We start from the raw sequence: 53041 nt of genomic DNA, 5'->3' as shown, positions 1-53041 counted from the left end.
GGCATGAAATGAAATGCAAGAAAAGATTTCAACTAATGCAATGCTCAGATGGTTCCTGGGATGGCAGATCTCTGCACTGACCTGCTGTGACTCACTCTCTATAGCTTCTGTAGCTAACTTCACATGATAAGGTGTTTTCCAAATTTTACTTTTTATAGCCTGATTTTCTTTCACTTAGACTGAGTTCACTGAGAATTGTGGTTATCATTATTCATAAGCTACAAAAACTCTTGAGCTACAAGAGATTTATCATTCTGAAGTTCTTCCTATCATTATGTCATTAAGTAAATTTGACATATTTTTCCCGATTTTCTTTCCTTTTTTTCCTGTTTGCTTAAGTAAGTGAAAGTGTGAAGAATCAAGTTCTTTCTAGTTTCAGATTTGGCATCATAACCAAGACAGTTCTCATATACTATCTAAGCACATACATTTTTGATCATCAGAAGAAAACAAAAACATCTTTATTTCTGCCGATAGGATCTTGTCTTGTCCCTATCTTACTTTAAATTACTTATTTAAAATTAGCATTGCCAAATCAATTATTGGGGTCTGAAGTCCAGTTCCAGTGGTGTCTGGATCCTTCTTAATAAATAGCTACAGTTAGAGTCATAAAACTCAGATGCAAATCCCCATTGCCTTCAAACTCTGAGACTCAGAGTTTGGCAGAGGAGAGTTTCAGTTAAGTCTTATGCTATACAGACTTTGAGAGATAGTAAATAAAATATATTTTTCAAAGACATACCTGGAGTGAACATTTCGATTTTAGTTATAATGTTTTATTACTGCATTGAGAACATTTTCTTATTAACAGAATTATTTAATGAACGTTTAACTCTTATAATACTTGGGCTTCAGACATACTAAAACAATGCTGATCCATGTCAACTCACCCAGTAATGCAAGAATCAGAATGGAGAACACCATCACTGAAATGTATTTTCATCACAGTGAAATAGTGAAATTTTCACAGAGTTCTGGAAAAAATAAGAACAAGAAAGCCAAAGTACTGCATTTTGACATTATCAGAAAAAATCCCCCACATTGAAATATTCATGATTCTGAAACATTAATATCCATTTGCCTACATTTTCAATTTGATTCAGTATGATCAGTATTTCTTTCAATGTCTTCAGGGATATGGAGTTTGAGGAGTTTTCATGTCCCCATTTCCTGCATTGTCTAGTAAAACATTTCAGTAAAAAACTTATTAAAATGCAGCACGAAGATTTCAAAGGGCATCATCCTTTGCAAGGTCCATCAGTTGCATCCTGCAGAAAACAGGACTGGCCCCGATGCCAGGGATGAATCTGCAGCTTCTGCAGTGAACTGAGTGCCATCAGGACTGGTTATAAACATGTGTTATTAGTTTGGAAAGACATTTTTGCCTTTGCAAGATAAAAACAACCTCTCAGAAGTCAGCATTACTTACATATGGTTCCTCAAGCCTCACTTCTCATACTGTGTTCAGATAGCAATGTCCTGCAAATGGCAAAGCAGATAATGGTTGTGATCTTCCTCAGTGTGTGTCTGAAAAGAGGGCACATCTTGTGTTGGCACCACCTTCCCCATCTGAGACATCCTCTGTGTCTGGTTAAGTCATGACTCAATATTGCTACGACTTTTTCAGGGCTCCATACATAACATGATACAAACATTTTGTATTTACTGCTGCTAATCATTCATCAAATTGTTATTTTTGGCAGTCATGGTCTGCTTGGAGGAATAAACACTTTCATTAAATTGAAAAAGGCTGGACTCTGTATAGCATAAATGAAGGAGAGCTAATGATGTCTCTTGTTTCCACTTTTATGGGTTTACTTTATGTTAATTTTAAGCCACCATCAGGGAAGACTGTTTGGAGCCCTGCTTCCTAAAGTATACATTTTAGAGATGATTGTTTACTAAATATTTTGTGATGCAAAGATACTGCATAGCTCCTTCCTGCATTGTTTACAGACTTTCAGCCCCATTGGCTTCAGAAATTTTTACACTGTTTTCTATATCAGTCAACAGCTAACTGACAGAGAAAGATGATTACTGACAATTCTGGGAATGGAATAGCATTGTAAAAGCAAATAGTAAAATAGGAAAGAAAAATAGTAACAGGCTGATTCTATGGACCATAAATAATCCGTAGTAAAATGACAGACTACCATTTTTAATACCGAAGAGATATCCTGCAAAAGTGCCAAATCCTTGATCAGATCACCTTGGTCAACGCTGACCCACATTCAACTGTTCATGTCTGGCATCCTCTTAAAGCCTTAGAACAGAACACTTGGCACAGCAAATACATTTTATACAGTTTGAGAAACATATGCTCAGTTAGATTGCCCAGAGTTACTAGATTTTGGACCAGATGCTACATTTTCAAAGCACAATGGCTTGGAGGCGCTGGAGCACAATGAATCTTTGTGTTCCCTTCCAGAGGAAAAGTCAGTGCCTGGAATATATTCTGGGGTCCTTTCTCTGTCTCATAAGGACCCTTGCAACAGGGCAAACCTTGCTCTTGTGCCCCACCACTGCAGGGATGAACACACTATTTAGTCTAGATTGGTGTTGGCTGCCTTTTCTGGTAAGGTGGATGCTTGACTGCAATGGGGAAAAGCCATTATGCAACCCACTACTAACTGGAATTTCAAGGGAAGATAAACAAGTTCTAATTGTTTGGGTAAGCACATGGTTATTTATTGCTTTACAGTGTTACAGCTTAGCTGTTCTACACATATTGATGAAAAATACAGGGAATATAGACATCATGTGACTTTTGAGCCTGTGGGAGCCTGTGGGCAGTCTGTGTCTGCTAGGAAGCACTGACACAACTCTGCTAACTGCAAACACTGCTGTGTATGTGTGAGATGGACAGAGGAATAATCTTTTTGCAGTAATTTTGCATTTTGCATTCTGTTGTCTTGCTGACCTGCAGTGCTGCCTCTCAGTAACAGGCTGATTACTGCCTGCCTAGGGTTCAGCTGGAAGTACAGGCATACACACAAGATTTATTTTTAATGCTTTACTACATATATTTGTCCACTTCAACTCTTATTACAACAGAGTTGTAATAAGAGTTGTAATAACAACAGGCTTTAGTCAATTTTAATTTTTATAAAAATTCCAGCCTGGCAGTTCCAGAGACATTTTCTGTCTGTCCATTATGCTGTAACTACAAGACTACTCCAATTTAGACCACCTGAACTCTGCAAGCCCCATTTGATGGGGGGCTGTGAATCAGAGTGAGTCAGTCTCTAACACCCATTTTCCCTTTATCTACTTTTAATTTGCTTTCTATTTTCAATATTGGTGTAATGGGCAAAAAAAGAAAAAAAGATTAAATAAACCACAAAAGGAGTATATTAGAGACAAAAATAAGGAACTTGTTGCATATTCTGTTTTCTGTCATTCTTATATTGCTTCCTTTCAGAATGAAACCAAATAAAGACTCTGTCCATCTTTCATTGTGCCTGGGCCACTCATTTCTGTGAATCAGAGCACAGATGGATAATTTTCCATTGTCTGCTCCTCTGTCCATTGTCTGCTTATATATCCACCCCTCCTTACTGCTCTTTAGCTGTTCACATTCATGCTGAAGATCACAATATTGTGATCTAACAATTCACATTTTAGTTTAGAGAACTGTAAAGGGTACATGTGGCCATGTAGCCAGCTGGTAACCAACTGATTTGTCATGTTTGCTCTCAGGAATGCCCTGTAACTCTAAATATCTGGTCATCTGTATCCTCACAGAGCCACTACCTTCAGGTTAAATATATGGTCCCAGCATACTTGTACATAGGCCTATATATCCCTGGAGAAGATGCTGGCAAGTGGATAGACCTGAGTCAAAATAAATCTAGGCATCAGTTATTAGGTTTAATATAGTTTTTAATTATCAGTTATTCAACTATTTTAACTACTTTTAACTGTTAGACCGGGTCATCAGTGAAGTGAAGGGGGGAAAAGTTAAAAAAAATTACTAGTTGAAGAAAACAACATAAAAAATTTAATTAGAAATTAGCCAGTGTCATTTCATAAACAGAAGAAAGATCTGAATCAGTCATAGGAATCATTATTCAATTAATTTCATTTTAGGAGGAAAATGTATACACAGTAAGTACTGTACCAGAGGGTGACTGTCTCAGGAGCTGTTACCATGTGCTCTGAGAACATCAAAGCCCGGATGGCATCAGTAACATGGCTGATTCAAAATCCATGAATAAATAGGCACAAACCACAGCAAACAGGAACACTCTGACTCTCTCCTTCCATCCCTGGAGAGGTCCAGGCATGAGGTGCAGAATTAATTTGTTGAGACATCAGGAAGGGCAGCAAATGTTAGCACCCAGAGTATGTTCTTCTACATCTCTCTTTCTCCTTTATCACAATGAGAAATGACAGATGAGAATCATATTGAATACCTGCTTTTGGTTTTGTCCCCAAACCTTCCTGTTCCATTGTTTAATATTTCCTATTCCTTCTGAACGTTTCTTAATAGACAGGGAGGATTGAGTCCATTTCTATATTTTGCACTGAAATAATAACTTAGGAGTTAGACTCATAAGATTTCTGAATTCATTCTGTCTATAATATTCATTCTTGGTTGTAAGTAAGAACAAAGAAAAATCACAGGAGATTGTCTGAGAAACTTTGCTGTCTACACTTCTAAAGTCTGTTTTCTCCCTGATTACTCAAGCATTTAATATCATTGTCCTGAGGCGCATCTCTCCTCTCTCTCCCTCCTTGACTTTTCTGTTGCAGGAGCCTTTGCTTCTGACCATGGAACTTTTAAGACATCGGTCGCTTTGTTTTCTCTGTCTCACAAAATTTTCCATGCTACACCTAGCACTCTTTGCCACATGATATATAGAGATGGAATCCAAAGAAAAATGGACAACTGCATCAAAAATTAGCCTCTTTAGCCACTATTAAAATGCGACTTCACTGATCACTAGTAGACAGGAAGCGAGATTTACACATGGGGATTTCTAAATTTTAATAAGTTGCAACAAACTTGAGTATGAGCAAGGAGGAACTTCCTTCCAGTTACCAAAGATACAGATGCTTACAAAAATCCAAATTGTTGTAGAATAATGAAATACCAGCACGGGGTTCTCATGGAAAAACCTGAAAAGCAAGTTGCAACATGAAAGACGTGACTAGTGGCTTGGTTTACAAACATATCTGCAGAAGAGTTTTTAAAATAAGTTACAAAGGAACAAAGTGCCATGTTTGACAATTAAGTATCTTTACACTTCCAGTTTTAATTAAAGGTTTTACAGCATTCCACAGCAACACAAAATGAAACACGGAATACAGCTTGTTAACGTGGGTAAGAAAACTTCCAGCTACTTCCAACAGATCTGATCAGATCTGTGTAACAGGCAGACCCATGGCATGTGCTGTTATACAATCACTGAAACGCTATTTACCTTGGCCCCCAGTATTTGTTTCATAACCCTCTTAGAAGAAGAGTGATAAGTAAAGCAGACCACACTTGCTAAAATTCTGTGGATTATGCCTTTTTCTCTTTTTAAAGGATCAGATAAACGGTGAATATATACTTCTCTGGGACCGGTGAGAATGGAAATTGCATTATTCTATGGAAAGATGGCATAAAAAACTATTCTTTATTGCCGATTTTCAAAATAATTCAAAGAAATCTGGATCCAGCTGTGACTTCTGATGATGTGGATGTTGAAACTTTGCAGATAGCTGGTTCCTGAGGGAAACATATCACAGTTGAATGTTTTATTAAGATTACATTATCAAATATAAAAATATTTTGGTTTTGGTGACTACTACCACAGTAAAAATTGAATATTTGAATTTTTAAAAAACAAATCGGGTGGAAATATACACTGGCCACTAGTTTTAAAATTTCAGTAGTCTTGTTACATGAGTACTATCAAAATTACAACTTATATGCAATATATGTATTTTTCTCCTTACACTGGGTGTGGTGCACAGCAGACCACAACCAGATTAATTCAATAAACAAAGCCATGTGTGGCAAAGCCAGCATGCTTTTATACATAGATTAGAGGGTGCTTTAGGAGATTAGATAAACACAGTTGCTGCCAGTTTACCAAGCAAGAGGCAGGACTGAGGCAGGGAGGGCTGAAAATACTTGCTGGACAGCAGAAAGTCAGACACAGAAGAAAGAGTGAACTATCAAAAGGACATATCCCTACATTTAACCCAAACCTTGTGTAAATTCTGCCTGAAAGAATAAGAGAACAAATTTCTACAAATGAGTAATCATATGGAACCTAGTGTGAGTGCAGGTCTCTGGTGTGTCCTGTGTCCATTTCAAATAATCCATTTTGAGCTATGCCAGCCAGACCACTACAGTCCATGGGTTTCTATGGGTTCAAAGACAAGCCAAAAAGAGACCAGAATCACCTTTTGCCTCTACCTCTCCTGGAACAGTTACATACCCAAAGAAATCCATTTCTAAATAGTTTCTTATATGGCATTTATTTTCTGAGCCAAGTGTTGACAGAAAGCTGGATCACTTTTAATTGACTTTAGACAGGGAAACTGAAGCATAAAGTTCACTTATCAACAAGGTAAAGAAGAGCAAACTCTATGAATAAAAGTTTGCATGATTGGCCCATAGATGTTTGTTTTGTCTTATTCCTTTACTGGTACACAGGAAGGGCCATGGGAATTCCCAGACACATCCACATCCTTTGGGTTGTCCACTTTCCTAGTGTTATCAACAACATTATGTTGTGCAAATATGTTACGTGGACAGGAAATTGTTATACTGCCATTGCTCATGTCAGTTTGACAACTTCAAATTTTAGTCACTAGAAAGAGGGTCAACATCCTTTTTTCAAAATATCTTTCCATTTTTAAGCACGCAATGATTGCTGCAAAATCTTGGTTCCTCAAACAGCTGCTCAAAGAAGAAGTTCTTACCTTCCATTGAGTGTTTTAGTATCAAACATTGCCTAATAGTATTCTCCACTGTAATGATACACAGTTAGTAGGACAAGCATTGGGAACAGCTAGAAGAATGCTAATTCTTTTTTACTGCATGAATGCAATCAAAGCACAGTACCTATCCCATGACTTTACCCATAATGTGACAGACTAGGAATAGTGTTGTTCTATGGTTTAATCACAACAGATGAGTAACAGCCCTCAGTTTATGTGCAAAGATTAAAATAAATCAAAACTGCAACAATATCTAGACATTTATGTACATTTTGCTTTACACAGGTCTCGGTGTAAGACTGTATCTCGTTTTACCTTACACCACAAAAACACTTCACACAAGAAGAATGCTCATGACAAGCATTATGAACAGAGTGATGAGTTGTTATTGCAGAAGCAGAAACGTTACTTGAAAAGAAGTCTCAAAAGAATGCAGTTCTTTAATCTTAGTAATGGAAAAATGTTAACTCTAGCGACAATGCTACAAGATTAGTTAATATTCATCTTCCTGCTATTAAATGAAAACTGTTTCTTCTTTCACTTTAAATGATTTATGGAAACATTGACACAAAGTGATTGCATATTGTATTAAACTATATATTGGTACTGGAAGTACCAGCAGGCAATGGATGAGAGCAGAGTGGGGCTGGCCAATGACATGGAGCTCCATGCTTCTGATTTTAGATTCCAGCTGCTCTGCCTAGCTGAACTTCATGCACATGTGCAGGATAAGTTTTGTGAGAAAGTTTGATATATAACATGTAAAAATATTCTATATCTTTTCAGATAATGGGAAAAAATTTAATTGAAAGAACGTTGGATTTCAGGATTTCTCTCTCCAAAAAATTTGTTTATAGTATTAGATCCCAAGAATTCTTAATAGAGTAGGAATTATTTCTCTAGCTATTTCACATTTAATTAGGTTTTGCAGAACTGGACCACAATTCTTAGCAAATATTTCAGCTATTGCACTCTTACCCAATAAATAGGTGTGCTTCTAAGAATGACTGCAGAATTTCTATGAGTTAGAGCTACCCATCTGGGAGAGTGCTGATTCAATGTCACTTTAATGGAGATGAATAAACTGTTTACGTAAGTCATGCCATCTCATAGTCTGTAACACCACCAGTGGCTGCTGGGCCCATTACTGCATTCCACTCGCTGTTGATTTTTCTTCTCATGACTGATTAAGACAAAACATAAATTGAGCAGGTAATTTATGAGAAGTCTGTAAAAAATTGAAGGTAAACCAAAGGTAGTAAAAAGAGTAGGTCAGATAAATAACAGACATCTGTGGGCCATTATCTGACTCAGTATGACTGGCCACATAGTGATCTTATAGACGTGCTGTTCAAACATCAGTGTTTGGAGAGCAGATTGATGATTCTTTGACAAGGGAGCCTATTGGCACTAAGTACATAGATAATCACCTTTCCTCCTGCTCGCAACAGGCTGTGCAAAGCAGGGTGTTCTGTATTCCCTTTTCAGGCAATGAAGATATTTAAGTCTTTTAACGTGTGTTGCAATGGAACTTCAGATCCTGTCTAGTTGTATAAAACTCATGCAGAAACACACTATTGTCCATGAACACCCTTTCCCTGGAACACCTGACTAAAATAATGATTATTCTCACATAAAGTAATTGGCCACACTGTGCAGTGAATATAATTAAATCTACAAATGGACTACTAACTTGAGTAGATTCTGTGCTGGCTGCCTGTGCTGTTATTGGGAGCATTACATTTGGATAAACTAGATGACCTATTGCCTTCTCTAAATAAAACCTGTGTTATTTTGAGGAAGAAAAGCAGAATAATATATGCTGCTGCCCAAGCCTCACTAGTTATTGGAAGGCTTTGTTTTAAAAAGACAACTAATTAACACAGAGAGAATTGTACATGCTGTCAAAGCTCAGTACAATAAACATCTAGACGCAATAAATCCATGAAGTTAGGCTGTTTCCACCAGAGGGACCGGTGAAAAGCAGTGCTCGCAAAGTCCAAAGCTAAAAGCTCCAACAGATGGCACTGAAGGCTCCTAGCAGCCCGTGTCGCTGAGCAATGCGCGGTCCCTGGGTTTGCCGGAGGAGCTGCAGGGCGCAGAACTGCGCGACAGTGACATCCAGCGGGAGACGGGGACACCCGCTCCTTCTGCACTCGCGGCTCTTCGAAAGCCCTGCAGTCCAAGCTGTCTCTCTGGATACAACACCATTATTTTTCTCTGGCAAACTCTCAGTAGCTGATTCTATTAATGTAAATTGTCCTTACAAGGACTAAAATATCAGTGAAGCATCTTGTGCTTTCAGAAAAGACTTCTCTCTAGTCGTTGCAATGATTCTGCTACTTATCTTAGTGTTGATAAAAACCACATTTCCCTGGTCTCCACCCAACTAATGAAAACATCTCATTGTTTTCATTCAGAACTAAACCTGACTCTGCAGGTCACAGATATTTCTGCATACTCCATGTGGTCCAGATTGAAGCCTTTTGCAATACTGTTTGATTTGGGTTTATCCTAGGTTATTCCATTCTCTTTGTGGCTCTCAAGAATATCTTCCATCCTTTCTTCCATCCTTTCTTCCATTTACATAATGTGCAGAGCAAGCAATCCTTTCCCAACCTTACAAATCCACAGCTTTCACTTCCCAATTCCTCTGAAACTCAAGCAATTCCCTTCCCTGGCTTTTTGAGGGGATGTTTTTAAGAGCAGTGTAACTTGTCTATTCTCTGTATTGAGGCACTCAGATGTACTGGCATGTCTGCTCTTTAGACCAGAGAGGGACATGAACAGCCCTGAAACACAGAAGTGTTTCAGTTCAAGCTCTGTCACTGTCTGCTACCCACGCCACTTACTGTCAGAGCCCTGGGCACATTGTAATCCTGATTTCCCACAAAGGTACAGCTCCAGCCTTGTCTGGCTTGGTGGTAATGTTCCATGTGATCCTGAAACATTGATTCTCTTGCTCTGTTCTCAGACCTTGAAATGAGTCACCTCTGAAGTTTATTATCAAGTTCAACTCAGCAAACACTTTTCTAGGGTCAGGCTGTGCTCTACCTTGTGAGGAATGAAAGGGCTCTTTGTGCAGATGTCTGCATGCTTGTGTGGCAAGTGGAACAAATTAACTTTGTGGTATTATACTCGTTCCTTGAATGATTCATATGTTTGGTAAATCACAGGAGGGATGGTGGTTTGCAGCAGTAATCTAAAACTATAGAGGCAGTAAGATGTGCACACTCCGTTCTTCTAGACTGCTGGCTAGAAGACTCAACAATCATTATCCTGAAACAAAAATAGAGCTTCTCAATGCACTAGAAATATCCAGAAGAATTTGATTATTAATTTGGTTATTAATTTGTTAAATTAAAGTGAGAAGGTTGAGAAGTAAAACATCTAAAAATTACTAGAAAAAATATTGCTTATTTTATCTTTTGTGCATTTTCATAATTATATTTACAACTAAATATTTAGAAAGTCCAGCTGTAAATGATCAGCAAACAGATGAGCAAACAGAAAAGCGAGGATGGAGCATCACAAACAAACTAACTCAAGTCATCAGAAAGATTGGACTCTTTAGCTGCCTTGGACAGAAGTCTGCCAGTGGATCCAGAGGAGCAGTGGCAGTACTCTGATCAGAAATCTGGCTGGGAGCTTTGGGTTGATAGCCAGGCCTGACTCTGCCAGGGCACTCTGGCACTCTCAGGCCAACACTGAGGATATTTGCTGGCAGGAGAGGAAAGGTGATACTCTGCTTGAGAAAGGGAGTGGTGGCAGACCCAGATTCTTTTGATCATTCCCCACAGTCTTAATCTTTTAAGTACCTTCAGGACTTGTGCTATGGCTTGTTTATGCCCACACAGCTTTCACTGTCTACCCTTTTCTTCCCTGGCCAGTTTTATTCCTCCCCATACCAGTTCTAGCCTCCCTTAGCTCTCAGGGTCCTACTTTTTTCAATCTTAGGCTCCTTTTTTCAGCCATTTCCTCCTATCTCTCAGTCTCACTCACATCCAGCCCGACCCTTTCCTCAAATCCTGCATGCTGTCCCTTGCATGCCAGTCCTCCCTCCACCTCCTCTCTCTGGCAGCCATTCCCCTGCTGTCCTAGACTTCCATTTCACTTCTGTTGCTGGTGTCCTTGCTGAGCCAGTCCTGGCTTTCAGTCTGTTACTGTGCCTCAACAGAGGCATAATGGCCCACTGTCTACAGCCTTAGGTTAAATGCTCTCATGATACTGATTTTTTGAATCCCTCATCCTTCTCAGAGACCTGCTAGGTCCTGCTTTCCTTATCAACCAAAGTATTCCTTATCAACTCCAGAAACAATAGGCAGTTCTCCTTATTCTTTACATTCATCTCAGGAGCAGTCTTTGTCCATTGTGCCTGCTCTCCATCAGGACAGTCACTGATGTGAAGGTGAAACAGTGAAGGTACATGACAGGTCAGAAGCACCTTTCAGGGCTGCCCAGACTGTCCCAGCCAGGCCCTGGGTACACCATGCAGGCACAGACGACAGATCCTTTAGCTATGTATGAAGTTCATCAAGTTGACTGAGCATACACAATGATTTATCAAAATGGTCTGGGTAAATATTGATGAATTTTCTCAAATTATGAGAAAAAGCTAGAAGCATTTCTTTCCTCTTGTCCATTAAAAATTTCTGATGAAATAACATGTAATAATTTCTTTACTACTATCCAAGAAGGGATACCATATTGTCTGGTTTTTTAATTTCATTTTTTAAAGTGACTGAATAATATGTGCTGATGTTTTTCAAAAATCTTCAGCACCTGCCATGAGAAATTTCATACTGAATGGTCCAAGAGACATGAGGTTATAAACACCTGCACTTAGAATGCAAACCTGAGCAGCAGCTTGAGAATAATAGGAGGCATTATGTTTGGTTTCTGGGTGTTACAGTTCAGGATTTTCCAAGCATAGCTACCTACAGAGAACAGTGCCTGCCTGCTAAGCTATTGTACATAAGCAAGATCATTTGAGAGCAATGGAAATTATGCTCAGCTGCACCTTCTCTAATTAGGCAGAAAATGTTTGCTTTTAAGCTGAGTTTCCTAGTTACCGTGTCCTGTTATTAAAATAATTGGTCTCTGTTCCTTGTCTGACCCAGAAGGGGATACAGATAGGGATAGTCATCTCACTTAACCAGTCTAGCAAGGAACTGTCATGTTTTCATTTAGCACCTTCCTCTCCCAGTCCACATTCATTCCTGCTCCAGTTTTAATCAGGTAAGTTTCTTGGTAAGAAAGTTGAGCCCCAAGCAGGCAGCACCAGGACTCATTCTCAGTGAATAAACTACAGTCATAAAAAAGAACTAGAAGTTTGTTATTAAAGCTTGGAGTCAGGAAGCTTGATTTCATGTTTGATTGTTTCTATATATTCTATGTGACTTCATGAAAAACAGAGAGATGAAAAATGCCCATGAATTTACACTGCTGCTCATCTGTTGCTGATAAACATGTCTGAAGATTGCTAACATGCAAAACATCCTTTAAAAACTACAAGTAGTCTCAGAAGAGTAAATGTTAATCTCCCTTGTTGTGGTTCCCCCACTGCAACACACCAAGCAGGTTGAATGGTTAGAAAATTTTAAAATGTCTTAAAATTCAAATAAATCACTGTGTGTTCCTGGGTACTCCAAGACTGTAAATATTTTCTTTTCCTTTACAAGAAATGTTACATTCTTGAGAGATCAGTGCAGACTTACAAGTGAATGTGGATCCTCATAATACCAATCTCCCATGGAAGTGGCTGTAGTTGGATACAAGATTGAAATGAAGATATCTATTTTATAAAGCCAGCATCTTGTCCACGTAGACCAGGGGACTGAGACCAAAGGCTCCAACATGGGCTTCTCACCAGAGAGAGAGAGCTCAAGCTAGTGGCCAAGTCATTAGTGCTCACAAAGGAGGACCAGTTCTCTAATCCAATACTCTTTCTCCAGAATTCATTTTCATCTCATTTCTATTTCAGCACTACAAAATATCACTTCTAAAGCTCCCTGCTCCTCACGGAGTGCTCGAATGACTCAGCTGCACAACCAGGCTCTATCCTGTGAAAGTGGTAAGACAAAACACAAAATTGATCTTTTGGGCAATTTTTGGCAGGATTGGACAAATAACAAGCGAGAGTTTTTGGTATTACACTTTGGATGTGGGTGTTTAAATCTGTTATCCAATCTGAGCTTTGTTTCCTGGTATTTGCTTCAAGTGTAGCATGAGGATCCTTCCTCATTTGTGAATATCGGCTCTCCGTGGTGTGAGGCTCTGTACACCCATCTCAAACGCTGAGCTGGAGCTCGAAACTGGGAGCCGAGCCCCACCTAGTGACACAGGATAAAAGTACTCAGCTGCTACTAAGTAGAAAAAATGTTTTATTTGATCATGTTTGAAATTCAGGATAAAAACTTAGTAAAATTAAAATATTTAATTTATGATTTTTAAAAAATCCTATTCTAATTGTGAGTTAATTTCTAGCATTTCTAAGATAATTGCTCCTAGTCTAGCTGAAGAAATAAAAGAATCTTGATTGATATTGCTCAGTAAAATCAGGCCTCTACTTCTGATTCCAATTTTTTTTTACATGAACTTCAGTTACCTGGATTTTGGAGTTTATTAAAAATATATTTGTTCCATTTGCTGGTTTCCTCTATTCACAGTAAGAATGGAACACAAAACTTAAAGAGGATCCTTCAAAAAGTGCCAGACCAACAGCAAAATATTAGCATGTGATGACAGCAAGTCATCAGATTCTAATACAGGCCTTCATTACTGGCATTTTTCTTCAAGATGATTTTTCTTAATCAGATAATGATTATGTCTCAGAATACTTTTTGTCCAGGTTAAAGGTTATTAATATTTTGGTTAGCTTTCTTGATATAATGAAAAATTAACTTATCTTATTTTAAAAATGTTAAGTTTCCTGTGAAATTTTACATTTGTGTTTCAAGGGAAAATTACTTTTCCCACACATTTTTAAAGTGCAACAGCAGAAAGTGAAGGGAAAACTATTTTCTCTATTTAGGTTTTATAAGCACAAAACTACTCCTTCGGTTTTAGAACTTCATTTTAATTTTCATCCAAATTCTGAAAACTCCCCAAAATTGATGAATGATGAGCATTAAAAGACAAAATGCTGATAAAGGCAAGAACTATGAGGTGGCTGGAAATGAAATGGATAGTAAATCTTTTGTAAGACAGTTTTCTAGAAATCATTCCTGCTGCGTTTCTTCAGAACCACTTCTTTGGAAGGGGAGGAGGTGGGGGTGGAGGTGTGTGTAAATTTAAATCAGAATTTTAGCAGGTTCTGTCAAAACAGTTAAAATGTCAATTTCGCAACCATTGTATGACTTTGTATGTATGTATGCCCCAGAACATTGTACGTTCTGAGGCAGAGATTCACTCCTTTTTATAAAAGCCCCTTTTCAGATATTAACTATTTACTTCCTTCTATGCTAGTTTGTCACCAAGGTTTCATGCTGCATTTTCTCTAGAGAACTGGAATACATGGGTTTGTTTTGCTTTATTGTTCTAGACAAGGCTAGCCTAGTGCTCTGTCTCCTATGCAAGATGGACCAATTCTTAAACAGTTTTGCAAAACAGCTTCCATTTAATTCAATTTTATTGCAATTGCAGATGTTGTATTACTTCTTAAAGAGGATATTTATTTGTTCCACTGACTGTCAGGAAGAGGACAAAACCATACTTTTAACATCCTTCCAATGTGTAATTTTCTCTAGATAATTGAGCTGAATTTAGTGAACATAAAGATAAATTGGCAACAGGAACAGCACAGAGAAAACGTTATTAAAAGTGGCTAATAATTCCCGAATTCCTCAGTCATCTGAGTTACATGGATTGACCTAATTTGGTGTTATTCCTTTTGTTGCAGGTTATTCCTGTGCATGCAAAATGCATGTGGACATAGATGAGAGTATGTATAGCATAATACAGCCCGTCAGCATGATCTAACTCTACAAACTACAGCCAAAGAGAAGCTGAAAAGGATCTATGACAGGCTGTGTATTGATAATGCAGCCGGATCAGCCGAACAGGTATCGGTGTCAGGGGCCTTTACAGGACGGAACAGCCCCCGTTCTGCGCCGGCAGTGACAAATCTTCAGCTATTCCCAGAAATAAGCTAATGAAGGGGGAAATATAAACCTCCCACCGCGGGCGGGGGCCCTGTATAAACCTGCAGCTGTAGAGGAGCTGCCGGACCCCGAGCGCCTCTCCCGGGAGCGGGAGCGGAGTGCCCGGGGCACCAATGCCGCTCTCTCCCTCCCTCCCGCGCGCAGCGGCCCCGCGGCCCCGGGCACACACGGCGGGCGGAGCTGCCGGAGGTGCCGCCGCCCGGCCCGGCCCGGCCCCGCGGCGCTGGAGCCGAGCCCCGGGCAGCCTCGCCCCGCCGAGCCGGCTGCGCCCCGGGCCCGCCCGCCGCCCCCGCGGAGCCCGGCCCGGCCCGGCCCGGCCCGGAGGGCGCGGCCATGGAGCGGCGCGGGGGCCGGCAGCAGGTGAGCGCGGGCCGGGACAGCGCGGGGGGCACAGCGGGCAGTGCGGGGGACACAGGGCGGGCAGTGAAGGGGGCACAGAGCGGGCAGTGCGGGGGCACAGAGCGGGGGCACAGGGTGGGCAGTGCGGGGGCACAGAGCGGGGGGCACAGAGGGGGCAGTGAGGGGGGCACGGAGCGGGGGGCACAGAGGGGGCAGTGAGGGGGGCACGGAGCGGGGGGCACAGAGGGGGCAGTGAGGGGGGCACGGAGCGGGGGGCACAGAGCGGGCAGTGAGGGGGGCACGGAGCGGGGGGCACAGAGCGGGCAGTGAGGGGGGCACGGAGCGGGGGGCACAGAGCGGGCAGTGAGGGGGGCACGGAGCGGGGGGCACAGAGGGGGCAGTGAGGGGGGCACAGAGCGGGGGCACAGCGCGGGCAGCGCGGGGGGCACGGAGCGGGGGCACAGCGCGGGCAGTGTGAAGGCAGCGCGCCTCGCCACGGCACAGAGCTGCCAGGTGTTCCGCACTGAGGGGGCGAAGTTACGCGCTTGCTGAAATCTCCGCCCTCTGCAACTTGAGTTAATTTCACAGGAAGTTTGTTCTGTTCTTTTCTTGAACTTTTTTTGTTTCTCTTTAGGACTCTGGAGATAGTGTTTCTGAGCTACCGGAATGGAGACCAGCCGTTTACAGAAAGTGTACGGACATTCTCTGGCTGCTCCTCTTCTGTCTTTTCTGGGCTGGTTTGGTAAGCGTGCAGTTTGTTTGTTTCCTGGAAGGACAAATCAAAATAAGAGTCTGCTGTAAGCAAAAATGAGATTGCTCTGAGAACTAAAGAAGCACATTTGTACATGTTTGTGTATGAGACGTGTTTTTGCCCAGATCCAATCTTTAGTCACAAGTACTAAAAGTAGAAGCACAGATAAAGGCTGTAAAGTTGAGGTTAGAAGGCAGTTGTGCTGGTCTGTGCAATCTGTCTCGACCACAGCCAATATTCAGCTGTACTCACTCAAAGCAGCAGTGGTTAATGTGGGACTGGGGAGCTTTGCTGCAGCCAGCAGTTGGCAAATAGCCACAGAGCTTAGTGATTGTCCTTGGTGTGTGTGAACTGTGACTTGCACCCCATGGGACAGAGGAGAAGCTTGCATCACTGAGTTCTTCAGTGGCTGGAGTGATGGGGAGATAAGCCTTGGGTAAAGCAGTACTCAGAACTTCACCAGTTTCACAGAAGAATTGCTGCTTTCTTGGCACTTGCAAAGGTTCTTTCCAGGGATTGTTTTGGCCCCCACAATGTACAGGAGGGTTTAAACTGCATTCCTGGACAAGGTGTTTCATTTTGACTGAGAATTGCTGCTACTTGTCCAGCAGAGGTACTTAGCTACCTCTGGGGTTTACAAGAAGATGATCTACTGGAACTTTGATCTGGCAGCAGAACAACTAAAAGGTCAGGGCAGTGTCACCTAAGTGACACTGCACAGTGTGGCTTTCTACAGGTTTTTTACATATGTTAAAGATACTCCTTCCTGAAATTTCAGGTAATCTCAATTTTAAATATATTTTGTGTTTAAAAATAATTCTGATTACATTCACTAGCAGCTTCAAGGGCACATCATGGCAGCAATTCTATTGTCCAAGTGTGTCTTGAAGGTCACCCTGTAACATGAGATGTAGTGAGCCTATGAAAAGTCACCATTTGATTGATCTTGCCTAGTGACACACATGAACATCTCCAGGAACAGTGTTCAGCACCTTAGTAATGCTTTTCTCTTATTTTAATCAGGACCTCTATCTTCCTTCTCCTGTGTTATTCTGCTTAATTTATATACGTTCAACAATAGATGAGGGAAAGCTCTAAGGAAGCATTAGGGCTAAAGTTGCCCATGTGACTTGCTCTGGCTTTGTGCAGAGAGGTGAATTTTAGATTTAATTGTTTGGACCCGGAAGGCAAAAATGCATGACCTAAAAGGAATATTTATTGAATAGGAAGGAAAAGCTATGGTAGCATGCTTTCATATTTAAATAAATATTTTAACAGGTGTTTATAAGTGGCTATGCTGTGGTGGCTGGTGCTGCAGAAAGACTTGTGCTTGGATATGACAGCTTTGGGAACATATGTGGTCGGAAGAACACTCCTGTAGAAGGGGCAAATCTTTCTGGATTGGACATGACTAATAAAAAGTAAGTGCATCAGATAATGTATAAGTCAATCAAATGTTTGAGAACTTAGTAAAATACACATCTTCTAGTTGTCAGTCATATACATCTGTGTAACTATACACTGTTGTATTGAAAGGCAAAAAAGGTGGGAGTAGTGCAGAAGAGTGACATTAAAAAGTTAAGGTAGAATTCGAAAATTTGCTGTGTTGTTATGCTTTATGCAGCTGCCTTCTTAAAGAGGATCTTAAATGGGACATCAGCCAAACAGGCAGTCATTCTATATGGCAAATCTTTCTACTTAAGGATGTTGCACATTGAAGTTCCCAGTCATTCCACTGACTCCTTTGGAAAAAGTTTCACTTGCTTTGTAGCACTTTAAAAAGAAGGTTCAGAATTTAAACTTATGAAAAACCAAGAAAGCTTGTTTTTTGAGAAGAGGATCTTTTTTCTTTCTAGGTATGTGTTCTTTCTGAATTCATGCAGCCTGGAAATACAAAGCCCCAAAATCAGTTCACTTTCCTTGTGCGTGTCAAGTTGTCCACAACAGCAACTCAACTCTTTGGAAGATCTACAGAGTTTTGCAAGGAATAATGGTGTGCCACAGGGAATATGAGTACCTCAGTGTGTCTGTAGAACAGTTGAGCAGCTTCCACTTTGTTTTTGTTATGGCTCTTACACTAGGGAGTCATATTTTACCATTAATTTCCTGAACAGTTCATGATAACAGAAAATAAAATGTCTTGTTTCTGCTTTATTTCAAACCCACAGTTTCTAGAAATGTTACAGTTCTCTTATGCAAATTAGAAAGTTGTTCATTAACTCCTGCACAGTGCTGAGATTATGTAACAGAAAACTGACTGTTGATAATGAACTAGTGAAGTTTGGTGGGGGTGCCAGTAGGTGACCAGAGTTCATATGTTGTTTGTGACTCTTGTCCAACTGGTTCCTTTAAATGTAATTAAAACTGTGGTGGAATTATTAATTCCATGAAGACACAAGTGGATTTATCCCTCTAGACATTAGATCCCTGCGTTTGCTATTGCATTTTGTTGTAGTTTAACCCCTGCTGGCAACTAAGTACCACACAGCCCCTCACTTCCTAGCAAATCCAGGACACACCTTGAAATTTTATTTGATTCTGGTGTTCAAGATGAAAATGCTGTCAGAAATAGCTGTTATGTGAAAGAGGCTCCAGTTTATTCATGTCCAACATGTAAATAAAATAATCTGTAGCCTAAGCCTTATTTCATGGGGTGTATATAAACTTCAGACCATATGAATATTAATAGCTGTTATTGTTGGAGGTCAGTATCCCATTATTTTTTTTTTGTTTTGCTGTTCTATTTGGCAGAGATTGCTATTTAAATTGACAATGTTTGTTTTAATTTAATTCTGGAGTAGTTTGACATAATTTTGTATCTACAGAAGCTGTAAACACCTGTGAGATTATATAAGTATTTTCAGTCTAACTAAACATAATTGCATCAAATTCCAGCTAAAACTGCTTGCATGTTTATGTCAAGGCAGGGAGAAGTCTTGCATTTTGAATGGCTTGGATTACCCAGCCTTTCTTTCCCAGGAGTGCTGTCTAATGGAGCAGAGAACCTGGAAATATTTCTCCTAGATGCCAGCACAAGTTAGGTTTCTGGATACAGATGTATTCTATTCTAACTCAGGAGGGCCTGGTTCTATTGTAGCTTCCATCATTTCAGGTTTTTCTCTAGTCCTAGTGAGCAAGGATTAATGGCACTCTGGAGCAAACAGTGTGCCTGCCCTCCAGGAATATAAGTGATAACTGTGGTTAAGTTGAGAAGGCAAAAGATCCTGCAGAGATTGGTTTATATTTACTCAACTACTTAATTTGCTATTCATATTCCCACTGGAATATCAGGGATGAAAATGGACTGCTAAGGGATCAAACCAGAAGTGCAACAAAACTTAGCTGTTAATGTGGTTTTTCTCTCAATTTTTTACTAATCTTAAGTTACTTTTTTCTCTCTCTGGTTTCTTTTTTGTTTGTTTTTTTAGGTTCTTTCCTTTGTGTTTACAGCCTGAATGTTTCCAGTTACACAGTAAATCCAAAGGCAGCTCAGCTGTGTCCCACACTGCCAGTTCCACCAAGGTAAGCATGACTGAGTGCTTTACGACCTCCTTCAGTCCAAACAGCTTCTTATGGATTGTTACTTTCTCACATCTTGTATTTGCTTCACAGTCAGGATGGTTTTGCTTTGTTTATTTATTTTTTTGTCTGTGTATCCTTACAAGTTCTTTTATGTGCCTGTGAACATGCCAGTGTCCTGTCCCACAGAACAAACAAGGACTGCATTCCTTCCATTCCTCTTCCTTTTCCAAATTAGGAAAAAGCACTCCATATGAGGAACAGCTTAGCTCCTGCACAAATTTTGCTTTCTCCCTCAATGCCAAGGATGTGGTCTTTGGCCTTGCTTCTTCTCCTGAGCCCAGAAATTTCCATCAGAATAATTTTATAGCCAGATGGCTTGAAGCACAGATATGTGGATGTTGCTGTCTTTGTCAAATCAGGCATTTGTGACTCAAAATTCTTAAACTCGTGATTTTAAGTTCCACTGTGTCATGAAAATACAGCAGAGAATTGGAATCTCTGTGTTTGCAGAGCTAATTCATCTGCTTGGAACAGCAGAAAATAGAACAAAATGAAGAGGAGAGAGCAGGAGACATGTAAAAACATTACATACAGTGGATCAAAAGACAGCGTGTAAATTGATGAAAAAATATGGCATGTTTCACTTATTTCCTCAAATCTCTAGGCCTTTTTTTGGTTTGCCAAGGAAGTCAGCAAAGTTATTCATCTTGCACAAAAATATTACATGGTAGAAGCAAAGCTAGTTAGTAAATTTTTAGCTGTTGATAACAAAACCTCTCCTTTTCAGGTATGATTTTGCCATTGGCTGTTGTAGGGCAGCACTGCCAAAGTGGGACAATAAATTTATGCAAGAAGCTTGGCTGGGAGTGCCAAATAATTTTGTATAAATATTTGGTGCCATTAATTGTACCTTGCAAACATTGTTTTGGTGTGGCTTTTAGAATGCTTAAATATCATAAAAGCAATACAAAGTGGTTTTGATCTAGAATTATCTACAACAACATAGGTTGCAGCTATGTTAACATGAACTTTGTTTTTACATAAATACATGGGAGCAAAGCAGGTGAAGCCAGACTAGAATGGGAATAGGAGCTATGTGCTGATGGTGATAGTTGATGAGAGAGTTGTTAATTTCTTTCCTCAGGCTGATCTTGAATGGATCTGTTCTGGTACAGTGATACAGGCATGATACTGTTAAGGAGTTTATTCTGCAGATTATACATAAAACTACTCTTTATAACAGAATGCTGTCTGTGGAAAATGGCAGGATGGATCTCTGTGGATTTTAAACTGTTTGTCCAGTAATTAATATTTTTTACCACTTTTGTTTTCAACATTTCAGTAAATCCTTTCCATTATTTAATCGCTGTGTTCCACAAAATCCTGAATGTTATTCCAAATATGCATCTGTCCTCATAAGTATGGTTAATGAAATGGATGTTTTTCACCGAATTCTGAGTGGAATATTGGCAGGAAGAGATACTGTGATAGGACTGAGTGTCCTTGCACTAGGTAAGGTTATAAGTAAAAAGTGGATAATGATATTCAATTAAAAGGTTAAAGTGTTTCTTGTAAGTCTATATGTTTAATTGAAAAGTAGACTTTTTTCATATTTTCTGGGCACAGTTATTTTTTAAGGAAGAGTGATCAGATTTTATCAGGAGACATTTAATAGACTGGTGAAATGCAGATCTCTATCAGATTCTGTGGTCCATGACATGGTTAAATACCTCATTTTGGAGGACCGTAAGAAATTGTTGAAGAAAAAGATTACATCAGCATGAATACTTGACTCTTACATAAGATGTTAGTAAAAAGCTAGTATTTCCCGTGGTGAAATACATCAGCTATAAGTTTCTTATTATTTAAGTTAGAGGTAACTGTGTGCTTTAAATGTTAAAGAGCTTGCCAGCTTTATTAAATGCTGTTGCTATTAACATTACTGTTTAAAAATAAAAGCCAAAATTCTACAAGAACCTTAAATTTATATTTAAAATGAAAAGGGTTGTAACACTCAAACTTTATGTATTTTTCAGCCTTCTCTTTGATACTGGTTTTAGCCTTCAGATTCATTCAGACCCTCTTCATCCATACTCTGATTGCACTGGTTGTGTTTGGGTTGTTGTGTAAGTATACTTACTGTTTCACTGTACTGAAGGATTAGCAGCTGACCAAACAGCTATCCTTTATTTCCGTGGCCATCCTCAGAAACCTTCAGCTTACCACAGTCATTTCCAAGCTGAGGCCTTTTGGTGCCAAGGTCTGGCTGTGCTGTTCCAGCTGCTGAGTGTTAGGATGATGGTGATGTTTATTGTTTTTATAGATGCCTAGGAACAACATTTCTTTTGGCAGATGAACGCAGTTATGAAAATGCTACTGTTTCAAAGAATGCTTAGTGAACTCTTATACTGAACCATAGGAATCTCTCTGGCTAAAGCTTGTCATTCCATGAAAGTTAGCTTTGGATCTCCACAATGAAATTACATGCCTGAGCTTTGGGATAATGCAAGAAGTCCAAATGTTCTGCTGCGGTTTTACCTCATTCTGACAGGCCATTACTGGAAGTTTCTCTGTGCTCCCTGGTCCTGTGGCTCACTTTGGTGGCCGGCAGTATTCCCGAGCCCTGGGGGATGGTGGGAGGGCAGGACACTGGGAAGGGAGGGTGGCAGGCATCATCCTGCCAGCAGCAGCGTGCCCTGCCCGCCCTCACGCTGCTCTGCTCTGCTCAGTTGTGTCAGGTGTGCTCTGGTGGCTCCATTACGACTACAGGAATGACCCCAGCACTGAACTGGAAACAGAAAAGGAAAATGTAAAATTCCTATTTGGATATGCCATCTTCTCAACAATCATCACTGTAAGTAGCATTTTGCCCTAAGCAATGGCAGAGGCTGTAACTTGAAAACTTGAACTACAGGGGTTCTGCAACAATAAAAATAATTCCTAATTCTTTTCAAATTGGAAAATGAGATTAAATTTTAAGATCTTCTTACATTCATTCACATATAATCATAAAATGACAGAATGGTTTGGGTTGGAAAGGACTTTAAAGATCCCTAGTTCTAAATAGATTTTTAGGCCCCCAACAAAACTACAAAAATAATTTTATATATTCATTGTGAAACTTGTTTTTTAGCCTTGCCATACTTCAAACCTGTACAAACTGTATCAGTGTTGTTGGTGTAAAAATGCCAGAATTGTGTTCCATGCCCACTTTGTGCTGCATCAGCTCACTGGAGAATCATGTTGAATGTGCACAGGGCATTGGCTGAGTATGGATATGAGATCTGTGGATTCATCCCACCCTGTCAGCAGGAGAAAGGGGTGGCAGCTCTTTGAGACAATGAAAGGGGCAGTGAAATGCAGGCAGCATTGTCTAGACCTCAAGTTACAGGGTTAAATTCTGTTTTTCTCTCAATGACCTTGTTTTACAATAGAAAATCTAAGTGGCTTGCAACTTCTGAAGAGAGTTTTTTCACTCTGATGTTGCAATGTTAAAAGGAGCCATTTCTCAATTTGAGGGTACAGTCAATTTATACTTCATGAGACATTTGTCAAAGCAGTTGTCCTGTTGTCTTAGAGATAAGTAAGATCCATATGGAATTTGCCAGATATGAACAGTCTGGCAGTTTACAGTGACAAATATAAATGTGTCACAGACCAGATTTTTTTTTAATATCCTCTGAAAGTTATGACCTTTTTACATCTGCTGATACTAAAAAGGTAAGAAAAAGTTTCTTTGAGTGCTGGTGACTGTTGTTTGCAGAGCTGTGGGAACAGCCACTGCTGCAGGTTATGCTTCAATTCAGAGCTGGTGGCTTCTTTCCAGAGCAGGCAAGAAAACTAGTGAAGGAGCTGCCACTGGTTGTGTTTATTGCTTTAGAGATTCCAGCCTCCCTTTTAATTGCTGGTCATAGTTCCTTGTCACATAGAAAGTATTGGGGATTTTGTGAGATTTTTGACTCAAGGCTTTGTTGTTGGCAGGTTGGGTTTTTTACTTTTGGAAGACAATAATTGATTTAAATAAGTTTTCATTTTATGTCTGCTTTGCTCCTATACATACATAGCTCAGAAACTAGTTGGGTTGTGGACTGCAGGAAAGGACTGGTTCTCCTACCATTGTGAAAGTGAACAGTAGCAAGCTGACCTGAGTAGAAAGAAAGTTTAAAAGTTCATGACATGCAGGATATGTGAAAGCAATGTGCAGTGTGTAATGTATGTTTATGTTTGCTATAAAGCAAAACAGACAGTTTCCATTAGATCAATTAAAGTCTTATGGATACTATTTTGTTAAAAAAAACCAGCAATGACTATTGTAGGAAAATAAATTTTAATCCACAGGCTCTTTGAGAACATAGGTAATGTCTTGGAAGGACTTTCTAATATGTAGTAAGATTGTATCAATTGCTTTGTTGTCATGTCTTTGTGAAATCTGTATCCTCTGATCTCACATTTGACAACTCTGATAATTTTCTTGACAAACCCCTAACAATTTGTCTTTTTATTTCCTGAAACAGGTTGTTCTGCTCTCCCTTATATATGTACTAAGAAAGAGGCTTCCTTTCTCTGTTCAGCTCTTTAGAATTGTTGGCAAAATCATTGGCAGAATTCCTTTCCTCCTGTTCCAGCCACTCTGGACTTTTCTGATTCTCATTGTGTTCTGGGTATTTTGGGTTGCTGTACTGCTTAGCTTAGGAACTGCAGGTAAGCATATGCTTTTCATGTTTCTGACTGAGTGCTAGCCATTTCCTAAATTCTCTTCTTAGATGTGGGACTTCTTGGTGCTGGCGTACAAAATGTGGGCTAGCATTGTTACACAGCTGAGTTATTTTATTTTATTTTATTTTATTTTTTAATTCTTTAATTTTTAAATTTTTTTTACCAGCTGTTACAATCATAGCGCAGCTCAAAGGTATTTTATGTTTTGTCTTCTTTCTAACTTGAAAGGAATGCTGATCTTTTCAGCAAGTGATGCAAACAGTACAGAGGACAGCACAAACTTACTGCACAGCAGAGTTATGATAAAGTTTCAGTTTTGAAAGAAATTACTTTTCTCAGATTTCGCATAAGAAGGGAAGGTATATATATTGTTTTTATGAGCAACCTAGTAAAACATAGGTTTTGACAGAGGTGTTCTGGCTGGGTATTTTTAGTGCAGATGTCAGTCCTTGTAAGATCTTCCTGTTAGAAGCATGTTAATGTCTAGCAGTGCACGTGTGCATTTTATAAATAACCCAGATCACGTCTCAGTTACAACCCGAGCATGAACGCAGGTGGGAAGGCGCCGCTCTGTGCGGGCAGTGTCCCGGGTGGGTTGGGCGCTGGGTGTCCCGGCCGTGTCCGTGGGGACACTTTGGGGCCGTCGGGCGCTCGCTGCGCCCGCAGCAGCAGCGCCCGCGCCCGCCAGGGGGCGCCGCAGCCCGCGGGGAGCGCCTCAGGCCCGCCCGCCCGGGGAGCGGCTCCGGAGAACCGGGGGGACAAAGGGCGGCTCGGCCCGCCGGGCTCCGGGCAGGGCTGGCGGCGTGCCTGGGCCTGTCGTGCTCCGGGGAATGGCCAGCGCTGCCCCCGAGCCCGCCGTGCTCCGGGACACAGCGGCTGAGCCGGGCCGCTCCGGGACACGGCCGGCGCAGCGGCTGAGGCGGCCCGCGGGCTGAGCGCACGGACAGCTCCGTGTCAGCCGGATTGCTGTTGGGATTTCCAGTCCCTTACTCTACCTCAGGTGTGCTTTGTGATTCAAATCTTGGAGGACGAGCGCTAAACGAGATCTGGTGTTGAGAATATTCCATTAGGTTGTCGCTCAAATTTTCAACCCGAATATGAGTCCTCTGAAATGCTGCCTGTTAAAGCAGCTCACCATCAGATAAGCTGGGGGTCGTTCTGCTGTTCTGGGTAGACAGACCCACACATCCTGTAATGACAAATGCATACAGAACCGTATGGTTAATAATGCACTGACAGGACACCTTGGTATTATTAATTAGTTTTCTACAATTGTCCTGTAAGTGGAAGATGTCTCTTTTTATTTTGAGTTTTGGGGACTTTTTGCACCACTTGAGAGTACTTCTCTGAAGATCTCCAAAGATATGCTTTCTCTTGCAGAGCAATTTGTTTTCTTCATTGACAAATAGTTACCTGTCTAGGATACAGCTTGTAAAATACAGGTGGTGATTTTCTTTGGTTTGACGCTTTGACATTTTCTTCTCACAGATTTGTTTTCTGGGGCTGTGCAGGCTGTATTTTAAATGCAAATGTACCAAGAAAGCTGAAAAAAATGAAATGTTTACAAAGACACTAGACTTTTTGTCTAATACAGAGAGATGGGTAAATTAAATTGGCTTGCTGCTGTGCTGCACCTGTTCTTAACATTTTCTTTGAATCTGCACTAGTTATATAATATTTATGGTGTCTCTGCATCTTAACAGTTCTGGAGCACTTGATCCTTGCTTCAGCTGTGGCACACCTGATCATTATGTGGCCATGGAGGCACCTTATTTACATCTCCTCCAAAAGTTAGTGTTACGGTGAGAAAAAAGTCCTAACTTTTTGGGGGCTATAGAAAGCTATAGCCTGCACTTGAAAGGTACTTATGCACATGACTAATTTGAAACACATGGATAATCCTATTAAAATCAGTGGGACTACTTATGCATTTTAGGGTAGGCACCTGCCTAAGTACCTTGGTAATTCAGAATCTGTAAGAGCAGCAGAGACTGAGTGAATTCCAGACCTAGAAAACTAGGAGAAATGCCAAGACTTCATGAGACTTTAGGTAGCACAGTGGCACCAGTTAGAACCATTAGCTGGCTAGGAATGGAATTCAGCTGTTCTTTGGAAAAGCTGATATGTCTTAGGGTTATTGAGTTTTATTGTTTGCTAATTTGTGGGTAATTCACTGCAGAACTGAAGTAGCCATGTGGCACAGCAGAGAATGTGTTTCAGCTTTTCAGAGTGCAGGAGCTGTGAGGTCTGCATGGTGAAAATACTATGAATGTAGGATGAGAAGGTGGTGTGATTTTTTTGTGTAATAAAGGTGCATCCTGCAAGCAAGTGAGCAGCAGAACTGCCACATAAAGCTGTGCAACAGCAAAATGAGCAATAAAAATGTGTTTCCTGCAGGGGCCTTGACATTCCTATTACAGTCAGGTAGCTTACCTGTAAATACCTTTACATGAAAAAGCACAAAATAAGATAACACAATATATTGTGTTGCAGGAAGCACTAAGATTCAGTGTATGATTCCAGAACCTTTCCTCACAGTGGGAGGGGCACAGCATATTTTCATGTTAACAGGAACTGATAAACAGGCTCTCAGTATTTTCTTGTCAGTGGCTCTTTGTTTGTGATAAGGAAATTGCTGGACTAGACTTCCCAGGAATTTTTTGTCTCTTACAGCAGCCTGTTGCTGCAGGCATCAGCAACACCTCAGAGCAGCAGCTGCTGAAGAAGGGCATCTGAGCTAAGTGTGTCAGTCCCAAAATGCAGCTGAAGGTGCCACATGCAGCCAGCACTGACTGGTGTCCCAGTGCCCTGCTCTGCTGGCTGCCAGGGCAGCGCTGTGAGTCCCAGGGGAAATTCTCCTGCCTTCCGCTGCAAACACTTGGCCTGTTTGCTTTGTTAACATCACTTCTTTTGAAGTATTGGCAGCAGATCAACACTTGTACTCATCAAAGGCTTCCAGATCTGGTGGTTCAGATGTGGGGTGTTCAGTTCTTTACTGGGTTGTTAATGTCATCGCTAAGAGTGTATGATACCCTGGGAAGTTTCATTATTGTGTCCTTGGAGAAAAATATTCTGTTGACAGATTGAACTGTATTTCAGGCTGTGTTGAAACAGTTCAGTTTGTATGAACAGGTAGATCATAGTACAATGATGAGGAAAATGGCATACACTTTTCTTGACAGGTTATCTAGGACAGCTTTAAAGTTTATCTGAGATACTGATATAGAAAAATAGCCTTGCATGTAGTTCTGCTGACAAAGTCAGGCATGTCTGGTAGGCCCAGAAGACAGGAAATTGGACAGAGATGTTTATATCATTAAACAGATTTTTGGGAAATAACAAAACTAGTTTACTTTACCTGATCAGCAAAGTGATCAAAGGTGAACTCACAGATGGCTCTGCCTGATTTCTGTGCAGCTGAGCACAGCACTGTGCACATGTACAGGTACAGGGTTGTCCAGGAAAGACAAAGCCATTACTGTTATTACTGCAGGTGGTTATTTCAGTAGGCTGGTAAAAAGCAAATAGGATTAGTTTGCCATATGAACATTTATCAGTCTTCATGACAACAGTACTGAACAAAGCCTGAACAGGTCTATTTTGGAAAAAGAAATGTTCAGGTGGATTGTATGGTGGAAAATGTCCTTAATTCTGCTACCAAATGGTGTAATGTCTTTGTGTGAAAATGGAGAGGCAGGACACCTTTGTGTCTCACTGACATCTTGTTTGCCTGAGTTCCCTTAGTAAAGGCTGTAGGCTGTGGATAATGAGTGTATTTGGCTAGTTGTCTGCTGCAGGAAAAGGCAGTCAAGAGCCTCTGGAAGAAATATGGAAAATGAAAAATCTTTTGAATTCATAATTATATGGTGCCTCACTCATTTTAATGACTTAAAGTAATTATTGTATCCTCAAAAACTCACCTTAAAAAACCCTCACTTTTGCAAACTTAAAACCAGTGAGGCACAGGATGGGGAGGCATGAGGGAGAGTTTGTGAGAAGAGATCTGAGTAGTAGCTTTTTCAAACCATCAAATATCTTGCACTTCCCAGACTTAAAATTCATTTGAATATATTGGAAGCACTACATTGTTTCTATGAATGACCAACCAAACAGCACTGGAGAGAGCTTGCCTGTTCAGCCAATATTGTTAACCTCTCAGGAAAAAAAAAAAATCTAGAAAATATATCTGTATTTATGTACCCATGTAGCATTTTTTTTATCTTTCAAAGAACTCTAAAATAATGTTGCAGTGCTACTGTGGGGTAGATGGATATTTTTCTTTATTTACAGACTAAAAGGCTGCTTCTGAAAACTTAAAAAAAGCTTGTCTAAAGCTGATGGTATTGCTGAAACAAATCTTTACTGTTTCTACTTCTAGTTATTCTTGAGTAAGAAGTCTGTGGCTGTAGAAAAACAGGCCAGAAAGGAACCATTTCCTAGATAGCTTTGTGTATGTGGTGGTTTTGAACTTGAATGTGGTGTGTTGTCCTGTAAGAGAACACAGAATCATAGAATCAATTAGCTTGGAAAAAACCTTTGGGATCATCAGGTCCAGCTGTAAACCTGGACTGCCAAGTCCACAAAATGAATACGTGAAGTATTAAAGCTTAGGTTATATTGCTGTTTGAGCAGTAATAGCCAATTCTGTCTCACTTTTTTATTTCTTTCCTGGAGCTGGAATAAGAAACTACTCACCTCCAGAGATTGTTTTATTTGGTGAACATGTTTCTCTTTAAGGTTAGTAGACTTAAGGCTTGGTAAAATAAAAAAAAAAAAAAACAAAAACATAGCATGTTAGGAACCTAGAGACCTTTTACTACAGTCAAATTGTCTTAATGCCATTATCCCCTTACTACTCTTCAGAGTCAAGTGCCACCAACAGGATTGCACAGAAAAAAGGTCTAATTGTTGAGGAATCTGAATTGACCCCACCTTTTGTGAAAAGCCTTCTATGAATACGAAATACATTCTTTGTTGGTAACAGAAGTGGAAGGAATGTTTTTAGCTTGGGCAAGTTAATTTATCCATGCTCCTAGATACAGTAGTGGCCTTGCAGCATGTACTACCATACCATGTCTGCTTTTCCCCCCCCCCCCAGAGAGCCTAGATGTATCTGCCTGTATTTTGCACAAAGATTGCAAAGTATAGAGAACAGAAGACCAATGGCCATGGTTCTGATTAGTAATAGCAATAAAGTATTTGTTTTGTTTTGCTGCAACAGTATGTTATGTATCCTTAATATTTTTCTGCAGTCTTTCTCTTCTGCTTGTTACAAAAAAACCCTAAAGAATTTCATAACTATGCATTTATTTCAAATTTGAATAATGGAAGTGAAGGTTTCATTTACTTCTGAACTATTTGATTACTCAAGTCTAGAGTAATGTCTTCTCAGATATCTTTACTAATATGTAGCTTTCCTTTTTTCTTTATTGGTAGCTGTGTCTCAATCCCAATTTAAGCACAATCTTTTGCTTTTTGTGAGATTTTATTTTTCAAAATCCAAGTTGAATTATAAGATGTTGTTTCTCTAACTTTGTTAGAATGGCAGAATTAAATAGCATCAAATTTACTTTTTTTGTAACTTTACTGAAGAGAAGTTAAGAGAACATGCACAGAAGCACTTCCATGTCCTTCTTGTCCCTGTCCCCCTTTCTCCTCTCCCCCTTGTCTGGCATGTTATAATAACACAGTGGTGTAATCCCAACTTCAGGTACTGCACAGGCCACTTCAGGAGGACAAGTAGAATACAGAGCTCTGTCTGGAATCTGCTACATGGCATGGTATCATTTCGTTGGCCTTATCTGGACTAGTGAATTCATTCTTGCCTGTCAGCAAATGGTCATTGCTGGGGCAGTGGTTACTTGTTATTTCAACAGGTGAGTGCGGAATTGTCCCTGATAGTTTTGGGCATTTCCCAGCATTTACTTTCAATCTTTTTCTAGGAAAAATGGTCCCAATTAGACTGCAATTTATGTCAATATCGGGAATCCAATTTATTATAAAATAATGTTGCTTGTTGTAAGATCTTGAGTAAGATTTTACAATTGGCATGGTATTAATGTTGGTCACCCCTGCTGCTGGAGATGCTGGGCCAAACTGGGCCCTGATATTGGAGCTCTGTTGGCTGTGGGGGAATTCCCATTTGGAAGGCACAGGCTGCATTGCACCCTATTCCAGGAGACTGCTTTAGCTCCAAATGAGAAGCAGTATATTGTTCCTTGGTAATGTCATGTATTCATGGGCAGTTTGACCATTGCATTTTGGTCAATACACCACATTTTTGGTGGAATACACCACATAAATCCGCAAGGCACATGCACTGTCCATATCTTGTTGGTGCAGAGCAGGGAAGCACCTGTAGAAACTGCTGTGATGACATTTACTGCTCTGCTAGGGGCTTCCGCTTTCCAGCTATTTTTTACTGCTGCAGGAACTGGCTGCCAAGTACAGAAGGTTCCTGCTCCCAGTTGTGTTGGTATCATTTTGTACAATACTGTTAAGCTTTCCTCTTGCTTGCCAGGTGACCTGTACTGTGTTGAGAGGGTTGTGTTTGCCAGGGGAAATGCAACTTTTCCATGGTGGTAATCCCTTGTCCCGGCCTTTAGGCTGTCAGGACAGATGCAGAGCAGTGCAGGCATGGGGAGATGCAGAGCAGTGCAGGCATGGGGAGATGCAGAGCAGTGCAGGAATAGGGAGAGGGTGGTTAGCTGCAGGAGCAGCCACACCAGCAAGGGCAAGGGTTATCTTGAGCTGTTCCAGCAATTCTGAGCTTGTCTGCTGTGTGTTTTTAATGTATTCCCTGGGGCTGCATCATAAAGGCATGTCACAAGAGTTTGTTTATGGGATCTTACAGACAGGCTTCTTTCTTCTTGTCCTGTGAGTGCTCTGAGGAAATGGCACGGCCTTCCCAAGCGGAAATCTCCCCCCACAGCACGGCCAACAGCCACGGCTGAGCTGCAAATGGCGTGGGCAGGGGGTCATTCCACCTGGGTTAGCTTTACAGGAGATGTTTATTTGGCCTGTAATACCACGACTGAAAATGGATTTGGCCTTCTTTTATTTTAGATTAAATATGAATACACAAAAGATTTCATTGATTTAATAAAAATAAGTAGATTTTCTTGCTTAATGATTACATTTTACAACTTGTGGAAAGGGCTTGGTCTTTTTAAAAGCCTTCTTTGTTATAATTGGTGTTTTACATGAGGGTTTATTCTCACCTTGATGTGCTTAGGTGTTATGTATCTATTTACCTTGACAGGGAGATGAGCCTTTCCCCCTCTCTGGGAGTAAAGGAAGGTGATATGGTAACTCAGTCCATCACAGGCATCACAGTTCTGTCCATGTCTGAGCTTCTTTGGTAGCTCCAGTGCACATATATCACTGCACAGATTTGAAATCACATGTATCACTGCACAGATTTGAAATTAAGGATTGGGCTTATCTACCTGACTAAATGGTTGAGTACCACAGTTTCCAAGAGAAGTGAAATACATATCTGTCTTAGTAAGCCAAAAATGAAGGTTTATGGATGTTGCACCAAAGTCATTGAGAGATGAACTAGAACAAACTTTTAAAGGCTTCCTCTTCAAATTTATCTGCAATATTTATCCTTTGGCCTACTTACACACTTGACCTAAAAGAGCCACCATCATGGATGTGGTCAGACCTGTGCCATGTGGCTTTGAGATAAGGTAAAAGTGCAGTACAGTCTATGTGGTCTCTGTTAGTCTCATCATATCTGTTTTATTACAAATCTTGTAAATTTTTGTGTTTGTTTAAAAATTGAGATTCATATTTACTTGAGGAATAGAAGATTCATTCCTTAACATTTCTGAAGTATTTTATGCTAAAGTTATTTTTAGACAGTCTTTGGAATTGGTGAGACATAAGTGAAGAAATCTGAAAGCATAGCTCTTAAGAGAAGTTTAAAGAACTGAAGAAATACACTTTTCTGCCATTTAAATATCTGTGTCTGTTGGGTGTGTAAAGATGACATTTTTTTCCTCTCACAAAAAATGTTTTTCAAATGAAAGCAAAGATACATGTGTGATCATTTGATTCAAGGAACTTAGTGTTAAAGAAAGACACTGGGTCACAGAGCTCACAAGTAAATGAAGGCAATTGACAGTAGTGAAGAAATAAAATTATTAAAAGATAATGTATTGAATACAGGTCCACAGGAGTTTGGAATAGTAGTGTTGTATGTACATCAAACAATCTCATAATAACATAAAACAGAAATAGCAAAGAAGAAAAGCAAGGTGTGGCTCTATTCTATATAACCAGTCAGGCAGATTCCCAGATTTCCCTGATACCTTGTGCACATGCAGATGAGTGCACATGCACAGAATCCACTGCACAATGATTGCTTGCTTGTGCTAAGGCCCCTTCAGGATTGCAGCCACATCATGCACAAAGGTGGGTGAAGCTTCAGCCTTGGGAGCAATGGGAGTAGGTTGGAGCCAATCTTGAGCTTGTTTACAGACATAACCATCACCTGTTGCTGTGTTTAGCCTCTTCCCTGTTTCCTACTCTGAACCAGAATTACAAGGAAAATCTGTTCTTTTTCCAGTCTGTTTGAAGGCAAAGCAAAATCCTGGTCAGACCTTGTTCTTGTGCAAGTTCCTTTGCTAGGAAAAGGAGCTGTGGAAAAACATCCAAATATGTAAAAATTTATCTAAACTAAGTTTAATTTTTGGGATTTTTTGTTTTTGTTTTTTTACATTCTTTTTCATTATTTAGTCATGTTAAAAATATCAAAAACCTTCATTTTTCTCTTCAGTAACAAGTACATTATTAACACAGGAACAAATTTTCTTTTTTCTGTGTTTCTTATCACTAGTTAGCCTTTAACTTGCAGAAACTTAATAATTTGTATTCTGACATCAAACTAACACTGTCATCTGTAAGGAACTGTTTTAGGGAGAAAAAAGCAATGGCTCACTATGAATAGAATAATTCATCCACACTACAATGCATGTGTTTCTAACACAGAAACCTGATGACTCTAAAAAACCCCCAAACTGCCTTATTCAGTATAAAATTCCACCATCCCCCAAGCCGTTCCCCTGGTTTTAAGACAAAAATAATAAATGTAGCAACTGCTTTGCTGGAATTTCCTATTTCAAATAATGTGGTATATTCACATATTTAAATACAACTTTTCCACTGCAAAGTTTTTTGTGTTTTGAGTGAACTGCAGTGATACCTTCAGGATTCTTGCAGCATTATAATCCCACTCCTGAATATAGTGTGTATGATATAAATCCTTGCTGAAGTGAGGATTTATTAAAATTATAATTTTAGAGCTTCTTAGCCCAAAGCAGTCATTCTCTTATTGGTGTCTTTTTATATTTTAATTTCTTGTGCAAACTACTGATTTTTCAAGATAACAGAGGTTTTGAATAAATCAATTCTGAAAACAGGGCTTCTTATGTGTGATGTTACGTCTGATCTTTATGTAGCTACTTAGTCAAACTGCTGCTGGTTCTGGTGCCTAACTAAATATTTCAGGGTTGGGCCAGTTGCTTAAGAGTTACTTATGGAAGGTCTAATTATGACTATTGGTCCGTATGGGTTTTTTTTATCCTATGAAATATTTTTAACTGTACTTAGAGTGTTAATCTAGTTGATTTTTTTTTTCAGTGTTTGAAAAGGGGTGAGGAGATCTCTTTAAGTTGATTTCCTGAGGTTTATATAAATTCTTGAGAGCTGTGTCATATTACTATCTGTAAATGACGGACATTAAACTGGTCTTTATAAAGGAGGCAAAGTAATAAAACATGTATTTAGGCCATTTATTGGCTCTGCTTTCTGATTTTGGCAGGCATTATTTCCCCAAAACAATACAGGTTAGTGTGCACTGGAACTGCAAGGGGTTTTTTTAGTTCAGATTATAATCCTAAACATATAGTATGATACTGCTTTTTTGCTGTATTCAATTTTAAAAGAAAGCTTCTTCTGTGGGGGAAAAAAGCTTTAGTAATTTTTTTAAAATTTAAAACCAAATTTGGCCAAATTGCAATATAAAAGTAGATAGTAGCTCTCAATTTTATATGTGAGAACTTGTGATTTTATTTTCTAGTTTTAATTTTACCACTAAAGAAGAAATAGTGCATTCATTCCCTCAGATGAAAATCTTGCAGAACCAAGGGTTAAATAAAAGATTGCAGAGAATAAGAGAAGTGACAGAAACTGGAAAGAGGTGTTCAAGGAGTATTCTCAGATGTTGTTCACTTCTCCTATTTTTATTGTAGTTTTTTCCTAGATATTTTTCCTTTCCAGAAAATAGTAATTTCTTAAGAATTAAACTAACCCAAAAGTTTTAAATTTGGCTGTTTTTCTTTGGACTAAGGTGAATATTCAGATGAAGTCAGTAGAAAGACTGGAGTAGTTCAATAAGGAAAGGAGGTAACAGCTTAATTCCTAAAATTTCCAAATACTGAAAATACGCAATGCTTATCTTCTTAAATAAGTTGCTAAACCATTTTAAAATTGTTTGTTTCTCTTTCTAGAAATAAAAATAACCCACCACCTCACCCAGTCCTGTCATCCATATCAGTGCTTTTCTGCTACCATCTAGGAACTGCTGTAAAAGGCTCATTTCTAATCACAGTACTGAGAATACCAAGGATTGTTCTCTTGTACCTTTGCAACATCCTAAACCAAAAGGTAGGTAAATACTTCTGTAACACTATAAAAATAGAAGGTTAAAGATGAGATCATGGGGCAAAGAAGTGAAGAATATATTTCTTGCTTAAAAATATATGGTATTGCTATTACTGTCTATTATTAATAGATGGATTTTCTATTTTATCATGTTTTCTTCATTAGGAAAGCTTTTTTCTCCCAACTCAGATATCAATGCACCCTTTTTATTCTCATGTCTGATAATTTTAAAAGCAGAAAATACCAATATGAAACTCACCTTTAGGGTTTTATACAAAGGTTTTTCTGAAGGATAAAGAAAAAATTGGCAGACTGCTCTATTAAAACTTTTTGCATTCATTTTTAAGGAGCAGGAATAAGAATACTACTGTTAGATTTAAAATCTGTTATAGAAAATACTTCATCTGCCTTGTAATAAGCTTGTATAGAGAGAATATATGGAATAAGAACTGTTCCTGGGAGTTGTAGTATCCAAGACACATCTTCTAAGACACATAAAGCATAGATCTGGGCTAGTTTGAATATTTTTTACCTTCTTTTTTCCTTTCATTCATCTCCACATCTATGATCTTGTGCTGGAAACACAGCACTGTAGGTAATTCTGGCACTTCTGCAAGGAGGGAGGACTGTTAGGAATGCACAGTTCTGATTTTAGGAGAAGATTTAAGAAAAGATTTTATTTTAGGTCTGTTCCTCTAGGGTTTACATTGGCCTTGAAGCATGTTATGTATAGTTATGACAGGGTGTTTACATTTACAGTGACAATGTATTTACTATGAGGCATGTGTTTGCTATAGGTTATGAAGGCTTAAATAAAAACTCCTTGTCATAAAACACTTGAAAGGTGTGGTCTGGATTTATGTTGCTTTCATATGGAAGTTTTAGTTACAAAACTTTGTGAGTTGTGTTAACTAAGAACATTGTATAAAGACACAGACTTCCCCACCTTTGCAAAAAATGTTGCTGTTCTCTGTGAACAGAGGAGAAGTCAGGGGCCTGTGAGGTTGCAGATAAATTTACAGATTTTTCTTCACAGCAGTCTTCAAGCAGAATCAGAGAGGAGATTGTAGGTGAGATCCCTTGCTCTAGGCTTTTAACAAACAGTCCTTACTGAGATAAAACAGCTTCAGTAAAATCTTCTCTCCAGCAATACATAGCAAGAGTAAATTGTTCTCTGTCAGGAGTTTGCATGTACAGTCACTGTTTTGAAGGAGTTATTTCTGGAATATTTTCATGAACCTTTTTGGAAAAGTTGGGAGGTTTGTGGTTTCTGCTTGAACAATAGTAGCTGTTGGGACTGGAGTTTTCTATAGTGACTGGAAGATCTCTGCTTTCCAAAACAAGATAAAAACATTCTGACCTTTGGAAAAATAAGATTAAAAAGACTGAGTGTCCTGAACTGGATTTCCTTTTGTTAAGAAAAACAGGCACTTAATTTTGGAAGGGTATTCTGGATACCAAGGTGTCTTGTTCTCATCTTGCATCATCTCCATGATGAGCTCATGATGTGATGGGGGATCATGGAACAAACCTTAAGCTTTACTCTTCAGTTTTTGCTATGAAATTAATACAGCTCAGTGGTCTATGAAGAGCCTGTTCTAATACAAGATTTTTCTTCCTGATGTGAAAAATGAATGTAATGCTCTGAGTCAAAACACATGGATGTTCATATAAACCCTTCTACCCATTCTTTTATTTTTGCTCAGTAGAGTACCAGTAATTTCAGAACTGTGGAAGGTTTTTGATAATCAGGTTAAAAATCTGTCTCTGTACTCCCTGATCACTGTGAAGTGCTTTAAGGATTACTGACTTGCCTGCCTGTTTTTCTCCCCAGGCAGATGTTAGCTCACAAAGCTGCTTGCAGCACATATTTTCTTTTCCCAGAGAAGAATCTTCCATCCACAGGAAGAAAAAAAAAGCACAGCTCTGCAGTCATTAATATTGAACAGTCTGAATTAAAAGCTATTCCTAAAATCCTAATGGAAGTATCTGCTGCCTAAGTAAAAATTTTATTAGAAGAGTCAGTCACCTGTAAAGCAAGGTTTTTTTAGAACATTGGTTTTGTTTGAGGCTAATTATGTGTCCAATAACCAGTAATTTCATTTATTGCAGAAGAATGCAAAGCACCTGTTTGACTGCTGTTCCTGCTGGGTTTGCTTCCCGAAAAGTTGCTTAAGATACTTTAACCAGGTATGCTCTGTCATCTCAGTCCCTCAGCCTGCTCTGGATACCATGGTTGGTGCCTGACCCTTAGCATGGCTAAAAGTGGCTCAGCCTGGGTGCAGACCAGAATTTCCTGCTGGCCACCTAAATTAAACAAACAAACAAGCCTCCAAGTGCTTGGTGTGAAGAAACAGGGAATTGACAGATATGCAAGGTGCTAGATTTTAGAAAACTTGTTAATACAGCTTGGGATAGTCAGCCCTTTCAGAGGGCCACATGCTATTTCTGTAGGTAAGAATACGTAACATTTTGTTGAGTTGTGCCAGACAGACTTATGAAGCACAGAGAGTCCAGGTAGGAGGAAGCTATGAAGAATTAGGAAATATACCTGGAATACGGCATTAACTAGTTACAGTGTTTTCCATCTGGAAGTCCTGAATAAAGAAACTTAAATTCTTAGTGATTGCCAGTATCAGGAGATCTGGAAATACAAACCATGATGATAGCAGTCTAGTTTAAAAGATGTTTTAATTGGAAATGGATGATTTCTGACATACAGCAGTTTTACAGATACTTGACACCTCTTTTTACCTTCACAATTCAGTTCTCCAAATGCAGTCCATATTTACGTATATAATTGTAAATAGTTAGTTTTTGTCTTTGTCATTGCCTTGTTTTTATCACTGGGAGGTGTGATATTCCTAATGTGAAAGGGAATCATATTCACACTGATTCCACCCTCTGAATGCTGAGCTCTTTGTTCTCATTGCTGAGGGTAGTGGTGAAGTAAACAAGACAATCCTGATAAAGGGTCTGACTTCTCTTAAGTAGGTGCATAAATTAGGTTTAGTCTTGGGCAGTTGTTAAGAGAGTTTTCAGTTTAGTTCACCATAGATTAAATACTTCTGCAGTGAAATTTCTGAATTTTCAAGGTTTACATTTTTTAGGTAGGTCTTATAGTCAGTGACTCGGTGAGGAATATCAGAGTTCATTTTGCCTCCAGGCTTTCCATTTGTAGTCACCCTTTCCACTTGGCTTGGCTTCCTGCCTTTCAAAGAGATATCCAGCATCCTAGTGTTTACTTTCTCCAGCTGTTGTCTGCTATGTGTCTGTTAAAAGAATTAATTACTATAATGTTCTTCCTTTTGTTTCAGAAAGCTGTATTGTAGCTCTTTTCCCCTTTAAAGATTTCCTGTTTCCTATTCTATTGTTGGCAGATTTCTGGTTTTATGTGAGTTGTGATTTTTAATCTAATGATCATAATAAAGTGTTCACTTTTGTTTTGTTTTTTGAATATATTTTTAGCAAAGGTTATGGTTGTCCACATGTTTCAAATCCAGGGAAATTTGGGCAATAATTAGAAAAAAAAAGCAAGAACAGGCCTCAAGATTTTAATAGAACTTCTATCTGTACGAAATTTAAACGTTGGTCTTGAATTATTGCTTCTCATTTAGTAATTTGTGGATATAATTATTTGTTTCATTTTTTCCCCTATAACTGATCTGTTCAAGGCTATTTATTAAAAAAAAAAAATTACCATGATTGAAAGTCTTAGTCTTTGGTTCTGTAAAATCTGTGGCCATGTGTAGAAGAGAAAAGAAAAAAAGAAGGAAAAAAATGTCTACAGTTTTAAGCAGCTCTGACATATTTCTTGATTAACAGAAATAGTGAGCTCTTAAAAGCTCCTACTGAGATTGGTGGAAGCTGCCAGGAGCAAGGTAGAAATTCCCCACATATGTTGAACACAGACCTGAGAGTAGGACTTGGGAGGGAGGGGTTAAAAATTGTACCTGTGTTTCTAACATTTTCTTAAAGAAGTATTCTTTAAGTTCAGATTTTGATATTTTTGTAACCTTAAATGTGGAACAGCTGTTGTAAAAGTTGGTCCAAAGATCATTGTGTACATTAGCATTCCTTACTATTTACTGTTCTTTTGCTTTTTATTCTAGCATTATTTTCACTTTAATCAAGAGCATATAATTACCTGAAGCTCTAAAAAAAATAAAATAGAAGATCCAATCACTTCTGCACTATTTTCTTCAACCTGTTGTTAAACTGCTTAGGTAATTTGAATTCTTTCTGTTCCTTCATTCACAAGTTTAATCAGGATTAAACAGTGCTTTGTTTTCCCTCTGAGAACTTGGCAGATGAGAAACAGGTGCTGGAGAAAGTAACCCTGGTGAAAGAATGCAAGCTTCTTTCTTCCCATGCAGAATCAACCAAGTGCTCTATTATGTTATCTAAGGGTACTTTCTGGGCTGCAGTACCACCCTGCATGTGATGATATTTAATACTGACTTTAATAGTTGCATGCATCCCTGAAGTGACTCATTCTCTGCAGGCTCAGTTAGGTTTTGCTCAGCTCTCCTGGAGGTTAAGTGAACAAGCCAAAGTGTTACCCTGTCGTCTTCCCATCATGACAGAGTGCTATGCTAGATGCTGGCTATTGTCATATTTGCAGGGGGCATAACGTAAGCCCAGTGTCCTGTGCAGATTGCAGTGTGGACAATTACATTCAGCCTTCCTAAATTTCTCTTGGATCTGCAACTGGATCCTGTGCTAAACTGTGGTGTAGTGTTGCTATGTGCTGTAAAACAGTTCACTCCTTAAGCTGTTCCACTTCAGTCATGGGCAAAGTGATTCATGTGTGTGTATAATCCATTAGCAACAATTGTAAAGCACTCAGGGTTCTGTGGCTGAGAAGAATATAAAGTCACTATCCTTACTTGACAGTTCTGCTTGCCAACACTTGTCAGAATTACCACAGATTTTTCATCTGACTCTGATGGTTTCAGTATGTTCCAGATAAACATATCCAATCATCTCAAGTAAAATCTAGGAGATAGAAATTTTTCTCCTGTAAAAAGAATATACTGGCTTTTAATGTGATTTGGGAATGATGAGGTCTGTGTCTCTCCTGCTTTCTTAAGTTGTAATGGCAGTCTTAACTTTAGAAACATTGAAGTGCTCACATGTTCTCCCTTTACAGCCTTGTTGCAGTCACTTTTTAAAAACAATACAGCTGGATAGTTTTGCTTTTCTGTGTCTGCTTTGGGTCCATCTGCAGCCAGTTGGCAAAGTGACTCCTCCAAAGTACAGTGCCTGGGTTTCTGAAGGGGTTGCTGAGCAGGGTGTGGTTTCTGTGTTCATCAGCATGGCTGCTGCAGTGCTGCAGCCTTCTGGGCTGTCAGTGAATTCAGCAGGGTGTGAGCCCCATTTCCTGGGACAGAGACCCTTCCTGGGGACTGAAAGCCAGCAAATGTCCAGTGTAATAAACCAAAAGCAAGTCTGTCTAATGGCTCTATATCCATAGCAGTTCGTTGTCTCTTAAACTTTGGATGGAAGCCTATCAGGAGGTTTCAGTTAAGTGCCTTGTGGAGAATTCACCTAGATAAATCCAAAATTCATGCATGCTATTGTAAAGCACAGTTCTCTCCATGCCAAACACATTGTGCCTCACCCCATCAAGTACTTCTTTTTCCTCCCAAAAACAATAATGCATTTTAATGTTACTGGCAATATTGCTTCTAGATATAGAGCTAATTTTTCAATCCTCTTGAAAGTACAAGGATAAAATGTTCTTCTACACTGAAATAATATTTTATTTAAGTTTATCTCCCCTCTACAGACTTCATGTATATGATAATAGGAAACGAAAATCTTTAGGTCCTAACTCGTTCTGTAGGATGAACCATGAAGGGAATAGAGTTGAACAAAGGTGACTAATTCTTACTTTGCTACATTTCTTCTTCCCTATCCTATTAAGAAGAAACAGAAGGGGGGAAAAAAGAGAGAGAAGGAGAAAATAAAAGGCAATTAAGCAAGTGACAGGTAATTCTGTGCTTTTAAGCAGAGAAATTTGTGAACAACTCTCTGGAAATCTTCAGTTTGATTTATTTCAGAAATCCCAAATAAGAACATTTTCTCACTAAGTGCAGGAGCCCTGAAAGCAACCCCAGTAATGGTGTAATCATCATGCAATGGGCACGTAAAGCAGGATCCTTTTGCTCCAACCCTGACATGGAAACGGAGCCCACATGTAACACTGTGATGTAGCAGGAAAGGACACCCGACTACCCTCTGAGAAAAATGCTGTGTTGGTCCTACCCGCTGGATGACAGCCATGGAGGGAGTAGATAACACAGAGAGTAGGAAGCAAGGAAACCTGAAAATTTTCTCCAGTAAGTCCAGACTGAAAATATAAGGTGAAATGGAAGTCCTGGAAACTACAAGATGAAACACTTGCACTGGAAAGAAGGGGATAAATGCCATCGTACAAGTTGCTGCTTATGTTCTCAGGCTTATCTCATGGGGGGGACTGGAATATCCTGTGGCAAATGAAGGGCAAGAGCAAGCCCATTAGCCATCTATGAGACAGCAGGGAGGGCTAAAAGCCTGACAAGATCAGCAGAACAATAGAGTAGAGTAGATATAAATTGTTCATGAATAAATGTCTGGAAGGTTGGAAGGTTCCTAAGGACCAGCAGGACAACTGTCTGGAACAGCTCCACATGTGAGGCCTGGGAGAGGGCAAGTCCTAAGTGATTTAAAGAAGGGGTTTTCCACTTAGGAGAAGATTTGTGTAATATGCTAATCTGAAATAGGCACTGGAGTGGCTGAAAGTCCCTTCCAGTCTTGTATGTCGTCATCCCTTCAGTGGGGCCTCACAAGGCCCATCTTGCCCTTATTTCCCACCATCTGAGAGTCATGCTACAACTCTCTCAGCAGACCACTACCTGCTGCACAGCAGCCACACTCATTGCCTCCTGCTACCCCTGGATTTTGTTTTCTGAAGGGCTTCCATTGGCATCAGTGACACTTGCAGGCTAAGGCACTTTGAGGTCCAGTCTGAGCACTGCACTGGGGGTAGCGGACCCGGGCAGCCCCCAGGAGAGCTGGCAGCAATAAAATCAGATTGGGATGAAAACACCAGCAGAGCAGAAAAAGCTGAACTGGGATGAGAGATCAGCATGTCTCCTTCTTCCTTTTTAAGAAGATTCTGTTGCTATGGCAATTTTCTCTTCCCCAAGCTCATTTTATGAAAGCAAGCCCTAGAATGGAGGACTGAATTCAGCTGTTACACAAAGTAGCAATTATTCTCAACAATTGGAGAACTTACAGTCTGGATCTGAGCCACAGCGCCTTTCTCATGAAACTCCCAGGTCACTTTTTCCAAGACCTTTGACATTCTGTGTTGTGAGGCACAGAAGGATATATTCTTTAAATAGATTTTTTTTTGCATACTGTGGTATTTGGAAATATGTAAACATTCACGTTCCCTATTTATTCATCCTGACACTGAGAAGTCAGTGTCTAGTTCCCAGGCCCCAAGCCAGAAGAGGCTTGTGTTCTTCAGAGAGGAGGTGATATGAGATCAGCTTGCTGGTGGAAGGACAAATGCTGATCCCAGTCCACTATCCCCTGTGCTTTCAATGCTGTCAATGCCACCATTACTTGCTTGTCACCAGAGCAGAAACTACCATTGTAAAAGATCAATTTATTAGGCAAAGATAAGAATATAAGGGTTATAATGTGTATATAAGATCAGACTAAATCTCTTTCTAGCTCAGTATCCCACCTTCAGCAATGACTGTGAGCAAATGCTAAGATAGAACAAAAGGATATTTCCCTGCCTCTGTGCTGTTTCAGAATCTGTTTTCAACCTAGGGATTTCTTGAGCTGTGTGTTTTCTGTGTGTTTAATAACTCGCAGCAGATTCCTTTTCCCTGAAATTCCCCATCTCCATTGAGCTCCTGTGAACTTTCAGAAGCTAAAGCATCCTTCGCCCAGCAGTGCACAGTTTGCAGATTTATGGTGAGAAGGAATACTGTCTGTTTTCAAATTTGGCTCCTAATACTTCATACTGTCCTGCCCCTGCCTGGCCTTTGTTGTGGAAGAGGCAGTGAGCCATCTAAGCCTCCACAGCCTCTCTGCATTTGTCATGAGCCGGCAGCATGAGCCTCCTGCTGCATCCTCCTTCAGTCATGTCTTTTCCAGACAGAAGAGCCTCACGTTCCCCAGACAGAAGACATTCCATACCTTTTGGATCATTCCTGCTGCCCTTCTCCCAAACATTTTCAAACCCTCTAAAATTTTTGTGCATGGAAAAATATATTCTATAGAAACACATATTTAAATAACCTGTTTCTAAATGTTAGCAGGTTCTTAACTGCCCATGGTCTACCATCTTAGCCTTTGCTACAATCTTTAATTTGAAAGGCTTTGGATTATTGCACATATCCTGCAATTTTAAACTTAATGGGATATATAAGATTTTTATATATAATTCCTTTGCCAAAAAATTATTTGCAAATATAGGTAATAACTTGTATGTGTTAGGTGTTCCTTGATGAGTAAGAACAAAAAACCACTTGAGCTCATTTTTGTGCAATGCTGAATTGCATGGAAATGTATGTTAGCTTACATGTTTGATGTGTTTTGTTAGTGAGAACATGTAGATTTCTATGTGGCTGGATGGGATCAGGGCATGGGGTCTGTATGAGAAACTTGAAAATTGTGAGGCAAATGTATGGAAAAAGATTCTAGATTGAACAAGAAACCCTTCAAATATTTTTTTTTCTCAGAAATGTATTTTTTGCTAAAAGGTAGAGACCACTTGGCTGAGTTTTCCAATTGTGCTGGTAATATTCTTGCTTCACATATGTCTGACTAGTTTTGTAGCCTTCAGCAGTTCATTAATTTCTATCTCCTATTCATTCTAGAATGTTAGATTATTACCTGGCTGCCTTTATTTCTTGAGTGTCATCATTAGGTAATACTTAGATTATTTGTTTAAGTTGTAACTGCTATAAATGCCATGTTTTATCAGCTGGTTTGTAACACAACAAATGCCTGTTCAGGTTGTGTACTGTCTCCAGTGTCATTTTCAGTCTTTTCAAGGTAACCATTCTAGTTAATAAATATCAGAAATTCTTTTCATTGCACATTCTTTGAATACCAAAGTGGCTATTTCAAGAGTGCAAACAAATGAGTATTTATTTTAAGTTTGGAAACAATGTTTGTACAAGCTCACGTGCTTTCTCAACATTCTTTTTTATTTTTAAAACACATTTTTTGCAATTTATAATGAATACAGAATCTCTGTTTAATTTATTGGCAAAATTTATACTGACCTCACCAGGTAGGGATCTGCCCTGTGAATTTAGATCTTAAGGAACAAAAACAAACTTAGAAAACACTTTTCTACTTTGTGTCTCAGTTCCCTGTGTGTTTAATGGGAATGATGAAAGAGACTGAACTCCCAGCATGGTATAAAGAGCAATCTGTCCATGTCTGAAATCCGCAGTGACAGCTCTGGGCAGCAGACAGAGGCAGTGTGACTGAGGCCATCTCTGCCCGTGCCCTGGCCCAGCAGGGCTGGCACTGGCAGCTCTCCTGCTGCCACATCCTGGGAGTTCTGCTGTCATGGCATCCTGCCAGGAGGGGAACACCCTCAGGATAAATGAAAGTTAGCAAAGAAGGCATTTTCCTATTTAGTAATGAAGTGAGCTTGCTTGTTTAAACATATTTTTATGCAGATACTCTTTGAGTTCCTGTAGAGTTCATGACGAAAACTGATGTTTTCATAGAATGGGCAATAGATCCATGGTCTTTATTTATACTTTTTCCATCTATGGATGTATTTTCTAATATGTAACTACAGTATTTACAGAATGTCAATGGTTTTTTCTTTACTATCAGAGGAAAAATCACTATTTTTTATATAAATAATATCCACAATAAAGAGGCAGAAACTCTTTGATTGCATTTAACCAACCTTCCTTCCTTCCTTCCTTCCTTCCTTCCTTCCTTCCTTCCTTCCTTCCTTCCTTCCTTCCTTCCTTCCTTCCTTCCTTCCTTCCTTCCTTCCTTCCTTCCTTCCTTCCTTCCTTCCTTCCTTCCTTCCTTCCTTCCTTCCTTCCTTCCTTCCTTCCTTCCTTCCGACACTTCCTTCCGACACTTCCTTCCGACACTTCCTTCCGACACTTCCTTCCGACACTTCCTTCCTTCCTTCCGACACTTCCTTCCTTCCTTCCGACACTTCCTTCCGACACTTCCTTCCGACACTTCCTTCCGACACTTCCTTCCTTCCTTCTGACACTTCCTTCCTTCCTTCCTTCCTTCCTTCCTTCCTTCCTTCCTTCCTTCCTTCCTTCCTTCCTTCCTTCCTTCCTTCCTTCCTTCCTTCCTTCCTTCCGACACTTCCTTCCGACACTTCCTTCCGACACTTCCTTCCGACACTTCCTTCCTTCCTTCCGACACTTCCTTCCGACACTTCCTTCCTTCCGACACTTCCTTCCCCATGCTGCAGAAATTGCTCAGAGGTAAAACCAAACTCTACAGAAATAAATTTTCTTTGCTTCAGATAGCCGAAATTGTTTTATATTTTGAATTGTAAGTAAGAAAAAACAGATTTTTGAACAGGAAGGGTTTTCAGTAGGCCAGTATAATTCACTTTCAGCAACCCCCTTATGGGCTGCTTATTTTTTCACTTCCAGGTGAAGCAGAAAGCAATATGAGCACCACATACATGTTTGGCTTTATAAATTGCTTTAGAACAGTAATCCCTTGCATACTGCAGCTCTTACTGACCATATCAGATGTGACTAAAGTTTTTGTGGTGTAATCTGCCTTCTAATAGTTTGAGTAAAGGGAAACTATACATAAGAATTGCTGGTAAAGCCCAGAATATGTTTCATGTATCATGAGTGCTGCTTTTCTTAGCTGATATTTTGGACGTAATTTCAAAACCTTGCTGAGGAGTTTCATAAATGGGACATACGTGTTAATTTATGTATAAGTGCAAAAATAATCAAATCCATGAAGGTAAATATTCTATCCTCCCCACCTATCCAGGAAAGTTTCTGACATAACATGTAAAATTCTCAATACATTGAAAAACTGGGAGTGCCCCAATTATCTGTTGTTCTGAGTGGGGTGGGGCACATGATACAGTCACTGGTCTTGTCCAGAATCCTTCACAAAAAGGTTTGTTCAATGGCTATGACTATAAGCTTGAATTTCACTGAAGTGTTTGAAAGAGCCACATATAAAAAATTTGTAATCATCAACCTTTAATGACCCAGTGAATACATAACTTCATTTTTCCACTTACACAGTTGGCCAGCAGTGTTGGAGATAGATAGCCTGTAAGTTTGGACAGTGTGACTCCAGGTGTTCTCTGGTAATTGTCTCATATTCATTCACAAATGTTGGGGTCAAGAACTTCCGTGTTTTAAAATAAGCTGGATAAATGTGGCTTCAGTGATTTATTTAGTCACTGTTGTAACATTTGCTAATGGTGGAAATTATGTATAAAAACTCTTTGAATTTAGAAGCATGACTATTATAGTAATTTATAATAAATAACTCTTTATATTCATAAAGTCAGTAATTCCAAATAGAGTTTAAGGCTTTGTGTTTTGCTGAAGTAAAATCTAGATTATCAGTGTTTCCTCTCTCACTGCATTATTATCTTATGTCATTTCAGCATGCATACACAACTACAGCCATAAATGGGACAAATTTTTGTACATCAGCAAAGGATGCTGTCTGTATTTTGGCAAGGAATTCTGCTAAACTTGCATCCATTAGCTGCTTTGGAGATTTTCTCCTATTTTTAGGAAAGGTAAGAGTAAACAAAAATATTGGTTCTGTAAAAATGAAGTGAAAAATCAGGTTTGATTATCTTTTTATATACCTAAAGTAAATAAAGTTTATCTTTGTTAAATCCAGTGTTGTCAATGCTATAAAATAAGTTTGGGAGAGAAGAATATCTGAGGAATTTACCTTTGCAGAGTTATTTTATTGTATGATAGCAGTGTCCTTGGACCCACTCTGGCAGTTCCAATTGCATCAAGTCTTTGGTAAATACATGGCAAGAGGTTTCCTCTGCCCTGTGGTATTTACACATGGAACTGAACACAAAGTGCCACAGCTGTGTGATGCTGGAAATTACTTAGCTGTCTTCCAGATGACATGTGCTCTTAAAATACTGGCTGTAATGTATTTGCCTCAGGGTTTGGGGAGATTGTTTTTTTTTAATGAGAAACATTTCTGCATGATTAATGAGGCTGCACTTCTTTCTTGCTGCCCTGTACAGGTGTTTGTTGTGTGCTTCACTGTTTTTGGGGGATTGATGGCATTTAACTACCACCGGGAGTTGCAAGCTTGGGTGGTTCCTCTGTTGCTGGTTGGATTTTTTGCCTACCTGATGTCCCACAGCCTTCTGTCTGTGTTTGAAGTGACAGCAGATGCCATGTTCCTTTGCTTTGCTATTGATATGGAAACAAATGATGGAACTGCAGAGAAGCCATACTTTGTGGATCAGGAGCTGCTGGTAAATCCCACTGATTACAGCAAAGATATTTGAGACATTCTAAGCTTTTAAGCACTTTTTGTTTCCCTAAGACCTAGTAATCTGAACTCACAACCCGTGCTATTTCCTTTCCAACACCTTAGAACAGGATGGACTCAGGGATTTCAAGTACATTAATTTATAAACTGAAGTAAATGGGTCCCTCTGACTCCTGTGTCTTAGCTATGACTTGCTGCCTTCTTTTAGATCATATTCAGTAAGTAATGGTTGACTCTCTAGACCTAATTAGATATATCTTCAATATATTGTTGGTAATTAGAAGACATAAATAAATAGACAAGCTAGCTGCAGAAATTGATCCATGGGGTGCCCTAAGATTAATGCTTATATTTCTTGCGACTGACTGTACACTGATGAGAAAAAATTAACAAGTAGCAGGTCAGGGATCCACTCCACATCCTACAGGTGCTGTAGTTCTGGACATATTTCATGCAAATCTGAGTTGCTCTGCTTCATACCTTTACAGATTCTTTTGCCAAAACATTGTCTTCTGTCTCTTGATTAAATTCTTCTGTCTCTGGACAGGTTGTTCTGCATCTTTACCCTTGTAATTGCTGTATTGTATTACCTTCAGTACTTAGCTAATGGTGATGCAGTGCTGTAACTGAAGCCTTTGAATATACATGTGTCCTCCCTTTCTAATTAAGAGAATATCTGAAGATGCAGATCTTTTTTTTCCTTTTGTGCTATTTTTGACACTTCTGCCTTTTCCTTCACAAACTACACAAGAGAAAATCTTAGCAATCCATGAAAAAAATTAACCAGCAGCCAGAGTAGCTCATATGACACAAATATTCTGGATGGATTTCTTCAGGACAATGTCAGAACTGTTTTGGAGTTTTGGTTATTATTTATTTTTTTAATGCTGCTGTTAGAGTTTCCGTAATATTCATAGAATTTTGTTGAGAACAATAACAGCACAACAAAAAGCCAGCCTAAAGATAGGCTTAACCCTTTGTACTGAAGAAAGCAGATATATATTCTTTGGCTGTGGTTCAGAATAGTACTTAAGCACATCGCCTGGCTAGGAATATAAAACTGAATGGAAAACTCTGAAGCCTTGACCTCTGTTCATCCCTCTCTGTTTTGCCAGATTCTAAAATACTTCTTAAGCCAATTTTCCTTCATGAAACAGAGGCTCTCTTTTCTCCACTTCCAAACTTTGTGGTAGTTTCTCTTTAACTCTGCTCTTAATTCTGTGTAATTAGCCATGCCCTAGAGCTGTGGGTGAAGAGAGTATTTCCCACAGGGACAAGGAGTCTTCCAAGCAGGACAGGCTCTATACCCTTCTATGGAAAAACTGTGGGCAGCACATCCAACTCCTCCTCATTGTACGATCAAGAGTAAATTTGCTAACACAGACGAGAATTTGGAGTTTCCCAACACATGAAGGCATTTGACTTGTCTGTGTTACAATCAGGTTACAAACATCCCGGGGGTGGAAGGGAGGCTCTGTGGACCTCAGGACAATATGCAGCAGTGGGTGGAGAGCTGAGGGAGGGATTTCGTACAGCTGGAAACCTCATTCCTGCAGTAGGAGTTGTAACAGAGATTTTGATTCCTCTTTCTCAGTTGCATTCATCACGTTTGCTGCCTCTGCAGTCCCTTGCAGTGTCACTCAGTGTCATCCAGCCAGGAACCAGCTAGAGTGTCTTAGCCCTGGGCTAATTATCTTCCTTCACCAGGTATTTTTATTAGCATAATGGTTTCCTTTCACAAACGGTCTCACCCTGGTTTTTGCTTGTAGACCTTTGTGAGTCAGAGTAACAAGTTAACAGAAGGGCGAAACCACAGAAACACAAGACCATTCCAGGATAATGAAGATGGGACAGAGCTCCAGCCTATGGTGAGACAGGAGCGTGGGATATGTGTTTACCTGCCAGCTAATGTGTTTGCCTTTGTGTTCCAAGAAGGGATTATCACGTAGCTCCTGAACATCTCAGAACAACCAGGATAGTGTATCCAGTATCCTGTTCTTCTATTGCTTTCCCTCCTCAGGAAACCCTCTGCTAGTGCAAAATAAATGGATCCAATAATTGTTGTCTTTTTTTTCCACATTCCCCATTGTGGCCAGCAGAAGAAGAGAAAGTTTGGACAGTGCCAGAGGGATGGGAGATAAATAATATTCAGGTAGTCTTTCACCTGCCTGCTGTATCAAAGTCAGAAGAGTGGTAGGCTGCTTAATTTCATGTTGAAGTTCCAGACCTCTAAGACCAGAGCTTAGAGTCCTCTTCTCTCCTCTTTCTCTCCTCTCCTCTTTCTCCCTATTTTATCAGTATATATTTATTTATTCTGTTTTGTGATGGGGTAACAAAGCTGACAGGCCAGAAGGGAGTGTTTCCCCACGCCCAGGCTTGGGAAAGTCCTCAGAGTCAACACTCATTCACTGACATCTGAAAAAATACTGCAAATTGCCCAACCTAGAAGCTGCCCCAGCAAGTTCACAATCAGGGTCTGATTTTCCCCAACATTGTGGGGGCCAGGCTAGGGCTGCTAGAAGAAGATTCTGCAGGAACAGCTCTTCTGGCACCCACATTTGCTGGGTACTAAAGTCCTCTGCTGTCACAGCTACTTACACAAGTGTAACCAGTGTTGGTGACTTTTCTTGATCTGCTTTCAAAAGGTACCAGGCTCTAGTGACCTCTCACACAATTCTGTGGACATTCTGCTACAGGCAGAGCACTCCTCCAGTTTATTACACAGTGAGGGATAGTACTAAATATTTTCATTGTTTGGGTCTGTTATTGCATTCTTCAGTAATTTTTTTGCCAAGCACAGAAACCAGAGGCTGGGTGGGTGTTATTCCCTGCAAGAAGATTGTGGATTTGAGATACAAAAGACCCTTAATCGTTTTCCCAGTTTACTCTTACGACATTTAAATGCAGAAACAGTGCTACACATTATTTGACTTCTTTTTTCTCTCTTTGCAGACTTGAATGTGAAGTACACCAGGAGGTGTGGAAGCAGAGCAGCAATAGCACAGTCATATCAGCAAAGGTTACCAATAGCCCAGGACAAAGTATTAGCTCCCTAAATCTGTTGTATCTTCTGCACTGGTAAAATGACACACAATCTGTTTGTATCAATAAAATATTTTGTGTGTCATCACATCTGATTTTTATTACTACATTTGTTGTGATGGTCTGAAAGTTGATAATAAACTCACTCTTTGTAAATTTCTATGTTGTCAGACTAAATTAGTAAGTCAAAAAGGTCATGGAGCTAACATGATTTTTTCAGGTTTCTCTGGAATGCTGTGCCAGTCATCCCTAGAACAGTAAATGCAGAAACATTTGTAGAGGAGGTGCTCTGAGATGACTGTGTCCTGATTCATTCTGCATATCTGAACAGCCAATTAAGGAACAGACTAAGCTCACTGATGGAAATTACCCTTGATAGAAATTCTCTGTAGTCAAGATAATTAGCAGTTATGAGGTAGGTGTCTTTCTTTCAATTATACTCTTTTGGGAATGGTTTTTACAAGTTTGTAACATAAACTGTCCAGCTACTCTCCAAAGGGCAGATGAGGAATAGTTCTTCCTTCTTTCTGCAATTGAAAAGATGAAGCAGAAAAATTTGCATCTGTATTTAGAGCTTGACAAAGTAGCAGATGACAGAGATAACAGGACAGACATGAGATAAAAATGCTATAAATAACACTTTATAGAAATGTTAGCTGTAACATGGGTGTGAAATACATCATGGAGGAAATGGAGCAACTGTCAGGGCTTCAGTCAGAAGAGGAACACAAGGGCAGACACTTTTAAAAAAATTAACTTGGTAACAGTCTGCCAGCACTTTCTTGGGAGCAATTTTAAAGCTTGTTTAAACTTTCTACCTGGATCCTGACTGTAATACACTTTGCAGGCTCCACCTTGTTCTGAGTATGGAGTAGTTTCAGATTTTACTTGGTGGCACATTTTATTCTCTTTGTTCAAATTTTATTTGAGGAGAGGTTTGTGGTGGGAAAATGATGCCAGCCAGGGATTTCAGTAAAGTATCAATATAGGAAGTGAGACATCACTGCAGGTGACTCAGAACTGTCTAAATGAATAGATTGATAAACCCTTGATTAGTCACAGCTTGGAAATGATATACAGAAAAGCTCACTGATGCCTGAATAACAAATCCATTTCATTTAAATACTGTATCCGGCCTCCTGCTGTTGAAAGGAGACTAGTTATCGAGAAATACTAAGAAATACTTGCTTTTTATCCATAATTTAATTAACTTCAGTCTACTTTAATATGAGGCACTTCAAGAAGTTGTGGAATATAGGATAAATTAGGAAAAAGGGAAAGAAATAGATTAATTACTTTCTGCCTGGCAGGATGATAATGCTGGCTGTGACTCACCACCTCTCCTTATTTAAATCTGTACCCTTGGATACTTTTTGTGCTAAGCTTGTGCATGCTGTGGGAACTTCTGAAAAGTCCTGAAAAAGCAATAGCTCTCTGACCCTGAGAAGTGTGCAGATATGGTACTTACAAAGGGGCAAAACTTTTCCTCTGCCATGGGTTTGACAAAATTGCTTCCAAGAAGCAGTGTCTTCACAATGTAAACATGATGTTTACCAATTTACAAAGCATAAGAGGTCTGCTTTGAAGTTAAAAAAACCCCAGTTCTTAGTTCTTCATTCAGGGTTTTTTTCCTGTTTGCATTTGGTACTCACACTGCAAGTTTTGGCCTTTGACTCAGGAACTCTGGTGGAAAAAAAGGGAGGGAAATTTTTATCTAAGTATGTCCTTGTTTTCAGAAAATCCCTGGATGACCTTCAGAGGTCCCTTCCCACTCAACAACTCTGTGGTTCTACTCATTGCAATTATGATGCAGGGTCATTGCCTTCACTGCACTCCAGAGTGGAGAAAGGATTCATACATTTCCTACAAATTCTGGGTTAACTTTTAAAGAAGGAAGGTACTGAAAAAATACCAGTTAAGCTGTATTTGAGTGTATGCTGTTTAAGGAATACTGTATTGTCATTAGTCCAGAAATTACATTATAAAATAAGTTTTGAGAACTGTGTACATTTTTAGAGAATACTTCCAAATATATAGCTTTTAATTACATTTGTACAGAAAGCATAGCTTTATAGCTTTCACTTACAACTCAAGACCTCCCAGTCTTACATACATTGCTCTAGCAATTGTGTCAACCATCTCCAGCTGTAGCATTGCTCTGTGGCAGGAGCCTCCACCTGAGTGAGAGGGATAAGGCACTCCTGGAGAAGCTGATGCTATTTAGTGCTTGCTTGGCAGGGCTGCCTTCCCCTGCAGGGTCCTGCAGTCAGGAGCTGTGAAGGAGGCTGCAGGGAGGCACAGCTCCTGGGAATACAGTTCCTGCTGCTTCTGGGGCTGGGCTAAGCCATTTCCAATAATCTGACATCTGCCCTGCAATGCA

The 53041-nt window shown here is 39.7% G+C and overlaps 1 protein-coding gene across 6 annotated transcripts; it reads left to right on the top strand.

Moving 5' to 3' along the window:
* The first annotated feature begins 15363 nt into the window (after window positions 1-15363).
* On the top strand, window positions 15364-50821 carry SLC44A3 (solute carrier family 44 member 3). 6 transcript variants are annotated; one of them, XM_059478081.1, is made up of 17 exons: window positions 15364-15461; window positions 16075-16182; window positions 17470-17612; window positions 18048-18113; window positions 19642-19713; window positions 21056-21225; window positions 21750-21839; window positions 22443-22567; window positions 24228-24414; window positions 26133-26219; window positions 30140-30305; window positions 34947-35103; window positions 37213-37290; window positions 46754-46891; window positions 47366-47602; window positions 49389-49487; window positions 50572-50821. In XM_059478081.1, the coding sequence occupies exons 1-17, from the start codon at window positions 15435-15437 to the stop codon at window positions 50575-50577; spliced, it is 1956 nt and encodes a 651-aa protein (XP_059334064.1). In that variant the 5' UTR covers window positions 15364-15434; the 3' UTR covers window positions 50578-50821. The 6 variants fall into 6 exon arrangements, 5 of the variants coding, with proteins under 5 accessions (XP_059334064.1, XP_059334061.1, XP_059334062.1 ...); XM_059478078.1 differs by having other exon boundaries at window positions 18048-18184; window positions 19620-19713; XM_059478079.1 differs by lacking the exon at window positions 49389-49487 and adding an exon at window positions 49214-49326 and having other exon boundaries at window positions 18048-18184; window positions 19620-19713.
* The last annotated feature ends 2220 nt before the right edge of the window (window positions 50822-53041 follow it).

Source organism: Ammospiza nelsoni, chromosome 9, assembly GCF_027579445.1.
Source record: "Ammospiza nelsoni isolate bAmmNel1 chromosome 9, bAmmNel1.pri, whole genome shotgun sequence".
NCBI classification, from domain to species: Eukaryota; Metazoa; Chordata; class Aves; order Passeriformes; family Passerellidae; genus Ammospiza; species Ammospiza nelsoni.
The sequence above is the reverse complement of the archived record's forward strand: the minus strand, read 5'-3'. Positions and strand labels throughout refer to the sequence as shown.

Excerpts from the sequence above, each read along its gene's own strand:
- SLC44A3 (XM_059478078.1), top strand. The coding sequence starts at position 15,435 with ATGGAGCGGCGCGGGGGCCGGCAGCAG. Across the intron at positions 22,568-24,227 it reads TCTTCTCAACAATCATCACT|GTTGTTCTGCTCTCCCTTAT; the intron begins GTAAGTAGCATT and ends TTCCTGAAACAG. Across the intron at positions 24,415-26,132 it reads GCTTAGCTTAGGAACTGCAG|TTCTGGAGCACTTGATCCTT; the intron begins GTAAGCATATGC and ends GCATCTTAACAG.